The sequence below is a fragment of the Pteropus medius genome, unplaced genomic scaffold (genome assembly GCF_902729225.1).
Source record: "Pteropus medius unplaced genomic scaffold, Ma_sr-lr_union100, whole genome shotgun sequence".
Classification (NCBI taxonomy): Eukaryota; Metazoa; Chordata; class Mammalia; order Chiroptera; family Pteropodidae; genus Pteropus; species Pteropus medius.
The window spans coordinates 4,986,322-5,058,410 of NW_024350921.1; positions in this window are offsets into that span (position 1 = coordinate 4,986,322).

The window sequence follows — 72,089 nt, forward strand, 5'->3', positions numbered from 1 at the left end:
GGAGCCCACAGGAAATTAGGAAACAGTCCCCCTCTCTGTTTTCTTCAAAACTGAAGCCATGCCTTATTCATAAGTTAAATATTTATACCAAGTATTTAATGCAAGGAAGAGATGTTTAAGGCACCACACTGACAACCCATCTTGAAGAACTACTTAGGTATCCAGGAGTCTCTAAGTGACAACTGGTTTGATATTCACACTTTACCAATTAGGAAACTAAAATTCAGAGATTTTAAGTGATATTGTAAAAACAGTACTGGACTAGATCTCTAAACCATAGGTAAGTATTCGAATAGTTATTAATTATCATGCTGAGGGGTAGCTTGAACCTTAAATGTGTCTTAAAGAGTTTTTAACATTTATTTGCATCCTGACCCTTTAAAGGATCATCTCCTCAAACTTATGTTTGTTCTGATTCACAGACATTTGCTAGTGATCTTGGGAATCACCCCCAGATTCTACGGCTGGAGACGCCCAGAACAAGCAAGAGCCCAGGAACCTCACTCACCACGTTTGTGTTGTCCATTGCTGTAATTTTGAAATCTTAGTCAAGGCCTGGTGCTTGGTAGGCACTAAAAAAATACGGTTGAATAAAGGAATCTTTGATATTTCCTAAAAGGAGCACCCCTAAACTGCTCCAATTATCTACTTCACTGTTTCAAATTATAAAAAGAAATGCTTTCTATCATAAAAATTTATAAATGATGCTGCCTTTTTCATAGTCATAATTAGGCAAGACTTTACGGACAGTGGTTATGACAAATGTTAAAAAACAAAACAATATAAACAAACAAACAAACAAACATTTCCCTCTATTATTCTCTGTCAGCAAGTAGATTTTTTGTTTATTTGTTTGGTTGTTTTTGCTTCAGAGCAATTGTCATAATTTGAAAATAATCTCATATATTTTGTTTGTTTTTACTTATCTCTATTAGACTAATGACATTATTCATTTACCTCATTCACTCACCCAATAGATATTTATTGAGCAATAGTTTATTGAGCCATCCAGCATTCTAGGTACTAGGAGCAGCAATGAACAAAATAAAAAAGACTCTAATCTCATAAAGATCAAAGTTTAGTAGGAGAGACAATAAATAACATGTATCTTGTTTTCCATAGTATCTCTAGAACCTATCATAGTTCCTGATGTGTTCAATAAATATTTACTGAATGAAATAGTAAATAAATAGTACCGCTAGACACTATATGCACACTGAGGCTACAGCCATTACCCTTTTATAATATACTATCTATTCATAATTATATTTTTAAGTAGCTAGAATGGCTTTTGGCTTAATGATAGAAGAATAACAATCTACCATAATCACTCTTGTGATTGTAATTATAATTGAAAAACAGTCTCTGCAGAAATTGCTCATTAAAGCAAAGTTGAATAATTCGATTAAGAACAATTTCTAAATAATTGGAGTAACTTATAAATTATTTCTTTAAAGTTATTAGACAGGAGGTTTAATGTAGAGGTTGAAATTAATGGCCTCTAAGTTCCTGTGATATTTTTTATTTGAGTCAAATAGACAATGAAACATGAAGACACTAAGATAAACCAAACAATAACTTCAATGCTATCAAGAAAATCGTGAGATAATATCAAAGCAGATTTTATAGTCTAACTGATGTAGCGAAGAGGCAAGAGAACTAAAATGTTAATCAAACTACATTCAGAGACTGCAGTATGCTGATCAGCCCTGCAGCCAGGCCACAGGACACCTGTAGAACAAAGGAAGATTTCTGCTATGGGATTACTAACAATCCATTTCCCACACCTGTGGAAGGAGAAGTAGGAACAACAGAGTCTTTAAGTGGAGCCTTACACAAAATAAAATCATTCATTCCCTATGGCTAAAGCCAGGGGGAACCTATGGATTAAAGGCTGGGAACTGCCAGCAGGCCTTTCATGCTACATATTCTTACTTTTTCTTCCTACATACTCTTCCTCACTGTATGTCCATATCAAAGGAAATGGGTTAACAAAGTCTTTAAACTGTAACTCACAGGAACTAAAAAAATGATATGTAAACTGAATTCCCTGAACACTGGGGTTCCTCCCATTGTATTTACTTGGCCCTCTTAGTGTCTTTCTCTCTGTCCATGGTCTCTCTTGATGCAGGAAAGGGGAAATTCTCCCGACTAGGGGATGACCAAGCCCTGCACGGAGAGAAGAGAGTCCTTGAGTGGAGAGTGTAGAAATAATTCAACACATACGATAAAGCTAGAGTCAACAGGAAAGTTTATTAAAGAAGGGATAACACTCCACAGACAAGGTGTGGTCTCCTCTCAGAGACTGAGTGAGAGAGACAATGAGAGAAACAGTAAAGGCACTGAGAGTAAAGGCAGTGAATGAGACAGAGAGAAATACTGAGAGAGACCCTACGTTCAGAGAATTCAGTTTAAATATTATTCTTTAGTTTCTGTGAGTTACATTTTAAAGACTTAGTTTACCCATTTCCTTTGATATAGACATGCAATGAGGAAGGGGAAAAGTATGTAGAATGAAAAGGTAAGAATGTGTAGTGTGAAAGGCCTGCTGGCAGTTCCCAGCTTCTATCTAGTGGTCCCCAACATTTTTGGCACCAGGGACCAGTGTCCTATGAGAATCTAATGCCTGATGATCTCAGGTGGAGCTGAGGCGGTGATGCTAATGCTGGGGAGCGGCTGCAAATACAGATGAAGCTTTGCTAGCTTGCCTGCCTCTTACCTCCTGCTGTGCAGCCCAGTTCCTAACAGAACACAAACTGGTACTGGTCCACGGCCTGGGGGTTGGGAACCCCTGCTTAAATCTATAAGTTCCCTATGGTTTTAGCCATAGGGAATGAATGATTTTATTTTGTGTAGGGTAGCCACTTAAAGACTCTTGTTTTTTTCCTGTTTTCCCTATATAGGTATAGGAAATGGGTTGTTAACAATCCCAGCAGAAATCTTCCTTTGTTCTGCAGGTGTCCTCCTGGCCTGGCTGCAGAGCTGCTCAGCATATTGCAGGCTCTGAATGTAGCTTGATTTAACATTTTAGTTCTCTTGTGTCATACCTAATTATTCTCAGTGTCTTTTTCTTGGTCCCTCTCAGTACCTTTACTCTGTCTCTCTCGCTGCCCCTGTCTCTCTATTGTCTCTGTCCCTCTGAGTCTCTCTTAGGTTCTCGGACTCTTCCTTTGAGAGGAGATCACACTCTGTCTGTGGAGTGTTACCTCTTCTCCAGTAAACTTTCCTTTTGAGTCTAACTCTGGCAAGTGTGTTGAATTCTTTCCACACTCTCCACCAAAGGACCCTTTTCTTCTCCTGGTGCAGGGCTTGGTCACCCCATCACTTGGGGAAATTTGCCCTGTCCTGCCTCATAATCACTATTATTTTAACCAATCCAGGGAAGAAACTGTCATTCAAATATATTTTCAACCACTTCTGTCCACTAAGAAAAATTTTTTTACCATTAGATGATTTAAGAAAACCAAAAATAAAATTATGCTTATTAGTGACATTCGCTGCCCCTAGAATAATGAATATATAAACATATATATTTATATCCATATACATACATATATTTTATATAAATATACATATATATTATGCTTTATTTAATAAATCATTACCTGAATAAATGGGGATGGTCCGAAAGGAAAACTCACTGGTTCTAAATAACCAATCATAATGTGAGTTCTAACATAAATTTTCTCAACACTTCTGAATACTCTGTAAGAAAGGAACCTCAGACTGGGCTTCAGACTCAATTCAAGGCCAAGCCTCATTTTCTTCATCTGTAATTTAAGGTAACAATACTTAGATCCCAGGTTGTTGTAACTGACAATGAGAAAGTGCTTTGCACAGTACAAACTGCTAAACAAGACTTTGCTGGTTTATATAAAAATAATTCTTCCAAGTCATAAAGTGTTATACCCTGTTCTACACTATGTAGAAGGCTCACCTTTCAAGGCTCCTTCTTGTTGCCTTGAAGATGCCCTTTCAGCTTTCCATCACATAGAACATGTATTTCCCGATAGTTTTGATCTGACACTGGGGGACATGCCCAATCTTATTTATGCATTATATTGTATACATTACAGAAAATGACAGGAAAGAGAGCGGATGCAGAATTTGGCCTTGCAATCAGGTTTTATCCAGATGATAACAAGCACACTTAGAGATAATGAGATTGAAATAATGAAGTCTTCCAGTAACCACTCCATTCAGCAAAACCCCAGGTGTGCAGCACAAAGGACCCGGAAATGCATGAACTCATTCCTCCCCATCTGTGAGGTGACAGAGAAGCATGGGACTAAAGAGCTCTTTGGGAGGTACTCTGGAAAAGAAATAATCAGCCTCCTCACAACTGAACCAGCAATAGATTTTAAGGGTTAGCACTGTTTCACATGGTCGAGTTAAACTGAGAAGAGAATTTAGCCATTCATCTCTGCCTGAAATTAAACATTCTAAATATGGGATGGAGAGCAATGTCTGGGTGGAGAAGGGAGGGCTGGGGGTAAGATTAAGCAGGATTGTGGCCAAGAGGCCAGTAAAGAGGTGCATATCCATCTCAGGTGGCTTCTGGAAGTTGTAGATGGCTCCTGCTGCCAACAGTCATTAGCTGCTTCAGAAACACTGAAATATTCAATGTGTTGTCAAGCTGGAGAAAAGTAATGGATGTAGTACTTCTCAAGCATTGATGTGCACAGGAATTTCTTGGTGAGGAGGAGGCTGTTAAAATGCAGATCCCGACACAGCTGTCCTGGGCAAGGCCTGAGACTGCATTTCTAACGAGTTCCTAGGTGATGCCCATGCTGCCTATCTTGACCACCCTTTTGGGAGCAAAATATCAGAGAGCGCCTCTTACAGCCGCAAATGCAGATGTGCACTAATTGGCTCACTCTGCCACTTGCTTGAAATGTGACCATGGACAAACCACTTGAATACCCCAATGTGATTCCTCAGCTCTGAGAGAAAACAGGAATAATTATAGTGAACTATTTTCATTAGAATTTAAATAACTAAATAAAATAAGATAATGCTTCTTAGCTAAGTGTCCTTGAAAATGTTGAGTAACCTCTCTATTCTTCCTTTTCTTCATCTGCAGAATGGCCACCTCCCCCACGATGAAGATCCCATGAGATGATGTGTAAGCAGCTAGAAACTTTCCTGGATTATAGTAGTTGTGAAGAAGACATGGAGCTCTCTCCTTATTATTTCTGAGCTGTAATTTTATGTTGATCCTGTGACTCAGAATATGAAAATACATGTTGTAGTGATGACTTACTGAGTCATTCCTCTCAGGGTGATCCTAGACAGGGCAAATTTTCCTGAGTTGGGGGAGGAAGGACCAAGCCCTGCACCGAGAAAAGAAGAGGGTCTTTTGCCAGAGAGTGTAGAAAGAATTTAACAAGCATGCCAAAGTTAGAGTCAAATGAAAGTTTATTAGTAAAGGTGCAACACTCCACAGATAGAATGTGATCTCCTCTCAGAGGCAGAGTGAGAGGGACCAAGGGAGATACGAAAAAATAGTGAGAGGGATCCTGAGTGTTGGGAGATTTCAATTTATATATCATTTTTTAGTTCCCATTTCCTTTGATATAAACATATAGTGAGGAAGGAGAAGGGAAATCAGTTGTTAGTAATCCCAGCAGAAATCTTCCTTTGTTCTGCAGATGTCCTCCTGGCCTGGCTGCAGTGCTGATCAGCAGATTGCAGTCTCTGAATGTAGCTTGATTTAACATTTTTAATTCTCTTGCCTCCTCCCTATATTATTTACAGTGCCTTGGGACAATGCCCTTCATTTTACTTGGAGGAAAGTACTGTTCTTAAAATCGGCAGTGAAAAATATTCCTGTGTTTTACAAAAATTGCTCAGTGTCTGTCACTCATGCTGCTCCATTCCAGGGTTCCCTATTTTGTGCTTATTTTCACAAGTGATAATGGGCACTGGCTAAAAAAAAATAAATAAAAAAATACTAGCAAAGTGTCCACGTTCAGTTGCCCTAAATACTCTGAAATAAAAGTGAAATTTCTTTAAAAGCTGAGACTTGGAAATACACATATAGTCCCCATTTAAAAACTACTGAGCAATTATTTTTATCTCAAAAGTGCATTAATGATACATAGTACGAATATTTGCTATCTTCCTACCACTTACTGTCAGAACAGAGTGATATAAAGAAACCACTTCAGATCTCAGGTCTCATTTTCACTAGAGTATAAAAAGGACTCATAATAACACCCTTGCTCCATTGAAGAGCCTCCTAGTAGATCATACAAAACAATGCAAAAGAGCCTAAGGCAGTATTATCACAATATCAGTGCTTCTTTGCTTAGTCACTGCATCTCAAGAGAAAAGTTTCTTGGACTGCTCACAAATTTTTTTTTTTTAATTTATCATATAATCTTTTTGATTAGAAAATCAAAAACAAGAACAACAAACAATGTTAAGGGTAGAAAATTTTCAAGTGAGCCAACTAGCTAAGTCAGCTACAGAGAAGAAATATCTTTAGGTACCAGAAGTTGTCCTACTTGCTTGTGTGTGGTTTAGGAAGTGTATTGTATAAGATATGAAGATGGCCAATGTCTACTTCTGTAATCCATTTACTTGTTAATTAAGGGTGTTGTTCTGAGCAAAGATATGCTAACAGCCAACTTCCACTTCTGTAATCTGCTTGCTTGTTCAGGAGACCACCAGGATGTGGTTTTAAGCTTTATCAGCTGCCTCCTCTGAAAGCTCGGGGCTGATCTCCTCTAACCCTGCGTGGTAGAGAGTCAGTCGCCGCCGGCTAATAAAGGCTCACAATTAATCTCAATTGGCTCCGTGGGTCTCAGAATCGTTCGTGCCATAACAACTGTAGGACAAGTTCCCCTAGAAGGGCATCCAAATACTTACTTGCCTTTGAAAATTGCCGCGAGGATTGTGTGGGGGCTTAAAAAAATTACAACTTTTCCTCCCACCTTCTAAATTCTTTAGCTGTGCTAATAATCAAATTAACAGAGACAGATTACCAGGAAAATATCAATTTTTTAACACATATGTGTGGAGAATTCACATAAGCTTGAAAATTCCAAAGACAGTGAGGCAACATTTAGGTATATAAGACATTTTGGGCAAAGGAGAAAAGGCGGTGTGGAGGGAATGGGGTCTGAGATTTCAGAAGTGAGAATGAGTGATTTACAGGTAGTTGAAGAAGGACAGAACATATATGGCAGGAAAATACTTGCTTGGGGACTCAGAACCAATGGGACACAGCAGGTGTCTGGCTAACAAACTCGAGGGCTCCCTGACTAATGTAGAATGAAGACTCTTAAGCTGAGTAAGCCCAGGCTCCCTTCCTAAAGCAGGTTTTTCTGTCTGGATCTTTTGGGCCAGAAAGGGGAGGGGGGTAGGTCAAGCGTTCTTTCTGAGTCTTTTATTTCTTAATAAACAGCTTAAAAATCAATATCCCAAAAAGCAGCTTCAGAGTGGCAAAAGTTCATTTTCCGGCAATGGCATCGATGCGGGACAGGGCAAATTTCCCCAAGGAGGAGAAGACCAGGCCCTGCATCAAGAGATGAAGAGGGTCCTTTGGTGGAGAGTGTAGAAAGGATTCAACACACACGCCAACGTTATAGTCAACAGGAAAGTTTATTAGAAATGGGGTAACACTCCACAGAGTGTGGTCTGCTCTCAGAGACAGAGAGTGAGAGGGACAGTGAGAGGGACAGTGATAATAAAAGCAGTAAGCGGAATGGATACAAAGAGACTGAGAAGGACTCTGAGTGTTCAGGGAATTCAGTTTATATATCATTCTTTAGTTCCTGTAAGTTACAGCTTAAAGATTTTGTTTACCCATTTCCTTTGATGTGGACATACAGTAAGGAAAGGGAAGAGGAAGAGTATACAGCCTGAAAAGGTAAGAATATGTAATGTGAAAAGCCTGCTGGCAGTTCTCAGCCTTTAATCCCAAGGTTTTCCCTGGTTTTAGCCATAGGAAATGAATGATTTTACTTGTGTAGGGTGCCACTTAAAGACTCTGTTGTTCTTGCTTCCCCTTCCACAGGTGTAGGAAATGGATCGTTAGCAATCCCAGCAGGAATCTTCCTTTGTTCTGCAGGTGTCCTCCTGGTCTGGCTGCTGGACTGATCAGCAGATTGCAGTCTCTGAATGTAGCTTGATTTAACATTTCAGTTCTCTTGCCTCCTCCCTCCATTAGCAAGAATTAATATTTGTCAGACCACCGTCCTTTTCCCCCAGAGGTTCTCTGACAGAAGATGTTAAAGAAGGCAAGTAAACAAAGCCTGCTTTCTAAAAGGAATCTCACTAGACGCTCTTTAGGGATGGGAAATTCTGAGACTTAGAGTGTTATATGCTAGCCCTTGTATGTGTTAGTCATGTTTTTAAATGTTCCTTTTCCATCCTCCGTGGTCATTTTAGTGTGGGTCCTAGATGCCATGGGTGTGTGATCACCAGTTGGAATCTAATGGTATAAATTCCTGAAGGCTTCTGGAAAGGGTCATGTTATAGGGAGAGAAAGCTGGTTAAGACCAGCCTATTTGACACTAGTGGTCATCTAACAGAAAAGGAAGGAGGAATTCTAAGTATAGCCTGGGGTCTTTTTTACACATTTCTCCTGATCTAGCACCCACTGGCATTAATATGAAGTGGGGATTTGAATGGATATTGCCAGTAATTTTTTAAAAACTTTTGCATTACTCCTCAGGACTTATAATTTATCATTAGTACATTAGTTTACTTTCTCAAAATATAAAATACGTGATACATTGGGCAACATAGTCACATATACGTTTCTTTAAGGCAGAATATGAAAAATATAAATAAATCTGAAAAGTGTGTGAACACATCAATTAACAGAGCATCTCTAATGAGAAATTGCCATTTGCCCACTACTGGCAAAAGCAATAATCCCAATTTTGAAATCAGGAATTTAAAATTTATTTGCAGAGCCATCTGTTTCTTTATAAACAGCCTAGTCTTCAAAATACTGCCATTTTATTATTGAGGAAAACATTTGGTGGTATCATTCCCATTAGTCAGTCTGTAAGAGTTGTCACAGGGAATCATAAAGAAATATTTGCTACAAAGAACGGGGAGCATAAGACTGGTCAATGTCGATGTAAAAATATGTCCAAACCTGTAGAGAATTTTAATGAGTTCATCTGAGAAAAAATGATGACAATTGCCAGGAAGCAAAATCTCAACAGATTAAGAAAATGCTCTAGAGAATGGCAGTTTTTGGAGCTTATTTAATACATTAGAATCAAAGGAACATAACGAGAGTTACGTGAAATCATTGGTGGTAGATTAAGGGGGTAGGAGAAAGCAAAGTGGAGAAATCTCTGGTACTGGATAAAAAATAAAACAGAGACACATACTTCTTATACATTGGTGAGTGCTGGATAGTTTATAGTTAACATTTATGATACGCAGAAATAGTATGCAGAGAACAAGATAACAATGATGGGTTCTGTGGTCTTGGGGCTCTGGTGCAGTTGGCGTGCCTTGAGGGATTTGGAAAAGGGGCTTACTCTGACTTTCCAAGAGTATGTTAGATGTAGAAAGAGAGTAGACAGGTTCACTTAAGGTAAAGATTGACCTTTGTCAAGAAAGCTAAAAGTCCCAGAATGTGACTACCTGCCATAACCTGCTTTTAGTTAGAAAATTTTATGTTCCAATTATTCTCTGTAGTTAATTTTGATATCTGAGTTTATAAGGCCTATCAGGCAGGTCTCCCCTGAGCTTGTTAGGTTTAGTATGTGGCCCCCTTTTGGTTCATATTAAAAAAAAAAAGTCATGCTCTAAATGGAGCCAGGGACTATAAACTTGATATTTAGATTTGTCTGACACATGCTTTCTCTGTGACTGTTAACGGCTAGAGTGAAAACACTCAGATTATACCTAGAAAGTGTATTTATTAAGAAGTCAACTCTTTCTTAGCACTATTACTATTCATTGGATTTTAATGTCTGTAAAGAATAATAATCTGCTAACTGGTATATGCCTTATATCCAAAAAGATACTTTTCTATAAAGAAAAATTTAACTGAAATTTACTTTTTATTATAGATGAGGTCCTGAAAATTTACTGCATAAAGTAGTTTTTATCCTCATGGAAACATATTTTTTAAAAAATATCAGTGAAGATTCTTTTCAAGGAATATGACAATAGATTATTTGTGATGAGGATACATTTATCTTGTTTTTTAGAGGATTATACAATTTTTATGTCAGATACTTTTAGAGTGAAATACACACAAATATTATTAATCTAAATTACTCCATTGCTTTATATACTCTTAAAACTTTTATTATTAAAAAGATAGTTAAAAGTGAAAATATGTACAGTATAAGCAATTTTTCATTCCTAAATACTGCAGGATCCCACCTGGATTTTGCCAACCTCTCTACAAAGCCATTCAAATTTTAAAGAGGTGACATTCTCAGACAGGAGATGAAAATAGCAATAAATGAGAGGCAGTTCAATCATATTACAGAGTACCTTTTACTTTAGCTATGTGCATTAAATGAAAAATGAAACAGAAAAACTGGATTCATTTTTACTATCTTTTCATCTAGATTGATATTTCTAAAGAACAGATATAAATAGAGTTACTTTTTGACCAAAACATCTTCATGAACTTTATTGGCTCAAAAACTATAAACTTTACATTTATGCCCTTGTTTATCCCTTGACCCCTCCTCATGTCCACATGTCACAGTTCTATCCATCTCTCAAGTGCCATCTCCTCCAGAATCCTTTTTTGATTTTTCCAGTTTTCCCTCTTCTAAATAATCTTAATCTTACATGTAGAGTACTGATCTGACTCTACTTTGCAATAGAGTTATTAGTTTATTTTTCCACTCTCTAAAAACTAGAAGCTTCTGTAGGATAGAAATAATGGTTATCCTTATATTTTCAGCAGCATTGAACATACACCTGTATGTAGAGGAACTCTATAATAAATTAGCATTGATTCTGAAGGTAGCCCAAAGGACTGATTAAGCCATGTCTTATCAATTTTACCTTCAATCTAAAGTGTGTGTCTTACAGACAACATATAGTTAATGTTTTTTTTTTTAATCCAATCTGAGCATCTATGTTTTGATTGGATTATTTGTCTTCTTTACACTTTAATATTATTTTGATATCATAGGAAGTACATCACTTATTAAAAAAATTTTTTTTTGCTATCGCATATTTTTTGTTCACTATTCCTCTTTTAACTGTTTTATTTTGAATTGGATGAATATTTTTTAAAGTAGATTTTAATTTCATTATTTTTGACTATATTTTTAATTTTTTAATGTAGTTATTCTAGAGTTTGCCAAATATATCATTACTTATCAGAATCATCTTCGAATTTATGCTACTTTAAGTCCATTGAAATATACAAATGTTACTTCTATACAAGTCTATTTATATTTTTCCTTTTTTGTATTATCATTGTTATACATATTATAACTGTTAGTGTTACAAACCCAGCAATATATAGTTATAATTATTATCTTAGTTATTTTCTTAGGCCAATGCAGCTTTGCTATCATCTATCTTTTTTGTGTGTTTTTTTTGGCAAATATAGTATACATATATGTTCTATACCCAACATTACATCATACACATATTATTTTATGCATTTTTTTCATCAGTTATGAGAAAAAAAGGAGAATATACATATTTCTACTGCTTTTTTTAATTATGTAATTATCTGTACTGGTGCTCTGTTTGTTCATATGGCTTCAAATTACTATCTAGGACTACTTGTTTTCAGCCTTAAGAATTTCCTTTAGTATTTTTAGTAAGACGGGTCAAGTAGCAACAAATTCAGTGTTTGCTTATTTGGGAAAGTAATTATTTCACCTTCATTTTTAAAAGATAGCTTTGCTGGATACAGGATTCTTGGTTAACAGTAGTGTTTTGTTTTGAATACATTGAATGAATGTGTCATCCACTGCCTCTGGCATACATTGTTCTTCTGAGAAATCAGTAGAAATCTTATTGGAATTATTTTGTAAGTTTTTCTTTTGCTACTTTTAAAATGTTCTCCTTGTCTTTGACTGTCAACGTTTTTATCATGATATCCATTTGTGGATCTAAAGAGACATAAACACGATAAACACAAGATAGGCACAAAAAAGGTGAACACTTTAGATATTTATCCTATGTAGAACTCATTGAGCTTCCTGGATATGAAAGCTATTATTTTAAAATAACTTTGAGGAGTTTACTGCTATTATTTCTTCAAATAATTTTTCGGCTCCTCTTTGTCTCTTCCTCTTCTAGCATACTTTTTATGTGTGTGACAGTGCACTTGATGGTGTCTTACATTTCTTGGAGGCTTTGTTCATTTTTTTTATTTTTTTTTCTCTTGGTTTTTTTAGATTGCTTAATTTCTATCAATCCATCCTGAAGTCTGCAAATTCTTTCATCTCCCAGTTCAAATCTACTGTTGAGTCTTCGTGAACTTTTCTTATTGTATTTTTTGATTCAAGAATTTCCATTTGGTTCTTTTTTATACATGCTATTTATTGATATTTTTCTATTTGATAAAACATTGCCATCATATATTCCTTTACTTTTTTTTAAACACGCTTTTCTTTAGTTGTGACCATATTTATAAATGGCTATTTTGAAGACTTCTTTTTTTTTTCTTTCAAATCTGACATCTAGTTGAGCTTATAAACATTTTGTGTCACTTGCTTGTTTGTTACCTATTGTCTAGATCATATTCTGATTTCTTTGTATTCCTTATAATCAATTATTCAATATAGGACACTTTAGATAATATGTTGTAGTAACCCTTGGTAACTATACCCTACCTTTCTGAGCTTGTTATTGTTTCATTCATTTATTTTTTAGTGAATGGATGGATTACTCCAGTAAAAACCACTCTCCCCTTAATCCTTAAGCCTCTGATGCTGTTCCTCAGTAAGTCCAGAGTAACCTTGCCATAATAGCGATGCTGGTAGGACTGACTCTCTCTGACCAAATCCAGCTGTTGATCTCCACTGATGTCTGGCTAATTGCGTTAATGTTTTCAGAAATACTCTGGGGCATAACTGTTCTATAAACTAATCCAATCAAATTGTGGCACTTTAAAGGTATGGCTTTTAAAGTCTATATTTGATATTTGTTCTGACACTAAGAGGGCTTTTTCTAGCTATCTTATTCTGTGGTTTAATCCTCCAAAGTTGCAGTGTAGGTTGTATTATTATGAGGACTATAAATGCTGTCCTAATTGTCATTCACCAAAAGTTCCACTGTTCCTGAGAGTGTCCGTAAAATTTAACTTTTCCACAATCTGTTGCAAATGAGGTCAAATTGTTGGAAAAGATTAGGAGCTATCTGCTTCATGGCTGATTCTTCCAGCTCCCTACTCCCACTCCCAGCAAAAAGATCTGAGCCAAGACTCTTGAACAAAGGTGGGCACAATGGCAAAATTCTCTCTGAGAGACATATCTGTTCTGGAGGCTGCATGCTCAGTGAAGGAGGAAAGCAGCTCACCTCTCATGGTATAAAAATATTACTTCACAAACCAAAGCAAGTGTAATTGGGCCCCACTATCTATCTCAGTGTTTTGTACCCAAGATAGAACCTCTGTTCAGTGAATGAGAAGGGGACCCGCACTTGCACATTATACTTGCCCTAGGCTAAAACTCAGCAACAGGTAGCTGGGGGCAGGATTAGAAAAGCTGAAGTCCTTCTGAGTAGAAAGCCCTCTGACTTGGATGTAGGAGAGTGAAACCTGTGCTCTCGGCTGTAGCAGTCTAGAATGGAATCTCTATCTCACTGAGGTGAGAGGAGAGAGGGAGGGAGCAATCCTGGTTCAAAGACCTCAGACTCTTGTCTTTGTTAACACATTTTTATAGATATTTTGGAATAAATATGTCTACATTTTTTGTTTGCCTTTAGAAGAATTTTCAGAAGCTTTAAATCATTTTTTAATAAATAATTTTCTCCAATTTCACTGGGGAGTGAGTCAGCAGAGCATCCCACACTGTCATACCAGAATTTGATCCCTGGTCTGATATATTTTAAAGATATTTATTTGATCACAATATCTAAATTTCTATATTAAATATCTCATATCTCTAACACTTTCCCCCAAACACCCTCTAACATTTTCCCTCAAATACTTATTTTCAAATTTAAGAGCAGAGAGTTGAACATAAATTCTAATATGATAAGCCATTATTGATTAGTAACTGATAAATAGTTATCTACTTATATTCCTGGTTGGATAGTAAAAAAAGACTGGAACATGACCAAAGAATTAGAATATTAACTAAGTATGTGTCCTTGGGGAAAACTTCAATAAACTTTCTTGGCCACAGTTTCTTTAATGTTAAGATAATGACGTTAAAAATCTGTAACATTCTTTTCATAGCTTCAATTTCCATTTCTAAGTGAATTTTGTGGTAATGTCCATTTTCAGTAAAAATTAGTTCTAAATCCTAAAATAAATACTTAAAAGTCATAGGTCAGCCCTTGCAATAATCTGTAGAGTGGAATAATGTAGGATGTTAGCATGAGAAGTTAGAAAATAGTGAGGATAAGTATAAGAGGATAAGTTATTAAAAGCCCACAGAATAAGATGTATTGGTCTTAGAGTCTGGAATATATTTCATGGTCTGAACTGAGAATTATTTTTCCAAGACTGAAAATAATTATTTTGTCATCAGTTATGTGAGCCTGGGTTAAACAAAATCATCAAAGGTACTTAGCATTTCATCAGCAAGGAGATTTTACACATTTCTTTGTGTTTGTAAGAACAAAGAAATGTTTTTTCTAACTCTCACAGACACATCAAATATAAAAAGTCTCATTTTATAAACCGATCATCAAATCTATTAAGGTCCATACAAAATTAAATACCATTAAGAATCAAATTAATGTTGGTAGTTAATGACAATTGTCAGTGCCGAGTTGATCAAGAAAGGAAGGCTTCATTGGTAAGAAGCCCAGATGAAAAAATGTAGGAGGAGCCGACATGAGAATGAAATGGCAGGCACCAACTTTATTGCAGGGAGCACACACTTCTGGACTCATGGGCTTTATATACATCGGAGAACAATAGTGGCATTCTACCACACATGCATAATAAACAATAAGCTGAGTCATACTTGCAAAAGTTAGGCACAGGCACCTTACTACATTAATGTAACATTTTAAATCTGGAGTTCTACCCCTAGTCTTGAGCCTGGATCACAGCCAGACCTGAGACCCACAACAGAAAAAAAATTAATTTTATACAATCTCATCCATAGATCAAATTAAAGGTGACTTTCAGGTAAGTATAAGCTCCTTATGAGAGCTTGTTTAAGAATGTGTTTTAAAAATCTCTCACCACAGGGAAATAAAAGTCTATATCTATATTTGTTAGCCATGAAAAGAAATTAAGTTGTGTCTACACAAAAAATGAAAGTAAATGAATTGAAAATGTGAGTTCTAAACCAATGCCCCCCCCACTTTCCTAATTATTAGGAAAATTTTGAAAAAGTAAATAGGAATTTGTTTATTATAGAATTATTCAGATTATTTGTAGCCATTTTTTTGTATAAAGCATTACAGGATTTTGTATATTATAAAATAAATAATGCCAATGGAGAGACTAACCATGGTAATATGCTTTAAATACTATATTTTTTTCAGTCAATAACACAAACATATGCCATTTTAAATAACAATATTTTCCCCTTATCATTTTTCCGTGTCTGAAACTAAAGAGCACATTTACTTTTATGTTTTGAACCAGAAACAAGAGAAGATATTTAGTTGTAATATTTGTCAAACTCGTTATTGCTTAATCAAAAATCTTGTCCTGAATATTTTTTTCAATATCAAGGTGAGCATTTGCCAGAAAATGATAGTAACTATGAAAGTGTATAAGTGTCTGGCTGAAGAAAAACTTTAATAATTATTCACAATACAGTACTTCAAGTACTTAAGAAATGCTTTTAATTTGGAAATCCAGAAAACAAATTCAGAAATATCTTTTCTATCCTAATAAAAGTGTCAAATCACTTTTTAAAAAATCACATTTGTATTTTCATAGCCCATTTCTTCAAAGAGTATAAAAAGGCATAAATGAACTCTGTTAACCTTGAGTAACAACTTTTGCCCTGACCATTGCTAGAAAGTTTCTTATCTTATTCCATAAGAAAGAAGTCAAGAGTCAGATGAAGAGCTGGAGGATCCAGTGACCAGATTCCTGTCCTGTTCTGCAAGAAAGTATTTAAGGGCAAGGCAAACAGCAAGTAGGAAAATGCAAAATTTATTACAGAAAAGTACACACTCAAGGGGAAGAAGGGTGCAGGCTTGAGAGAAAGAGAGTGAAAGAGTGTTTTTGAGAGTTTTCCTCAAGATGGCTGGTTATAAACTTTTGTATTTCCTGAAGGCAGAGCCCAAGAAAACATGGTGCTGACGTAGCCTTGTTGTCTACTCTCAGTATGCAGGGGGCTCGGTTTCTCAGTTTTTCTTCTTCATATGGTGTTTCTGGAACTGTCCTGGCAACAGGTGTACAATGAGAGCTGAAATATTTGCAATGTGGATGAGTTTATAATGATACTATAATTAGCCAAGGGTCATGCCTTAGCCAAAGATGGCGTCTAGGCTGGAAAAGACTGGTTCTGGCTTATTCCCCTCTGGTAGGGCTAAAATAGGAGGAGGTTTGAAAAAGGAAAAATTTCCAAAGCCATTTCCTGGAGGGGAAGGGATGTCCCTGCACTGCCTGTCCTGTCTCAAGACCACATTTACTAAGGTCTGTTTTGGTGATCATCAAACTCAGGCATAGAAGAGTTAAGTTATCCATGTAAAGTCTATAATAAGTCCGAGGGAAGACCAGAACCAGAAGACATTGGGATCTCAGGATCCCAAAGCATCTTATCTTAAAGATAAATATCTATTATTCTTTTTTATATAAGTAATTAAAATAAGATGATTTATGCATGTTTTTAACAAAAGAATCAGCTAATTTTAAAATACAAAATAAATGTTTATTTAAAATCTAAGAGAAGCCACTGTGATGGTTAATTGTAATGATACACAACAGGGCAAATTTGCCTAAATGGGAGGAACTCAAGCCTTGCACTGAGAGAAAAGAGGATTCTAGGCAGAGGATAACAAACAAATCAAACACATACCAAAGTTAGAGTCAAAAGGAAAGTTTATTAGAGAAGGGAAAAGCAAAGACAAGAGAAAGCAAAGACAAGGAAAAAAAAGCCCCTGAGTGTTCGAGGAATTCAGGATTTTATTAAGAACTTGACTTAAAGACTCTGTTTTCCCTTCATGGTGTGGGGAAATAGTTTGTTAGCAATCCCAGCAGAAATCTTTCTTTGTTCTGCAGGTGTCCTCCTGGCCTGGCTGCGGGGCTGTTCAACCTATTGCAGTTTCTGAATTCAGCTTGATTTAACATTTTAGTTCTCTTGTCTCCTCCCTACATTAGTAAGTGTCAACTTGTCCATAGTCCCCAGATATTTGGTAAAACACCAGTCTAGATGTTGCTGTGAAGATATTTTTTAGATTTTAGACTTGTCAGCCCCCACAATTGCATCACTCAGTTCTTAAACCTCTTTCTCTCCAAAACTGAGATATATATATATATCAGATCTGAAACACTCTCTCATCATTCTTAGCTATATATAGGGTTTCAAATCTGTTAAGAAACTGCTGCTCTGGCTTCTGAGAATGACATTTGATTTCTCATTTGTGTGCAACCTTGTTTTTAACTTTTTTAAAAAAATAGAAATAAATGGCTCAAGTCTGAAAAGGCAAGATTATTAGAGATTAAAGAAAACCAAAAAGAGAAAAAAGAAAAAACACATCTAACTGGTTAAAATTGGGAAGGACAAAAAAGAAATCAAGAGGTAATTAGTCTGGGAAAGGAAATGAAAGAATTTTACAAAAGAACTATTGTGATTTATAGAAACTTATGTGCATAAAATCAACTAATTTCATCTAAGATAGTTCTTGAGTTAAAAGAGAAAGCTGGTTGTATTTTGTTGTGTGCTGGTAAACCACAGGGAGGAAGGTAATCTCTGATTTATAGCATTTGCTGATTTCTATAGTATAACTGCTTCCACCATGGCCAATTCCAAGCTACTAATCTGAAGTCATTGAACACAGAGTTGGGAAGAGATGCACACAATCAAGTTTCACAAGAAATTGCAATTAGGAACCAGTTTCAGAACCCCAAGAGGTACAGCCTTATTTTTGAGCTAAAACTATCAGCTTAAGTAGAGAATAGGAGAAATCACTCACATTTTAAACATTGTCTTACTTCCCATTCTCTAAAGCAGATGTCTGACTCAGCTTTTTGAGCCCCAGTGATAACAGAAAATATATTTCTTTTCTCAAAGATAAGAATTGGGAGGAAATAGAGGAAAAGGTCTTAGTTTCACTGTGTTGTATACAGAGGAGAGCAAGTGAAATGCATGAAATAGTATTTGCTTTTATACAACTAGAATTGTAAGTATAGATAATTTCAGGAACTTCCCTTGAGGTCATTGGTAAACTATGACTAATGCCAAATATTGAGGCGGTTATTAACATTTCCAGCAGGGTGTTATGGGGGATTAGAGTGTTAAAAGCATCGTTTCCTAATTTGTTATCATTTTTTCCTCTAGAATTTCATCTATGTCTATTTAAATTGTGACTATTCCAATGGAGAATTTCATATTGGCATGACTTAAAGAACTCGGACAAAAAGGAATACATGTTATATGATTCTATTTATATAAAACTGTACAATATACAAACTACAATCACAGAAAGCAGATAGTGGTTAGTAAGAAGCTGGGAAATATGTGAGAGTGGAATTATAATCAAGAAAGAAGAAATCTTTGAGTATGACAGATATGTTCATTATCTTGACTGTGGTGATCATTTCCAATGTTCATACATACAGTTATGTGCTGCTTAATGATAGGGATACATTCTGAGAAATGCATCTTTAGGTGATTTCATCACTGTAAGAATATTATAAATTGCATTTATACAAACCTAGATGGTAAGATTCATTATACACTAGGCTATATGGTATACTTATTGCTCTTAGGCTATAAGCCTGTACAACATGTTATTGTATAAAATAACATGAGATTAAATCAAGCACAAGAAAAAATAATTCAAGCAAGAAACATAGTAAACACAAGATTTATAAGGCTGTTGCCAGTGTAACACAGCATACTATTACATATCATTAATAGAAAGTATATTCTAAGATAACAATAAAATGTATAACATAGTAAATACATTAACCAATAACATAGTCATTTATTATCATTATCAAGTATTATAAACTTTGCATAATTGTGTGTGCTATACTTTTATATGACTACCAGTATATGAAGTTTATTCATACCAGCATCACAACAAATACATGAGTAATGTGTTTCACTATGATGTTATGATAGCTATGACATCATTAGGTGATAGGAATTTTTCAGCTCCATTATAATCCTGTTAGACCACTGTCATATGCATGGTCCATCATTGACCAAAACGTTTTTATATGATTCATAGCTGTACGTCAACGCTTATTAAATTGTTCACTTTAAAAACATGCAGTTTTCTATGTCAATTATACCCCATTAAAGCTATTTAAAAAATGTTTGGCCTGATTGCTAAAGGAGGAGAGAAATTTACACCAAAGACATCGTAATGCCTGGGTAACATGCTCCAAAAGGAATCAAGAAAGACATCCTGAGGTGCTGTTTCAGGAGAAGCTGAATATAAATCTAGGTAAATACATATGTGTTAATATGGAGACACTCTACTGTGACATAGGTCTTAATACCCTGACAATGTCTTAGGTAAAGGATCTAATACACTATTAGAATGGCTTTTAGAAGCTTGGAAGAAGCAATATCTCACATTAAATAGAGACTGGGTCATACTGTGAAGAAAGAAACCAAAATACTCCAAGAAGTTAGCACGTTATAATGGAGCTACCAAATGAGTTCAGAAAACTCACCAGGTGACTTTCTTCCTAAGTAGTTCCCAGAGACACCCTGTGTACCAAGGGAATAAAAAAATGTACAGGTGAATAGGTCACCAATATTATTCACTGGTAGTTCAATGGTAGCACTCAGGATTCTGACACCACAGCAGTGGTAGCCACACCTGCAATCTAAAGCTCCAAAAACTACAGTGGCACTTGTGACCTAGCAACACTGACAACTGCAAGACACTATTAAACTTGGAGGCACCAGCAGCAAAAACAAGATCATGAACAATTGGCAAAGGTGGGGGTGGGGCAGAAGGTGTTAGCTCTCAAATATAACTAGAGGCAAATCAAAAAGGAATTCCCTACTTCAAATGCACTGACTGAAAAACAATTCATCAAATATCCCCTCCAAAACTGATAGTAACATTGTACCATACAAAGTAAATAATGATTCTTTAGAAACTAAACTTACAGTCATAGAATAATGTGATCTAACTGAAGAGAATTCAAAATAGCTGTCACAAAAAAACTCAATGAGCTACAAGAAAATTCAGAAAGACAGTTCAATGAGCTCAGGAATAAAATTAATGAACAGAAAGAATACTTCAGCAAACAGATTGAAACTCTAAAAAAGAGCCAAAGATATTCTGGCAAAGAACTCAATAAATCAAAGAATGAATAGAAAGCATTGGAAGAAGAGCAAACTATATGGGAGACAGAATTAGTGAGCTCAAAGATAGAAATCTAGAAATGGTTCAGGTGGAAGAGAAGAGAGAAATAAGAACAAAAAATAAAAACACAAGGAGGAGGAGGAAGAAAAAGAAAAAAGAAGAGGAAAAGGAAGTGAGGAGGAGGAGGAGGAGAAGAAACTCTATGAAAACTACTCAACTTCATTAGGAAGAGCAACATATGAATAACGAGTATCCCAGAAAGAGAAGAGTGAGAGGTAACAGAGAACTTACTTAAAGAAATAATAGCTGAGATCTTCTCAAACCTAGATATACAAATCCACATAGCTAATAGAACACCTAATTATTTCAATGCAAAAAGACCTTCTCCAAGACATATTTCATTAAAATTGTCCAAAGTCAATGCTAAAAAAAAAATTTAAAGGCAGTCAGATAACCTACAAAGGTATCCCCATTAGGCTATCAGCAGATTTCTCAGCAGAAATTCTACAGGTCAGGAGAGAGTGTAATGACATACTCAAAATATTGAAAGATAAAGAACAATCAGCCAAGAATATTCTACCCAGCAGAGTTATCTTTTAGCTACAAAAGAGAAATAAATTCTTTCTCTGGCAAAAGCTGAGGGAGTTTGCCAAAACTAAACTTACTTTGTAAGAAATATTAAAGGAAGCTCTTCTACCAAAAACAAACAAACAAAAGTCCAAAAAGTATACAAATTTTGAGTAATGTCATAGACAGAATCAGAAAATTGTAAGACTACTTTAGAATAAGATGTTTAACACTAAAGTTTATATAAAGTTTATATAAAGCTACCTCAATTTGGAAACAAACTCACAACATAAAACAGGACAAATTTTAAAAACAAACAAGAACAAATAAATAAAAGGAGAGGAAGAAAAGGATGAAAACTATAGAAAAATGAACAGAAGTCACTATCAATGGAAAAAAAAATACTATAAGATATTTTATACCAACCACGTGGTAACCACAAAACATAAAAAAAAAAAAGAGAAAATTGAGAAAACCACCAAAATAAAATAAAATGGAGGACACAAGGGGAAAAAATGGAGATATAGAACAAACAAAAAAGAGAAAACGTTCAGGAGTAAAGTCTCCTATATCAATAATTACCCTAAATGTAAATGAAACCAATTCACCAGTCAAAAGATACAGAGTGGCTGGATGGATTAAAAAAGCAAGACTCAACTATGTACTGCCTAAAGTAGATTCATCTTAGCTCTAAAGACAAACATAGATCTTTGGAAACATGATGGAGTGAGAGATATCTCCAGATCTATCCCCTTGAAACCACAATAAATTGAACATCTAAAACTTAACAAAAAATACCCAAACTGCACACCAGCAAGTCTGAACGTGGGATCTACTTATAACAGCTGCCACAGGTCAGAACCCCCGGATGTCGGAGTGGACCAAGAGCACCAGAGCTCCCTGCAGGAGGAGCGGGGAGGGAGAAAAAGCAGCGAGTACCCTAAACATTCCTGCCTGGGATAGTTGTGAGCTCCTTGTGGCCAGCTGGCAGCAGGGCCCAGTCAACAGTGCGGAAAGCAGAGAAGCGGCCGGCAGAGAAACAGCTGTTGATTTTTACCAACCACAGTTGCAAAACTGAGGCTGAGCCACAGCACCCAACCCCCAACACAGAGGGCCCCTCGCCTTATACCCTTTGAGACCAATCGTCCTGGAGCCTCTGAGGAATCTGAGCAAACACTGCCGATACTGTCACTAACACTGACAAGGACTGAAACTGAAGGTAAGCGTGATTAAATATCTATCAGAAAATAAAAAGGCGTTTTTAAAGCTTTATGTGAAGCAGGGATCCAAGAGGCTTAGATGCCACCTACTGGAAACCAAAAGAAAAACATCTTCTTTGCAACAGGCTAAAGAGAGACCTTTATATAATAAATCTTCTTTATGGGAAAAAAAAGCAGACTACATTTCCATTAATGCCTAGGCAGAGAAATAGTTCATTAAACACCATGAGCAACTGAGGTGTCAAGCCATCTCAGAAAGAAAGATAAAAATCTCCATAAAATAAGCTTACGGACATAGAAATATGCGACTTAAATGACAGAGCTTTTTCAGAATGGTACTTCTGAAAAAACTCAGTGAGTTCCGAAACAAGTCATATCAACAATTTCAGGAACTGAAAAAACAACTAGATGAGCAGAACAAGGAGATTGATCCCTCGAAAAGAACAGAATAGATTTTCTGGAGATTAAAAACATACTGCAAGAGTTGAAAAATAAAATAGCAAGCTTGGGAAATAGAGTTGACCAAATGGGGGAAAGCATCATATCGAAGACAGAAATCTAGAAATAAATCAGAAGGAAGAAGAGAGAAACCGAAGAATGAAAAATAATGAAAGAGACATACAAGAATTAGTTGATACCATCAGGAGAGGAAACATAAGAATAATGGGTATTATCGAAGGTGAAGAAAAGGAACAGAGGTTAGAAAACATTTTCAGACAAATAGTGGACAAGAATTTCCCAATTCTAAGGAATGAGCTGGAGCTTGGAATTCCAGAAGTCAACAGAATACCCAATTATCTCAATCCAAAAAGGCCTTCACCAAGACACATTGTATTAAAGTTATCAAAAATCAACGATAAAGATAGAATTCTCAGGGCAGCCAAGGAAAAGAAAATGGTAACTTATAAAAGGGAAACCCATTAGATTATTGTCGGACTTCTCTGCAAACCTTACAAGTCAGAAAGGAATGGAATCAAACATTTAAACTATTTCAAGCAAATGGTATTCTGAGAAATGCAGGAATAGCAGTACTAATATTGGTACTGCTATTCAAAATAAAAAAGGTAAACAAAAATACGAGTGACACTTCATAATGATAAAGGGAATCATGCACCAAGAAGACATAACACTTATTAATATCTATGCTCCCAATCAGGGAGCCCTGAAATATGTAAAGCAATTACTAACAGAACTAAAGGAAGAAACAGACCAAAACACTATCATAGTAGGCTACCTAAATACCCCACTGTCAGATATGGACAGAACATCCAAACAGAAAATGAGTAAGGAAATAACATCTTTAAATGACACATTAGACCAACTGGACATAATTGACATTTACAGAGCCTTCTATCCTAAAACAGCTGCTTATACATTCTTCTCCAGTGCACATAGAACTTTCTCAAGAATCAGCCACATACTGGAACACAGAGATAGCCTCAACAAATATAAGAGAGTTGATATCATACCAACCATATTCTCTGATCATAATGCTTTGAAACTAGAGATCAACTGCAAAAAGAAATCAGGAAGAACCACAAATACGTGGATATTAAACAACATACTATAGAAGAATAACTGGATCAGGGAAGAAATAAAAAGAGAGCTACAGAGATACATAGAAATGAATGATAATGATAGTATATAATATCAAAACTTTTGGGACATGGCAAAAGCAATCATAAGAGGATATTTATATCATTACAGGCCTATCTTCAAAAAGAAGAATGAGCCCAAAATAAACAACTTAATGTTTCATCTTAAAAAACTAGAAAAAGGAAGTACAAATGAAGCCTAAATCAGCAGAAGGAAAGAAATAATCAAAATTAAAGCAGAAATAAATGGAATTGAAAACAAACAAACAAAAAATAGAAAAAAATAAATGCAACAAAGAGCTGGTTCTTTGAGAAACTTAATAAAATTGAGAAACCCCTAACTAGACTCACTAAAGAAAAAAGAGAAAAGACACGAATAAACAAAATCAGGGATGAAAGAGGGGAAATTACGACTGATATCACAGAAATACAAAGGAACATGTAAGAATATATGAAAAAATATATAGCACCAAATTTCATAACCTAGAAGAAATAGACTAGTACTTAGAAAAATATAATCTTCCTAGACTGAATCAAGAAGAACTGGAAAATATAAAAAGACCAATTAGCCGTGTGGAAATTGAAACAAATAGGACCAGATGGCTTTACCAGTGAATTCTACCAAAAATTTCAAGATTTAATACCTATTCTCCTCAAACTCTTCCAAAAAATCGAAGAGGAGGCAAGACTTCCCAACTCATTTTATGAGGCCACTATTACTCTGATACCAAAACTTGGTAAAGATAACACAAAAAAAGAACTATAGACCAATATCTCTCATGAATACAGGTGCAAAAATATTAAATAAGATACTAACAAATTGAATACAGCAACATATTAAAAAGATTATACACCATGATTAAGTGGGCTTCATCTCAGAGGCATAAAGATGGTTCAACATATGCAAATCGATTAATGTTATGATACACCACATAAACAAATTAAAAAATAAGAATCATACGATCATATCAATGGATGCAGATAAAGCCTTCGACAAGATACAGCATCTATGTATGAGCAAAACACTTACACTTCTATATTGGTGTAGAAGGAAAGTACCTTAATATAATAAAGGCTATATATGACAAACCTTCAGCTAACATTTTACTTAATGGTGAAAAACTAAAAACCTTCCTTCTAAGATCAGGAACAAGGCAAAGCTGTCCACTATAGCCCCTGTTATTCAATATAACATTGGAGTTCCTAGCAAGTGCAATCAGGCAAGAGAAAGATATAAAAGATAACCAAATAGGAAACGAAGAAGTCAAACCATCTCTATTTGTGGATGACATGATTCTCTATATAGAAAACCCTACAGTCTCCACAAGAACACTACTAGAAACAATAAGCAAATACAGTAAAGTTACTGGATACAAAATCAATGTTCAAAAATCCATAGTGTTCCTATACCCAAATAATGAAGTGTCAGAAAAAGAAGTGGAAAAAAATAGTTCCTTTTGCAATTGCAACAAAAAGAATAAAATACCTAGGAATAAATTTAATAAAACATCTGAAGGACCTATATAATGAAAACTACAAGACCTTGTTAAAAGAAATCGAAGAAGAAACAAAAAAATGGAAAAATATTTTGTGTTCTTGGATTGTAAGAATCAACACAGTTAAAATGACCATATTACCTAAAGCATTATATAGATTTAATGCAATCCCCATCAAAATCTCATTGGCATTTTTTAAAGAAATAGAACAAAAAATCATCAGATTTGTGTGGAAGCATAAAGGACCTAAATTGCCAAAGCTATTCTGAAGAAAAAGAACGAGGCTGGAGGCATCACTCTGCCTGACTACAAATTATACTACAAAGCGACAGCAATCAAAACAGTATGGTATTGGCAGAAAAACAGACACACGGACCAATGGAACAAAATCAAGACTCCAGAAGTAAACCCATATTTATATGGGAAAATAATTTTTGAAAAAAAAGTCAAAAACATACAGTGGAGAAAGGAAAGCCTCTTCAATAAATGGTGCTGGGAAACTTGAAAGCCACCTGCAAAAGAATGAAACTAGACTGTTGTCTATTATCACACACCAAAATTAACTCAAAATGGACTCAGGATCTGAATATAAGACATGAAACAATAAAGTGCATAAAACAAAATATAGAAAACAAGTTCAAGAACCTTGGACTTAAAGAGGATTTTATGAATTTAACCTTAAAGGCGAAGGAAATAAAAGCTAAAATAAATGAATGGGACTATATCAAACTAAAAAGATTCTGCTCAGCAAAAGAAATCGTCAACATAGTAAAGGGACAGCCATCCAAATGAGAAAATATATTTACAAGCAACATCTCCGATAAGGGCCTAATATCCAAAATATACAAAGAACTCATATGACTCAATAACAACAACAAAAAATGATCTAATTAAAAAATGGGCAGAGGATCTGAACAGACATTTCTCCCCAGAGGACATACAAATGGCCAACAAATATTTGAAAAGATGCTCAACATCACTAGCTATTAGGGAAATGCAAATCAAAACCACAATTAGATACCATCTCACACCTGTTAGAATAGCTATAATCAACAGGACAATAATAACAAATGTTGGAGAGGATGCAGAGAAAAAAGACCCCTCATACACTGCTGGTGGGGCTGCAAATTGGTACAGTCACTATGGAAAACAGTATGGAAGTTCCTCAAAAAAGTAAGAATGGATCTACGTGGATGGACCTCAAGATAATCATGCTAAGTGAAATAAGCCAGACTGAAAATGTGGGAAATCACATGATATCACTTAAATGTGGGATATAAACTTAAAAGCAACAAATGAGCAAGACAAACAGAGACTCATGGACATTGACAATAGACTAGTGGTTATCAGAAGGTAAGCAGTGAGGGTGAAGTGAGGAGGTACATGGGGTAAAGAGGTCAAATATACGGGGTAGGGGGAGGGTGAAGTGGGTAAAGGGGATTGAATATATGGTAGCTGAAGGAAACTGGACTTTGGGTGGTAAACAGAATAGAATATACAGAAGTCAAATTATAATGTACACCTGAAAATTATATAATTATATTAACCAATGTTATCCTGATAAAATAAAATAAAATAAAATAAAGACAAACATAGACTCAAAGTAAAGAGATGGAAGATGATACTTTCAGCAAATGATAGCCAAAAGAGAGTGTAGCCATACTTATATGAGACAAAACAGATTTCAAGATAAAAAAGAAAAAAAGCGATAAAAATGGACATTATATAATGATAAAGGGGGCATCCATAAAGAGCATAACATTTATCAATATGTATGTACCCAACACAGTAGCACCAGAATATATAACAATTATTAACAAACCTAAGGGTGAAATTGAAGATAATACAATAATAGTAGGAGACTTTAACACATCACTTCCATCATTTGATAAATCATCCAGAGAAAAAGCCAACAGGAAACCATATCCTTAAAGGACATATGCCATGAACTTAATAGATATATACAGAACATTTCATTCAAAAACAACAGAATACACATACTTCTCAAATGCTCATGAAACATTATTAAGGATAGGCCAGATGTTAGTATACAAAACAAGTCTCAATAAATTTAAGAAGATTGATATCATATTAAGCATCTTTTCCAACCACAGCAGTGTAAAACTAAAATTCATCTGCAAGAAGAAAACTGAAAAGATCACAAATACGTGGAGATTAAATGACATGCCACTAAAAAACTATTGAATCAATGAGAAAATCAAAGAAAAAATTTAAAAATACATGGAGACAAATGCACATAAAAATGACACACCAAAATCTATGGGATGCAGCAAAAAGCAGTACTAAGGGGAACATTTGTAGAAATACTGGCCTACACCAAAAAACAACAAAAAATCTCAAATAAGCAATCTAACCTTGTACCTAAAGTAACTTGAAAAAAAGAACAAAGCCCAAAGACACATAGAAAGGAAGAAATAATAAAAATAAGAGCAGAAATAAATGAAATAGAGACTTAAAAGACAATTAAAAAGATCAATAAAATTAAGAGCTGGTGTTCTGAAAATATAAACAAAATTGACAAACTTTAAACTAGACTCGCTAAGAAAAATTAAGAGAAAGCTCAAATAACTAAAATTAGAAATAAAAAAGGAGATATTACAACAGATACTACAGAAATACAGAGGATCATAAGAGCCTAGTATTAACATCTATGTGCCAAAATTTAGAAAATCTAGAGAAAATGAATAAATTCTTAAAATCATACAACCTTCCAAGTCTGAATTATACATAGAAAATGTGAATAACAGATCACTAGTAAAAAGATTGAAAAGTAATTAAAAACTTCCTAAAAGACAAAATTTCAGAATGAAATGGCTTCACGGTGAATTCTACAAAATATTTTAAAAATATTTAATTACCTATTCTTCTCAAACTCTTCTAAATATCTGAAGAGGAGAGAATATTTTCTAATTTACATTTTGAGACCAACGACACTGTGATACTGAAACCAGACAAGGACACCAAAAGAAAGAATATTATAAGCCAATTCCTGATAAACATATAGGAAAAATTTTGAAGAGAATATCAGCAAACTGAAAACAACGATATGTTAAAAAGATCATGTGTCGTGATCTACTGAGATTTATTCCAGGAATGCAAGGATTGTTCAACTTCTGCAAATCAATCAGTGTGATATACCACATTAACAAAATGACGATGAAACTTTTTATGATTATCTCAGAAGCTGCAGAAAAAGCATTTGACAAGATTTAAAATCCATTTATGATAAAAACTCTCAATAAAATGTGTATAGGAAGAAAGTATCTCAACATAACAAAGGTCATATATGGCAAGCCCACAGCTAGTACCATATTCCACCATAAAGACAAAAGTTTTCCTCTAAGGTCAGGAACATGAAAAAGATGCTCATTTTCATAACTATTATTCAATATAGTATTGGAAGTCCTAGCTTGAGTAATCAAGCAGGAAAAAAAATACCACTCAAATGGGAGAGGAAAAAGTAAAGCTGCTACATTTGTGGATGAAATGATTTTATATACAGAAAACTCTAAAAACTCTAGCAAAAAAAAAAAACGGTTAGAAATTGTAAACATATACAGTAAGGTTGCAGGATACAAATCAATATACAAATATCTGTTGTGTTTCTATACAATAAAAATTTTAAAAAATCAGAAAAAAATTAAGACAACAATGCCATTTACAATTGATACAAAAGAACAAAATATCTAGGAATAAATGTCACAAAAGAAGAGAAAGACGTGTACACTAAAAACTATAAGACAATGTTGAAGGAAATTGAAGACCAAAGAGAGAGAGAGATTCTGTGTTCATAGCTTAGAAGAATTACCATTGTTAAATGTCTATATTACTTAAAGCAATCTATAGACTCAATGAAATTCCTATCAAAATTCAAATAGCATTTTTCACTACAAAGACCACAAATAACTAAAGCAATCCTGAGAAAGAAGACAAAGTTGGAAATATCACACTCCCTGATTTCAAACTACACTACACAGCTATAGCAACTACTGTTTTGGTTGCTATAGAACAATGTGGTATTGGCAGAAAAACAGAAACATGGATTAATAGAACAGAATCAAGAGCCCAGAAATAAACCTACATATATATGGACAACTAATTTAAGACAAAAGAGCCAAGAACATACAATGGGGAAACAAAAATCTTTCCAATAAATACTTTTGGGAAACTGCAGAACCATATACAAAAGAATGTAACTAGACCACTGTTCTACAACCATGAACAACAATTAATTCAGAAGGATGAAAGACTTGAATATAAGACCCCAAATCATGAGACACACAGAAGAAAACATAGGTGTTAAGCTCTTGGCATCAGTCTTAGTGATGTTTCTGTTCATTCGACTCCAATGGCAAGGGAAACAAAAGTGGAAATAAACAAATGGGAGCACATCAAACTAGAAATATTCGGCACAGAAAAGAAAACCATCATCCAAACAGAAGGGCAAGCTACTGAATGGAAAAAGTTATTTGCAAATCATACATTTGATATGGGGTTAATTTCCAAAATATGTAAAGAACTCATACATCTCGACAACACAAAACAAACAACTCAAAAAATGGGCAGAGACTCGGAATAGATGTTTTTTCCAAAGACACACAGATGGTCAACAGGCACGAGAAAATATGTTCAGCAACACTAATTATTAGGAAAATAGCAAAACAAAATCACACTAACACCTCAGACCTGTTAGAATAGCTATTATTAAACAAACAAACAAACAAACAAGCAAAAAACAAGAAACAAGTTTTGGAAAGGATATGGAGAAAAGGGAACACTCATATACCGGTAGTAGAAATGTAAATTAGTACAGCCACTATAGAAAATAGTATGGAGAGTCCTCAAAAAATTAAAAATAGAACTACCATATGATATAGCTATTCCATCTCTGGGTACTAATTTAAAAAGATATATGCACATCTATGTTGATAGCAGCATTATTTACAATAGCCAAGATATGAAAACAACCAAAGGGTTCACTGATGCATAAATGGATGCAGAAAATTACTATATATATGAATACTACTTATTCATAAAAAAAAAAGGTGAAATTCTGCCATTAGTGACAACACTGATGAATCTTAAAGGTATTATGGTAAGTGAAATGACTCAGACAGATAAAGAAAAGTACCATATGATTTCACTCATCTGTTGAATATAAAACAAACAAATGAAAACAAAAACACATTCATAGAGGCAGACAGACGATCAATGGTCACTAGAGAGGAAGTTGGGGGTAGAGAGAGGGTAAAGTGGATAAAGGGTCAATTGTACAATGACAGATGGAAACTAGACTTTTGTTGATAAGCATTATGTAGTATACATATGTGTTAAATTATAACGTTGCACAACTGAAACTTATAATGTTATAAACCAGTATTACCTCAATAAAATACTGAGGTTGAAATTCTTGTTATAATCATTTGGGCAATGCAGCTTGAAAATGATACTATATACTATAATAACAAATTTACTAGATGGATAAAAATCTCAATAAAGTTGATCAATAAAGTTTACCTTTTTGTAAAAAGTAAAACCTAGACATAGACCAAATACTCAATTAAGTTAGGTTTGTTTAAAAAATTATGGCAAATTTAATATAATAAATTATTCATGGCTATCAAAATTGGGTTATAAAAATATATAATGATATGAAAACATGGTGCATTGAGTGGGAAAAGCAGGTTACATGATAATATATAAAACTTGATCATTTTTCCACAAAGGTAAACTATAAGGTATGTATATATGTGTATGTGTATATGTGTGTATATTTATGCATACATATCTATATACATTCACACGTATATGTATATATTTAGTACATAATTATAAACAAAAATTATATATTCAACAAATCTCTGCATTTTCTTTTTTTTGCTGTTGATTTTTTTAACTTTTAAAATTAAATTTATTGTAGTGACATTGGTTAATAAAATTATGTACATTTTAAGTATACAATTTAATAATACAGCATATGTATATCGCATTGTGTTTATCACCCAAAGTTAAATTTCCTTTTGTCACCATCTATTTCACTGCCTTTACCTTTATCTACTACCTCCCCCCTCCCCTTTCCCTCTGATAACTGCTAAACTGTCGTCGATGTCTATGAGTTTTTGTTTGTCTTGTTGGTTGCTTTCAGTTTTATATCCCACTTATGAGTGAAATCCTATGGTTCTCAACTTTTTCTGACTTATTTTGCTTAGCATGATAATCTTAAGATCATTCCATTTTGTCACAAATGGTAGTATTTCATTTATTCTTATGGCTGAGAAATATTCCATTGCATATATGTACCATGTCTTCTTTATCCAATCAACTATTGTAGGACACTTCTTTTGCTTGCTAGTCCTGGCCACCGTGAATAATGATGCTATGAACATTGGAGTGCATATATCTGTGAACATAAATGTTTTCAGTTTGGGGGAGTAAATACTCAGAAGAAGGATTGCTGTGTCATATTGTAAGTCAATTCTTAGTTTTGTGAGGAATCTCTACTGTTTTCCATGGTGGCTATACCAATTTACATCCTCATCAATAGTGTACGAGGGTTTCTTTCCCTCACAATCTCTCCAACACTTTTTATTACTTGTCCTATTAATGCTAGGCATTCTAATATGTGTGTGATGGTATTACATTGTGATTTTGATATGCATTTCCTTTATAACTAGTGAAGCTGAGAATCGTTTTATAGTCTGTTGACCATTTATATGTCTTCTTGGGAGAAAGTTCCTCTGCTCAGTTCCTTTGCTCATTTTTTTTTAAATGGATTGTTTGATTTTTTTGTTGTCGAGTTATATGAGTTCTTTATATATTTTGGATGTTAGCCTCCTATTAAAGGCTTCGTTTGGAAATATTTTCTCCAATTCAGTTGGTTGCCTCTTTGTTTTGTTGATTTTTTTTTTTTTCTGTGCAGTTTTTAGTTAGATATAGTCCCATTCATTTATTTTTGCTTTTACTTCCCTTGTATTTGAGGTCAAATTCATAATCCTCTCTAAATCTAAGGTCTATGAGTTTAGTACCTATGTTTTCTTCTATGCAATTTATTGTTTCAGGTCTTATATTCAGGTCTTTGATTTATTTTGAGTTAATTTTAATGTATGGTGACAGTAGTCTAGTTTTATTCTTCTGTATGTGACTTTCCAATTTTCCCAGTACCAGTTGTTGAAGCTTTTTTTTCTCCATTGTATATTTTTGGCTCCTTTGTCAAAAATTATTTCTCCTTATATATGTGGGTTTATTTCCGGGCTCTCAATTCTGTTCCATTGATCTTTGTGTCTGTTTTTCTGCCAATACCATGCTGTTGTGATTATTGTTGCTTAGTAGTATAATTTGAAGTGAGGCAGTATCATATCTCCAGCCTTGTTCTTGCTCTCAGGATTGCTCTGGCTATTGATGTCTTTTGTAATTCCATACATATGTGATGACTTTTTGTTCTATTTCTTTAAAAAATGCCATTGGTATTTTGATAAAAAATGCATTAATCTGTAGATTGCTTTGGATAATATGACCATTTTAACTATGTCGATTCTTCCAATCCATGAACACCAACTATCTTTGCATTTCCTTGTGTCTTTTTCAATTTCTTTTAATAATTCTTGTAGTTTTCAGTGTACAGGTCCTTTACATACTATGTTAAGTTTATTCCTAGGTATTTTATTCTTTTTGCTGCACTTGCAAAAGGAATTTATTTTTTTCATTTTTATTTCTGAAATTTCATTAATAGTATATAGGAACACTATGTATTTCTGTACATTGATTTTATATCCTGCAACTTTACTGTATTTGTTTATTATTTCTAATAATTTTTTGATGGAATCTTAAGGATTTTCTACATAGAGAATCATGTCATCTGTAAAAAGTGACAATTTGACTTCTTCATTCCCTGTTTGGATACCTTTTATTTCTTTCTGTTGCCTGATTGCTCTAGCTAGGACTTCCAACACTATATTGAATAAAAGAGGTGAGAGTGGGGGCCTTGTATTGTTCCTATTCTTAAAGGGAAAGCTTTTAGTTTTTCACCATTAAGTATAATATTAGCTGAGTGTTTGACATATATTGCTTTTATTATGTTGAAGTACTTTCCTTCTATACCCATTTTATTAAGTGTTTTAATCATAAATGTATGCTGTATCTCGTTAAAACTTTTTTCTGCATCTATTGTATGATCATATATTTATCCTTTATGTGTTGTATCACACTGATCAATTTTCATATGTTTTACTGACCTTGTGCCCCGTGAAGGAATCTCACTTGATCATGATGTATAATCTTTTAAATGTATTGTTATATTTGATTTGCCAGTATTTTGTTTAGGATTTTTACATCTGTATTCATCAGACATTTTGGTCTATAGTTGTGTGTGTGCGTGTGTGTGTGTGTCTGTGTGTGTGTGTGTATCTTTATCAGGTTTTGGTAACAGAGTAATATTGGCCTCATAAAATAAGTTAAAAAGTGTTGATTCGTCTTCAATTGGAAGAGTTTGAGAAAACAGGTATTAAATCATCTTTGAATGTTTTGTAGACTTCACTACTGAAGTTATCTGTTTCTGGACTTTTACTTTTTGGGAGGTTCATGATGATTGTTTCAATTTTCTTACTGTTGTTCTATCTATTTAGATTTTCCAATTCTTCATGATTTAGTCTAGGAAGTTTGTATATATCTAAGAACTTGTTCATATCTTCTAGTTTTTTGAATTTGGTGACATGTCCTCTATCATAGTATTCTTATATGATACTTTGTATTTCTGTGGTATCTGTCAAACTTTTTTTTCATTTCTGATTTTGTTTGTTTGAGTCTTTTCTCTTTTTTCCTTAGTGAATCTAGAATCACTAAAACTAGTGAATCTAGTTTTGTCAGTTTTATTGATTTCTTTAAAGCATCAGCTCTCTATGGCATTAATTTTTTTCTATTGTCTTTTTGTTCTCAATTTTATTTAAGTCCGCTCTAATTTTTATTATTTCCTTTCCTCTGCTGATTTTGGGCTTCATTTGTTCTTTTTCTAGTTCTCTAAGATGTAATGTTAGGTTGTTTATTTGGGATTTTTCTTGTTTCTTGAGATAAGCCTGTATTGATATGAACTTTTCTCTTTATACTGCTTTTATTTATCCCAAAGGTTTTGATACATTGTTTTTTCATTCTCATTTGTTTCTATGGAGGTTGTAATCTCACCTTTTGTATTGTCTTTGACCCAATTGCCACATATTTGTGGGTTTTCCCACTTTTTTTTTTTTTTTGCAGTTGATATCTAATCTCAAAACATTGCGATCGAAGCGTATGCTTGGTATGACTTCAATCTTCCTAATAATATATAAACCTTGACCACTTTTACATATAAAAGTAAATTATAAGGTAAGTATACATGTCTATGTGTATGTGTGCGTATATATATATATACACATACACGTATACATTCACACATTTATGTATGTTAAGTATATAATGATAAACAAAAAATTATATATTCAACACATCCCTGTATTTCCAAAGATCCTTTCAGTTCTCCCTCTTCTTTTTTCCCATGCAGACTGGCCCAAACCTCTATCTACCTTTAGCATTAACTTGTGCCTAATTAAGTCATAAAATATAGATTGGAAAGATTCTTAAAGATGAACTGGTATAACTCTAGTCAAAGCCACATGTGTGATATGGGCAATATGACCTTCAGTGAACAATTGCAGTCCTAGGGAGTGAAGAGCTTCTTTTAGTGGCAGAATTCAGCTCCACAAGAATTCTTCTTTGATAAATTTCCTTTTTCTTAACAGCTCTTATTTTATTATTATTATTATTATTATTATTATTATTATTATTAAACACTGCTATTATTAAAATACTAGTAGGAGTACTAGAAATTTTATTTCTCACGATTACCTTTAACTGGTCCCCAAATTTGCACTCAGAAATACGACAGCTTCCAAAAACATTTCTTGAAATGTTGGAAGATACCTTTCACCTAAAAATTCTTTTCTTCAATCTGTCATAATAAATCTTTGTTTCTTTAGTTGAACTAAAAAGTAAAACTGCATTTGAAAAGTTTTTGAGATAAAGGACATAGGTTAACTTCGAAGAGGATTGCTAGGAAGTTATTTTGTATAAGTTTTTTACGATAAGAAAACCTGAACTGGCATGACAGCAGTAGAAAGCAGGAGAAAGAGAAAAAAGAAGGATTTATGAGCCTAAACCTAATTAGCAATTATAGTAATAAAGAAAAAGATTATTAATTGGTGTCCTACTTAAAAGAAAGTTATATTTAGAGGAAAATTTTCAGAACTCGGCCAATAGCACACCAAAAGTATTCTACTATTAAGCATCCAGAGACCTGTTCTAGTTAGCTTTAAAAAAAGTAAATGTTTGTGGAGGATGTAACCACTTCTGGGTAGGATAGAGTTGATTGAACAAGACAAGGTTCCTTTTGCAACCTTTAGGAAAAATCCAGATAATTTACAGAAAACATTTAACTCTAAAGGCTTTAGATAATTATGGAATCCATGAGAACTAGATGAAATACAATTTCTGAAAGGAGAGTCCTTCCCAGGAGAGCTGTAAACTGTTGCTAGTTCTCTTTCCACCTAGGGCCATAAGCCAACTATGGCCATAAACTGTGAATTGAGCTTCACACTGAAAAGTCCCAGGTGAGGGAAAGGGGAATAAACAAAGCCTATAGGAGTCAAATGTGACTGGAGAAAAAAAGAGGAAACAGTAGCCTCAAATACAGAGTCTCATTCATAACATATTTGCTGAATTTCACTGGAGGCTAGAGAGGAAGAGTAAAGGTTTCCTGCAGTAGTAGATCCCCTTGGGCCAAAATTCTCATGCCCTTGTTATTCAAACACTAATCTAGGGGCTATTGTGAAGGCACTTTACATATGTCATTAAAGTTACACATAAACTGAATTTAAAGAAGGGAGATTATCCTGGATTATTCAGGTGAGCTGAGTGTAATCATCTAAACTCCAAAAAATTATAAAAAGGAAGGCAGAAGAGAGGCTATCAGAGAAATGTGGCAAAAGAGAAATTCAGAAAGTAGATGAGGCAGAAGGTGGGGGAGGTGGGAGAGTTTTTAACATAAAAGTAACTTGATCCATCATTGCTGGCTTTAAAGGTGGAGGAAGAGAGCCACAAGCTGAGGAATAAAGCTCGCTCTGTAAACTGAAAACAGCTTCTATCAAACAGCCAGCAAGGAAACAAGAGACCTCAGACATACAACTGCAAGGAGCTAAATTCTGCCACCAACTTGAATGAGTTTGGAAGTGAATTCTTTCCCGGAGCCTCCAAAGGGGTTTCTTTCAGGAAGACTTGAATTTTCTGATTATGCAGGCCTTCAATAGAGTGGATGAGGTTCACCCACACTGGGGAGGGAAATCCGCTTTAGGCAGTCTACCAATTCAAATGTTAATCTCATCCAAACACCCTCACAGATACTTTTAGAATAACTATTGACCAAATATCTGAACATCCTGTGTCCCACCCAGTCAAGTTGACACATAATATTCAGCATCACACAATCCAACCTCAAAATTATATTTGGAGGCTCTGCTTTCTAGGACCAATCCTGGTACCAACTCTTAGCTTGTTATTTTGTTTGTTTGTTTTTGTTGTTGTTTTGTTGTTGTTTTTGAAAGCACAAATGTTTATACATTAATATATAGTGAAATAAAATTATAGGGAAGCAAAAATGACAAAAAATTTCAGTGAGGAAGAGAAGCAGGAGGAGCAAATATAAGGTATACTGCTGAGCTGAACGCTACTTGACGTCAAGACTAACTGAATTTTGTGGGACGGTGTTACAAGACACCTTCTGAACTCCTGCATCACAGGACAATCTGATGGGAGGATAAAAGAAGTTTCATCTCCTGGCCCAGGTTCCCCTGGGTCAAAGGTGTGCTCTGATTTTTAGCAGTAACTCATAGGATAAAGACATTATTAGATTATTATTTTTCCTAATGTATATGATATAATATCTTCCCAGATAACACAAAATTTGTAGCACATGTAGAGTTGCTGACATGTTCTTGTTACTCTGAAGAGGAATTTTCCACTCAAATGGCTAACCTTGTAATCAGCTCTTTGTTCTGCTTCTGTAGACATGCTTGCTGCATAAGCCAAAGGGCTGGGTGACCTCAAGATCAACTGAAGACTTACCCTCCCCTTTGTTTGTTCTGTCTAGATAATAGATGTATTGCCTAAATTCCTGTCTGAAAATCTCATGCTCTGTAACTGCCTGTAGCCCACAGCAACTCCTGTGCTCTGTAACCACCTGAGGACAAACTAACCAATTGGCCTATGCCAACTGTAACTGCGTGGATAAGCTCTATAAAAGTAAGGTTACCCCTAAGCTCGGGGTCCAGATCTTCAAAGCACTAGCTCTTCTGGGACTGCCAGCGTAAAAAATCTGAGTTCTCCAACTCTCTGAGTGGTGCTTGGTTTCTCACTGGTCTGATTTTTCTGTAACAACTCCAAATAAATGAATGTAATTAAAAGAAAAGTCCATTGCAAAAAAAAATGCAGCAAAGGTGCAAAATAAGTTTACAAGTGACCTGTCATAATCATTATCAATATGAGCAAAATAGTGCAAAATAATTAAAAAGTGAAGCAAGAAAAAATATTATTTATAAATTAGATGAGAGTAACCATAAAATTCCATGTGAGTAAAAATTAAGTATATTCTTTTATTAACATTATTTTTATGGTTTCCATCACAGAACACCAAGAAGTGTTTTTTTCTAAATTAAAACTAATTAAAAACTATTTTAAAAACTATATGCAACAACAAAACTTAAGAGTATTAGAACTACTCAGCAGAGAAGCTTAAGCAGCTGAAAAAAGGTTTTAGAATGCATTCTAATTATAATAGTATAAATCACCACAAAACATAATTCTAAGCTTATTTTTAATTTAATAATATGTTTGTATTGGCAGAATAGTGTCTTTATTAACTAGCTATGTTTGCCTGTAGGCTAAGCTTCAGATTTCTTTATAGATGAAATATTTCTTATTAAAAATAATTATACCTTCTTATTAATAAAGGCATGTTGTGTACTTATGTATGAGAAAATAAAAACTTTATTTTGTCTTAGGTTTCAACATTAGACATTAAGCAGGACTTATTTTGCTAATTAAATGATTGGTCCACAATTTCCCAGGGTCGTTGAGACTGAGTTGATGTGAAACTCACCATAGTAAGACCAACCCAGACATCAACACTTGGTTGTATTAAGACTATCAAGGGACTTACTTCTTTGCTCAAGGACTGATGGAACTTAGACATGAAAGACACCAAAGGGTTCAGCCAGGAGGAGCTATATGAATATAGTTAAGTTACACAAATAAAATAATCCTATATTAGATAGAACTAGGAAGTCTAGTCTTCTAAAAACTGATCAAGAAGAAAGTTTTCCAAGGACACGGTCTATATTCTAAAATGGTGACCACATTCATTTGTCAAATGCTTAGGTCCAAGTTCAAGTACTCAATTTGAGATGGGACATCACTTGTAAAATTCTTAATCTTTTAGCAGGAAATGAAATGGGACATCTCTTGCAGAGTTAATCTTTTTAGTAAACCTAGTTAAGTTTTCTTCCCTCCTTTCTTTGGAAAAAGGCTCCTTCCCTCAAATAGTGATAATTGCCCTGGAGACTCAGATCCTCTGGCTATTGATAAGAGTCATCAGCTCATTGTTAAGCAGAAATGGTGTTAAGCCAGGCAAGGCCCTTAGAGTCTGAGCGGGGAGAGGGGACCTTTAGCCAAAGGTCTTTCTTTTTACTCTTTAAGAAATATATTAACCAAGCTTGTTTCCCTTTACTCATTTAATAGGCAAATCAATAATAGAAATTAATAGATGCATGATTTAAATAATGAATTTGTATCTTCTTTTCCTTGTCTAGGAACAGAGGTGGCACTTCAGCAGGAAAGCCAAGACCCCACCTTGACTGAGGCAGGAAGGGAAAGAGCTCCATGAAACCCCTGTAGGCAGGGACTCCAGCCATTCTCTGCAGGAAGCAGATACAGAAGAGACCTCCCATCTCTCAATATCCATACTAATAATAAGGGGTTCACGGCTCTTAGAAAAGACGTAGGCAGGAAAGTTAGGGGGTTTTGGGTCTGCCTGCAAAGACACTGTGGTCATTCAATCCTAGAAGGGATCTGCCCTAATCAGCCCACAATCAAGCAAGCCAGAAGGCATTTTTTAACTCACACAAAGAAACCATTAGGCAAAGATTTAGTTGCCAGTTTAAGTCAGTCACTGGCACCTGCACAATGAAGACCCCAAGACCTTCAACTCACCTGAGTCTCATTATACCATCATTATAATATGATGCATATGCCTGGAAGTTCATTAATATCATTATAACAGTCTGAATTCTGGGAACAAATATGCACAGAAAGTAAAATGATGAATCACTGAGTCCTGTCAATCTTAGTTGTCAATCAAGGAAGCCTACTCTAAGTAACCACCCACAGCAAAAAAGGGATAAAAACCCTGAAGTCTTTGTTACCAGGCCTTTTGAGCCACAATTCTCTTGCTCAGGCCTGCTTCCACGTCTGGAAGTGTACTTTCTTTTCTAATAAAACTTCTTTTCCACTGTATTTCGATGTCTTGCTCAATTCTTTGTTCGAGACATCAAGAACCTGGACAATGTGCACGGAAGAGGACCCCACTCTCCGGTAATGTGTTTATTAACCTGATGATAATAAACACTCTTTCTCTCAGCTAGTATTTCATATTAGATTTCTAAAATTTCAAATGATTTATTCTAATTGTATTATGTAGAGTTTTAATCATACTAGGAAAAAGTTACAGATGCATTTTTACTTTGAAAGTTAGTGACTTTTATCTAAATCATTCTTTGTGTAGAAAGAATGTTTTGCTTTTTTTTAAATAAATTTAGCTATATCTACACTGATATCTTTCTAATTCAATAATATCAAATACTAGAAACTTCACTTTAATATTACCTTATATCTTTGAAAACACCCACTTAATGTCTTTTATGTGTTGAGTATTAAAGGTGTGGTTCTGGGCAAAGATATGCTAATGGCCAACATCTGCTTCTGTAATCTGCTTGCTTGTTTGATGATTAAGTAGGGTGTGGTTAATCTGCTTGCTTGATGTTAACTAGAGTGTGGCTAGGGTTTGTAAACTGCCTCTTTTGGGAGCTTGAGGCTGATCTCCTCGAACCCTGTGTGGTAGAGAGTCAGTAGCCAGCTGGCTAATAAAAGTTCATAATTCATCTCGATTGGCTCTGTGGGTCTTAGTATTGATCGCGCCACAACCGTGGGTCTTCGAATTGATTTCGCCACAACAGCAGTATCTTTGTTTCCTATTACTGACGTACCAAATTATCACAAACTTAATGGCTTAAAAAACCCACAAATTTATTACCTTATAGCTCTAGAGTTCACAAGCCCATGCATCTCACTGGGCTAAAGTCAACGCGTTGGCAGGGCTACTTCTTTTTGGAGACTCTAAGGGAGAATCCATTTCCTTGCCGTTTCCAACTTGCAGAGGCTCCTGGTCGGCATCACTCTGACCTCTGCGTCTGTCATCACGTACTTCTCTCCTCTCTTTTTAAATTCGACCCTGCCTTTCTCTTACAGAGGACTCTTGTGATCATATTGGGCCTACCTGAATAATTCAGAATAATCTCACCATCTCAAAATCCCTAACTTAAAAATGTTAACATCTGTTTTGCCACCTGCTGTCACATATTCACAGATTCTGGGGATTAGTACATAGACATATTTGGGAGAATATTGTTCTGCCTCAGGCAGTTTCTTATGTGCTTCAAAAATTAGACACCCAGGTATGTACCAAAGCAAACTAAAACACATGTCCACAAAAAACTTTTGCATGATGTTTATAATTGCTTTATTCATAATAGCCAACACTGGAAACAAGCAACACTGGATTCATCAAAGATGAATAAATAAGCAAATGGTACATTCGTATAGTACAATATACGTTGAACTATGATATGCATAATGTGGATAAGATTTAAAACTATTACATTGAGTGAAAGAAGGCAAACAAAAAACAGATTTCTGTATGATTCTAAAAGAATTTCTAGAGAATGCAAACTAATCTTTAGTGCCCCCCCCCCTCCCCAAAGCAGTAGTTACCTGGGGCCAGGGGCAGAACGGTGACTGACTGCCAGGGGCAAGAAGGAACTCCAAGGGATGATGATAATATTATGTATTTTGACTGTTGTTATGGTATTCAGGTGTATGTGTTGGTCAAAATTCATCAAATTATATACTTAAAATAGGTGTATTCATTGCATATAAATTTTTCTCTCAATAAAATTTATTTTTAGAAAAAGCCCTCGCTGGCTGTGAATATATATATATATATATATTATTTTTTTCTCTTGGAATGAAATGAGAACCATAGAGCAACTGTTCTTTGGGGGAGATTCTCAGAAAAGGTCCTCTCACTTGACACTCTCCATACTAAGTCCTGGAGTATCTGGAGTCACCTAGCACCAAGGTAACCTGTGGCTGAATCCCACACCTTCCGCACACTTTCCAGCTATAGATTAGGGAAATGGCAAGTCTTTCTGAGTAACACTATCCAGTCTGGGCTGAAGCAATGGAGTAGCAAGGCATGAGAGAAATGACTGTGTGTGGGGGCCAATAAGCACTCAGAGTCGCTGTACCCCAACACTGTGTGAAGTTACAAATCCATTGCAGGAACCCAGGAAGGCTCAGAGAGTTAGAGGACATGAAAGGTGCTAGCAACTGAGGCTGCACTGGAGCTGTGGACATTAACAGTGCATAAGAGTGAGAATAGATGCCAATTGCTGCAAAGAAGCAGCAGGAGGAAGATGTTTTGGTTGGTGCTGGAGAGGGCTAGTGTGACCAGGCTCTTGAAATAGCCCATCCAATGTTGTGATGTGGTAGCAGAGGTGGAGCTAACCATTTCCTATAATGATTGAAAGTTGAAGGTTGTTCATCTCCCTTCCCAAAATAGGTAAGAGACTTGTCAGTGTCACAGCTGATACGGCACAGACCATTGGCCCTAGTCGGTCACTCCCCTTATGGCCCACCAACCAATCAAAATACACTTTCCTTATATAGAAAGAACTTGAGGAAGTATAAGATATGTATAAAAGGGAAAACCCCTCTGCGATTGGGGCTCGGCCTTTGGATGTGAATCTGCTGAGCTGGTACCAGCACCAACAAACACTGCTTTCTGCTTATTTCCTCAGTGTCCCATCTCTCTGTCCCAGTATCCTGTAACAATGATAGCAGACTTTGAACTTCTTAAGTTTAAATTCTAAAGTGATTGGATTGCCTAGAAGAAGCTAGATTAAGTACCCATAATCCTGTAGTGTAGGGCCTTATGACAGCATTTAATTTTTAGAATAAAAAAGTAAAGTTATATTTTTAGATACACAAGTCTTAAGACTTCAAATTGCTATTGTTTGCACCCCACATTTATAGAGAGTTACCCAGTCAAGAAATTCAGGGGCCATTAAAAGATACTAACAAACACAATGACGAGGTCTCAGCAGAATATGAATAAATTATATGACGTCAAGTTAATATGTATAAACCATGTCAGGTTAGTTTGTGTAATTAAACGGTTTAACTGAACGACAGTGCAACCTACGTGTGATCAGAATAAAGATGAGTGATTAGTGCCATCCCGATTTTCTAAATTAAGGTACCGCAGCAGCAAAAGTAGTTAGAAAGCAGCTATGAAAAGCATAAGTGTTAAGTATTTTATTATATATAAAATACTAAAAGGTTTTGCCATCAAGGATGGGTAGATTTATTATTTACCCATACAACATATATGTATGTACCTACTACGTACCCAGGACTGGGAGATTTAAGTAAATGAATAAAAGTATATTCTCAATAAAGCAAAAGCTGCAAAAATGAGCAGAAGAAAGGGAACAAGGAGAGTAGTTATCCGTCCAAAATTAGAGAATTAATAAGAGAGTCGAGTTTCCTGAAATAAGGGGATTTTTACCTGTTAAGCGAGATAATATTACTGAGGCCTAACCCATTCTTCCTCTTATCTGTCTTCTAATAGTTTTGAAGGCTAATTCTGATTTGGTCTGCAGGCACTTCAAAACAATACTTTCAAATTCTCACTCAGGTTGTGCTTTTATGTAGCCATTATTTATCACACAGTGGACTGATTTAGAAAGTGGCTGCATAAACACAGAAGAGAAGAAATCAATACAGTTAAATGAAGACTTTCAAGAAAAGTTTAAGAACTTTGAAATTCTAAAACACTTTCCCAAGAAAGACATACCTTTTAAAGAAAAGGAAAGCAAGATGTTTGCTGTATCCTGTAGCTATTTTCTTAAAGCATCCTGACACAAGCACAATAGTCTTCTCACTGCTTTTCAGTACTGTGGTAAGCCAGCAGGCAAACAATAAAAGAAAGGCACTTGATATTTCTTTGTAATTCCTGAGAATGACATTTACCTATTTATACATAAAAGAAAGTCTTTCACAGCTCATGTTTATATTATGGCTAGTGTATTTAATTAAGTGTATTTAATTAGTGTATTTAATATTTAATTAAGTCATCAGCTTTCATTTCACTATGCAATGAGTTACAAACATACATTGGACACATTTGAAGTATAGAATCAAGTGGTATGGTATGCAGCTTCTAAGACTGTACCAGTGGATCCTCCTGATACACACTGCATTGTAGGTAATAACTTCTCCTTGAATACCTTGCTTCTAACTCATATGTTATCTCAGTGCTGAGGGAACATTTCTAACATGATTAGATTACAAGAATTAGACTTATATCTTGCTAGTGGACTCACTCCTTTGTTTTGATGAAGCAAGTTGCCATGTGTGGGAGGCCAAAGTGGCCAGTAAGAGAGGGTGCTTCTGGCTTATAGCCAGCTAGGAATTGAGACCCTCAGATCAACAGTATAAAATGCTGTTAGCAATCACGTAAGTGAACTTGGAAGTGAATCCTTTTCTAGTTGTCACAGGACACCCCAGACGTGGATTTTCCTTGGTTGCAGCTTGCTGTCTCATGGGAGATGCTGAAACAGAGAACTCAGCTAAATTATCCCCAGATTCCTGACCTACAGAAATGCTAAAATAGTAGGGGTACACTGTTTTCAAATTATCAAGTTTGTAGTGATCTGTTATAGCAATAGATAACTAATACAAATGGCAACTATAGCAACTAAAAATGTTATTTACTTTTATTTTTACTATGCTTCGTATTAGGGATATCAGTATGTTTATGTAAAAATACAGAGATAACATTATTATTCCTTGGTAAGTAATCCTACATTTCATCTAATTACATTTACCTTTCATCTAATTATCTTCTGGGACCTCAAGTAGCTTATAGGTTTATTTTTCAAATTAGAATTGCTCAATGTGAAACAATCTAGAAAGAAACAATAAAAGCAAGAAGAATACATTTTCAGCCAAAAATGATAGATTGACAAATAAAAATGTAGGTAATGTACTCATGGCATTGTGGGGTCTTTAGAGGTGGTAAGGACATTAAAGATGATTAGATACCATCCTAAGTAAGAAACCAAGCTCCACAGAAACTAATTTGTGTTGTCCACAAGCTAAGAAAGGGTTTAATTTTTTTTTAAGTTTGTAAACAAACAAATGAAAAAGAATATGTGACAGAATCTATATGTGGCCTATGAAACTTAAAATATATACTATCTGGACTTTTACAGAAAAAGGATGCCAACTCCTGTTCGATCATCATAGGAGTTTGAGTTACTGAGGTGTATGCATTATGAAAACTCAGAAAATGTACACTTAATAGCTTGGCATTTCATTTCATGCGTATTTTCCATCAAAAAAAAAAAATCCAAACAAATTTTGAGCTCTAGTTAATAATATAGATGTTGGAAAAAATATTTTGGGGAAATTATATTAATGCCTGAAATTTACTTGGAAGTGCTTCAAACGTTAAGACACATTTATAGATGAATATAATTGATAAATGTACAGATATATGATAAAATCATTACATTAAAATGTTAAAATCTAGGTAGTCAGCATATGCATCTTCACTGCAAAATTCTTTTAACATTATTATAGATGTCTAAATTTTTTTTATAATAAAATCTTAGGAAGAACTAAAATTCTACATGGTGCTTATTTTCAACAAGTCTATTTAGTGAATGTGAATTATACGGCTCCCAAAACATAGGTATGCAAGGTTATAATTTTATGTCTTTGATTCAATTTAGGGTTTGACTTTAAATCCCAGCCTAGGTAGACAACTTCATCAATGTTACATTTGTTCTCAGTCCCACCTAGTGATTCTTCCATCAATTCAAACCTATAATTTAGACACTTGCTTGTTAAAAAGAAAATCAGAGAGTGTAAGTGGGGTAAAGCAGTGAGAGAGAGAGAGAGAGAGAGAGAGAGGAGAGGAGAGAGAGAGAGAGAGACCAGAATTCCTCTTTACCCCTTTCTTCTTGGATAGTTTCTAAACTCCCAGTTATTGACATGACATTCTTCTCAAGACTGTGGAGAGATAAAGTCTGCTTTTTCATGTGGGTACCCTGCAAGGCTCTTTGCTTCATCACCCCTCCAGTTTGGACTCTAAGCTCAGGAAACAAGCTGGCTCCTTCCCGCAGAGCTTGGCAGGCTGTCCAACCCTGTCCCCACCCGCACCCCCACTTCCACTCCTTCCCCTTGACATTTTTCCCCTGGCATTGGCTTATATAGACGGTCCCTGACTTACAATGGTTTGATTTATAATTTTTCAGCTTTACAGTGGTGCAAAAGCAATACACATTCAGTAGATACCATACTCCAAATTTTGAATTTTGACCTTTTCCCAGGTTATTGATATGTGGTACGATATTCTCTCATGATGCTGTACAGTGGCAGTGATCTACTGCTTTCATTCAGCCATGTGACCATGAGGATAAATGACTGATACTCTACAGTGTACTATGTTGCCAGAATTTTTTGGATGCTGCATTTTGTGATTTCATATCCCATTATGTCTACAAAATTCCCATTTATGTTTTCTGCTTCTGGCAAGAAAAAGAGGAAGGCCACATTAGTCTTGAGATTGTAAATAATAACATAAATGGAGACACTTTAAAACAGAGCTGGTGCTGTCATCCCAGAGGATCTGCCTCTCTTTGGAATGTTATGCCTCAAATCTTTGGAATGTTAAACCAGGAAAAATAACCCTTTAAACTGGGCCTAATGCAACATTGTGCCCCAAATAACTGTTTTCAAAGATAACAAGAAAGCAGTTATCATGACTACAAGACTGATGAATAACTAAAAATATATTTTTTTAATTATTTAGTATTAGTGTCACTACATATGTCATATACATCAATAGGTATGTCTTCCTTCTATTGACGTACTTGTCCCCCTTCTCTTTCTCATAAATACCCATTGACTTTGTCTCCTAACTGGAACATTATCTGGGCTTCTGCCTGAATCAATATTTCCAAAATCACTATTCCTTATCCTAATCTCAAATAAATGCTTGTTATCTCTCATTTTGTCTGTTCTCTCTCAAAAGTCTTTATTTTTAGGTTAACAAGATGAAACACAAAATTATTGCCCATCTGTAAGCTAATGTGTGTTCTGAGAATGATGAAGGTAGGCTGGGCTAGGCTATGGTGTTCAGTAGATGTATTAAATACATTACCATCATATGATATTTTCAGTTTCAATTTATCATGGACTTATTGAGATGTAAATTGAGGAGCATTTGTATTTCAAGTTGCAATGGGTTTTTCTCCTCTATCACTAACAGGTGATTCACACCACATCTTTTTAATGCATTTTCTCATGTTTCTACTTGGTGACTTCCTGGTAAGACATTTCTCTCTCTTAGCTGACTTCAGGTCCCTGTTAAGGCCCTATGGTAATTTATAGATCTCCCATTCCAACAAGGAGCCAGGGCATGCTCAGGGATTTTGGTGCTCTATACCCTGGTGGTATGGGGTATTGCATTTGTGAGGCTGCTATATTCAATTTAGATTGCAAGTCCCCCGAGATCCTAGGTTCTCCAGATCAGCAAGGAGCACTCCATTTTGCTGCTCACCTTCATCTCATTTCAAGATATGGGTTTAGAGGAGAATACCTGCCCCCTACTTCTTCCAACTTTATTGTTCTCCCCTAAATGCTCTATTTTCCTTCCCAGTATGACTTATTCAGTGGTGAATCTGTTTTAATTTTTGTATATATGTCTGTGGGGGCATCTATCCTACCTGTTTGCATTGTGTTTCAAATCTTAACCAACACTATGTCCTATTTTGAACTTAGACACTAAGCATAAAGGCAGTCTTTTTTTCTCTGATCTTCACTGCATTGGTTCTTTCAATCTGGCTACCAAATGTTAGAGGATTGCTCACACAATGAGAGAGCAGGCAACAGCACATGAAATAATATTTCCACATCCCTCCACAGATCACACATAATCACAACACAATATGAAAGGAGAGATAAATAAGGCATATAACTCATGTAATTATTATTGTAAATTATGCATATGATTTATACATTTGCTTACTTTTACACCACCAAAAAGACTTAAGTAAGTTGATCCTGTAAAATGTGTTGTATGACAAGAATAAATAAATACTATGAGGGGATTTCTCCACATGTTAAGGTAAAGGAAAGCAAAGCTGGGATCAGGGCAGGTGGAGGTGGCAGATGAGGAGGGAGTTTCATGTTGAGTTTCTTCCATTACATGGGCTGTTCGACTGCCCAAGACTCTTTTGATGAATCCTGAAGTCCAGTGTCTTCATGTCAACTGCAGACAGACCCCTGAGCACCAGCAAAGGCATTCACAGCTTTCTCCTTCAAATGGAGCCTCAATACTCAACAAATCTTCACCATAATTCTTGAATTTGTAACATCCCTCTCTCTCATAAACTTGATCACACAGTCAGAAATTATTTCTATATTACCAAAGAAGAAGAAAGAGGAGGAGGAAGAGCAGAAAGAGGTAAAAAGAGTAGGAGGAGACCTCAGACTGATATTACCTGGACTTTTTAAACACTGAGCATAGCTTCTGGTTCCATATCATTCCTTTCCTGCAACATTAAAAAAAGTGAGAACTGACCCTATGCTCACATCTAGGACTTCCCTCACAATTGACTACCATATCCAGAAACCTCATTCTATATACTCCCCAACCTTTCTTTTTGGTGTTTATTTTGCTTGACATTATCTGTGATTCTTCAATCTCTGGTTTTGAGGCTGTCATTGTTTTTGAAAAATTCTTGGCCATTATTATTTCAAATATTTATTTTCTTCCATACTTTCATTCATCTCCTTCTGGTATTATGGTTATGTATGAGTTATATTTTTTGAAAGTGTTCCACAGTTTTTGAAGTTCTTAGATGCTTTGTTCTCTTTTTAGTTATTCTTTTTTTTTTCTTTTTGCATCTCATTTGGGATGTTCCTATTGACCTATCTTCAAGATTTTTTCATTAATTTCTAGAATTTCTATCTGTCTCCTTATGTTGTCCATCTGTTCTTGTATGTTGTCTATTTTTTTCCATTGAAGTTCTTAATATATTAATCATAGTTATTTTAAACTCCATGTGATAATTTCAAAATATGTTTCATATCTGAGTCTGGTTCTGAGGCTTGCTTTTTTCTTTAAGACTACTTTTTTCTTGTTTATTAGCATGACTTTCAATTTTTTGTTAAACGCCAGATAATAGGAACGGAGATAAACAGGTCTTTATTACGAGGTTTTATGCTAATAAGGCTAGTAGTTGGGCTGTGTTTAATGTTTCTTGTAGGTGTAGATGCCATAGTTTTCAGATTACATTGTTATCTTTGTTTTCATCTCCACTGTTATTTTTCGGGCTTCCCTAAAAACTCCTAGCTTGATTTTGTATCTTGCAGCTCTTTAAGCTATAATCCACTCTTATACCGGAGACTTGTTGATGTGGTGAAAATGAGTGGGGAAGTATAGTGTGATTAAGTCTCAGCTTTTAGTTGGTCTGTGACTTTCACAAGTGTCAATCTTAGCTTTCCCCCTAAGGTGAGACAGGAAGGAAAGAGAGGTCTGTAGTCTGAAAAATCACCACCCCACTCAGCCCCAGACAGAAGCTCTACTGAGATCTTTTTGCCTTGAGTGGGTATTTGTTATGGAGATCACTCTGGAAGCATTTCATGGTTATTCTCACCACTATTCAGATTTAGCTCTTCACCATGAAAATCTGTGGGGGTTTCTGGTGATAAAACCCACATAAGTGTGGGAGCTATCTAAGATTGAGACCACATGAATTTATTACTTTTCTAGTCCACCCTCAGTCTCCACAATTTATCAAAACTACCATTTAAGTGTTCTTGCCAGTTGATGGCTCAAGTAGTTTTTGTTCCAAGTAAGTAGATCTTGGCTGTGATTCTGAATTTATCCGTGTCTCCAGATTTGGGGGTGGCAGTTTGCCCTGCAATCTCAACACAACGTTAGGTCCAAGAAAAGCTATTACTTTCCAGTTTGTTCAGCTCTTTTTTTTATTGTAAGGATAAGAGCAACACCTCATAAGCTCTTTATATGTGAGAAATGACACAGAGAATAGATCTTCCTCTTTAATTTCAATCTATCACTCTCTATTGGCTAATTTGCAATAAACTTAAATGCTCGACTCTCTTTAAAATTAACATAATATGACACATACGCACCCTTTCTCTCCTAACCTCTGTAATTCTTTTCTCATATGTCTTTAAAAATTTGTTTAAAATTCCTATGTTCTCTTCTCATTCATGTCTCAACTCTCTGCACTCCTATTTCTGTTTCATTAACTCACCAAAGTTGCCAATAGCCCCCTTTTTGATAACTCATAAAATAATATACTTTTTTAAATCTCTCAGATTATTTCTTCCCTTCTTAAAATGTTTTCTTCCAATAATATCCATTACCATAATTCCAACTTTTACTCTTATTTATTTTGTTATCTGCATCTCATTTATTAAAGGAATTTCTACCTTTGCCAATTCTTTTTAATGTTTTTATTTATTTATTTTTTCTGGGTTCTATCCTAGGCTCTCTCCTTATTCTGCACTATCTCTTGCACAATTTCAATTTCATGCATTCCTATTGCTGCAGCTGCCATCTATATGACAATAATTCCTGAATCTCTATGTTCATTCCAAAGGGTTCTTTTGATTTTCTATTCTACTTATCCTGGAACATCTACTTGATGTCTTATGAATGTTATAAACTCATTATGACAAATAAACACCTTGTCTGTACTCCCTATTTCAGCTAATGGCACTACCATGTACTATCTTGCTAAAGTATACATATATATATATATTATATATACACACATGCACACACACACAGTCAGTATACTATAGCATAGCATAATATAATATAAATATTTACTATAGATTATGGTATAATTATAAAACAATATATAATAGTTTTATTAAAGTATATGTTATAATTTTATAGTTATAGCATAATATTATATATAATATTATATTATATGTTTTATATATATTCTCTCTTACTCTCTTTCTCTCAGGTAAGGTGGCATAATTCTGGAGGCACCAGCTGCTACAGCAGCTCATAATCCCCAGTACCCTGCTTGTGGCAGAAGTGGAGGCTCAATTAGCGAAGTGGTCTGGGGATACTTTTCTAGTATTAAATTCTGGAGGCTCAGTCTGGAGCCCTGAACTTTAGCCATTTCAACAATGTTACAAGCAACTAGTTTACATATTAAATCTAGTTCTGCCTAAATAGCTAAGTAGACTATATTCATCTTGGAGGTCATCAAACATTCCCATCCTGTTCATGTCATAATAGATTCTCAATAAATATTTTTTAACTAATGAGTAGATATGTATTAAAGATGTTATTACTCTTCTCTGAACCATTTCTTGAGAAATGTTTTGATACTCTAATAAAGTAACAAAACTACTAGAATAAATAGGATAATCGCGTATAATGATAGCCAGAGTAACTACTCTCATCACCTAAATAAAACTCATAGCAGTTAAAAATAATAGACTTATTTTACAGGAGATAGATAGAAGCCGTGCATTCATGAAGTCACTGAAGAAAATTGGTTATTTTAGAAACAAATCTTAATAGTTCCGTATGAATTCATTTCTATCAAAAGTTTAAATGCCATATTTTCTGCTGCATATGCATTGAAACATTTAAACTGTTCAAATGAAAATGTTATTTAATTTATTAGATTTTGAAAAAATTTAGTGAGCTATTTTATGTTTACTTATGTTTATTTATTTTCAGTTACTCTAAATATCTAAACCCATGAGAGATAACTAATAAACTTCCATCATGACAAGCATTAAATTCTCTTAGTGTTGAACAAAAGAAAGAATGTAAGACTATCTCAGACAATGTACTTATGGAAGAAAAATGTTTACAGAAACCACAGAGACAGGTGGTCTTTCATCTAAGTTCCATTTCAATATAATCTTGTATTAGTTTCTCAGGCCAGGCAACAGCTGCTCAATAAAACGGCTGTGTGACCACAGGCATTGGCCTATAATCTCCTTAGGTTAACTGTATATCAGTAAAAAGCATATTTGAGCCATAGACTAAGCTGCCCAAAGAAATTCTGAGATAACATTAATTATAAGTACTGAACTAAAGCAAGTGTTATTTGATGGGAAGTTTGGGCAGGAGAGAAGGTAAGATGAGAAAATTGAAGAAGACTGAACCAATATTTGGAAATAATTAGGTCTCAGAACAGCATGCGTTTCAGTGTACTGGCTCGTAACTATTTTTCATTTTAAACTCTGAACACAAACTTTTGCTGGATAGAAACTTTTCAAATGTGACAGGATCAGAAGTCCTGGAAAAATATCCGCTGTTTAATTCAACAGTTATAAAATGTTCCTAATTCAACAGTTATAAAATGTCACAATCTCCCTTCAACAGTCTCCACTGCTTTATCTTTTGAATACTGGAATCTTGATCACCCCATGCCACTTTTATCAGTTAACATAGGCTAGCTGGTTCTAATGAACAGACTCAAAATACTAATGGCTCAAATGCAATAGAATTTTATTTCTGACCGCCAAAGGCTAGTGATCTTAGTATCAGCTGGTTCTCTTCTAAGCATTCAGGTTACCCACCATATCATGGCTACACATTTGGTCTTCTGCATCCAGTTAGCAGGAAGGAAAAGAGAACATGGGGGAGGGTCTCCCAATCTCTTCTAAGTCTCATACCAGAGTGAATATTCTTTGATATTCTAAGGAGAAAGAGTTGTCCTAGTTTGAGTTCTCACAGAGTATATATTTTTAAATAAAATCCTCTTTTAAATTGAAAATGTCATTAATGTTAAAAATTTTTAGAAAACAAAAGCTAATAATAACAATTTAAAATTTTCACATGGACACACTCTAAATTGTCTTAATCAGTGAGCAAAGTCCTGTAGTTATGTGATGCTTTCACAATCATTTAAGCTAAGACGAGCCTACTGTAGCATTTCTTTTATTTAAAAAAATCAAAAAATTATTTTCAGTTAAACTCATGTACCTGAACAAAATCCCCCATTTTCAATATGTTCCATTAATTGGGCACATTTATTATAACTGATGAATAAGTAGTGATACATTATTATTAACTAAAATACATAGTTCACATTAGGGTTTACTGTGTTGTATGTTCTATGGGTTTTGGCAGATGCGTAATGTCATATATCTGCCTTACAGCATGACATAGAATAGTTTCACTGCCCTAAAAATACTCTGTACTCTATCTATTCATGCCTCCTCTCTTCCTTCCAAAAACCTCAGCAATCACTAAACATTTTACTGTCTACATAGTTTTACCTTTTCCAGAATGTCATATAGTTGGAATCAAATATATGTAGCTGTTTCAGACTGGCTTCTTTCCTGAAGAAATATGCATTTCTGGTTCCTTTATGTCTTTTCATGTCTTGATAGTTTATTTTTTTTTGTTATTGAATTATATTTTGTTTTATGTATATGTCACAGTATGTTTATCCATTTACCTATTGAGAGACATCTTGGTTATTCCAGTGTTGAGAAATTATGAATAAACCTGCAATAAACATTTATGTGCAAGTTTTGTGTGGACGCAAGTTTTCAACTCATTTGAGTAAATACCAAGGAGAGTGATATATTAGAAATTTGTTTTACAAATATATTCACTTTATCTATGGCTTGTCTTTTCATCCTCTTACAATGTCCTTCTCTGAGCATTTTTTTATTTCAATAAAATCCAAATGATCAACTTTTTCTTTCATGGATTGTGTGTTTGATGTCATAAAAAGTTATCACCTGGCCAATAGGTACATGAAAAGATGTTCGACATCACTAATCATCATGGAATTGCAAATCAAAACCACAACGAAATATTACCTCACACATTAGAATGGATATTCTCAGAAAGACAAGAAATAAAAAATATTGATGAGAACGTGGAGAAAAATACCCTTGTGCACTGTTGGTGGAAATGTAGAATGGTGCAGCTACTATGGAAAACAATTTCTCAAAAAACTAAAAATAGAACTACCATAATTCAGCTATTTCATTTTTGGATATTTATGTGAAGAAAATAAAAGCACTAACTCAAAAAAGACATATGCACCTCATATTTATTGCACCATCATTTACAAGAGCCAAGTTATGGAAACTATCTAAGTGTCCATTGATGCATAAATGAATAAAGATAAAGATAAATGGTATATGTATACAATAGAATATTATTCAACCATAAAAAAATAACATTTTTCCATTTGCAACAATATAGATGGACCTCAAAGGTTTTATGGTAAGTGAAATAAGTCAGACAGAGAAAAAGAAGCACCTATCATCTCAGCTATATGTGGACATTAAAAAAACAAATAAAAAATTGCAAAAATGAATTCATATGTATAGAGAAAAGACAGATGGTTGTCAAATGCTAGGGGGAGGGCAAAGTGGATGAAAGTAGTCAAAAGGTACACACTTCCAGTTATAAATATCATGAGGATGTAACATACAGCATATTATAACTAATAATACTGTATTGCATATTTGAAAGTTGCTGAGAGTAGATCTTAACAGTTCTCATAAGAATATTTTATTAACTACGTTAATAGATGTTAACTAGACTTGTTGTGATCGTATTACTATGATTGCAAATATCAAATTATTATGTTATACACCTAAAACTAATATAATGTTATGTCAATTATATCTAAATTTAAAAAAAATTAACAAGAAAAATTAAAAAGTAAAAAGTCATAACAAACCAAAGATCACCTAGATTTTTTTTCCTACATTATTGTCTAGAAATTTTAAAGTTTTAGATTTGACATTTAGGTCTGTCTGTTTTCAACTTCTGGAGTATTTTGATCTTGGTGTTTGTTTAGTATGATGATTGTCAACTGGACAATCCCTCTCAGGTAATATTTTATGACATTTTGGTTACCACAGCTGGGGATAGGGTGTTACATCTGGTAAGTAGAGGCTAGGAATTCTGCTAAATATCATACAATGCACAGAACAACTCCTTATAAAATGAATTGTCTGGCCCAAATGTAAATAGTGCTCAAGAGGAAAACCCTAGTCTAGTATACATTACATAAATTTGTTGTGAGATCTGTCTTATGTGTAATTCTTGTTGAGTTCCATTGTACCATTGGTAGGCTTGGAACAATTAGACCACCATAATAGATGGTATGAATTAAATAAACTCATGAAACAATAAAAATAGTGTCAAATCCAAGTAATACATTTTGTTGAGTCTTTAATCATTACTAAATATCGGGAACTAGTTTGAAAACAAATTAAGCTATGCTGATGGCAACTCCTAAAGTCTTAAAATTTATAAGATACAAATATACATTTAGGACTTCTGGCTGAAGACTCAATATGTAAAGACTTTGTAAGATATCAATTTTGTCCTTAAAACAGAAAAATTCTGAACAAAATAAATAACTAATAATATTTCGGGGTCCTACTAGAGAACTGAGCTTTCAAACTACTACCCCCAAATCCATAGAAATAAATTTACTGAGATCTGAAATCTATCTACATAAAGCAGAAGCAACGAGAGTTATAACCTTCTAAGAATACAAAGATGGTAATTTTGTTGAACTATAAAAGGTGTGGGCTAGCATGAGAATGAGAAACTCAGGCAGCCCACAGTCTAAGAGAGGCTCCTCACATTTCTTTGGTTTAATATTCAGCAAGTCAACCAGATTCTCACAATGAAAAGTTAAGAAATATCTCTTCCGATCAATCTCAGGACAGGGGAAGAGTAACACTGTGAAATAAAACTAGAGAATTCTCCATAAGAAAGCCTACTTTCTAAGAGAAAATACTTTACCAGTGTTTATTCCACCTGGGGTAGTGCTATTCCCCCGATTCCAGCTCACTCTAGACTTTCCGTCTTATCTAGCGGGTGAAGTCTAAGAAACACTTGTGAAGATCACAAGCCCACTAAGAACTGAGATTAAATTATAATATTATAAAATTATTCTCTTTTCCCACTTGTTATCACCTACACCAGTAAAGTAACAGTGGATGGCAGCTAGAAGAGCTGGAAGATGCGAACTCTATATAGAGGGGATTTCCTAGGAAAGACCTAGGATGACATGGAAGACAAAACAAGGACATTAGAATAGTTTGAAGATTGTGGCACCTACAGCTACTGAAATCATTAGACACAGTCCAACTCCTAGCGATATTTACATAAAACATTATAATAAAAGCCTATTTACAAAAGACTCTATTTCCTGATATATCATGTTCAGATTCCAATAATAACAAAATTACAGGTCTTGCTAAAACCCCCAGAAAAGCTCAGTCTGAAGAGACAAAGAAGCATTATAATCAGACTCAGATATAAAAAAAAAATTAAAATTATTATATAGGAAATTTAAAATAACTGTGATTAATATATTAAGTAATGTTAATATATTAATATATTAAGTAATCTTAATATATTAAAGTCACTTGGTATCTTAATAAATGGTAAAAGTAGGCAACATGTAAGACCACATAGGTGATATAAGCAGAAAGTAGAAAAACATTAAAAAATCAAAAGGAAATACTAGAGTAAAAGATGCTGCAACAAAAATTAATATTTCCTTTAATAGTCACAGAGTTAGACTAAACATAGCCAAGAAAATAATAAGTTAGCTTGAAGATAGGTAATAGAAAATCCCAAATTGAGATGCAGATAGAAAGAAAAAGAACAAAGCAGCCAAGAACTGTGAAAGTAGAACATATACTTAATTGAACTACCAGGGGGAAAAAAGAGAAAATGGAGGACAAGAATTATCAAAGGTAATTATGGATAAGAATTTTTCTAACTTAATGATAGACACCAAACCACAGATCTGGGAAGCTCGGATAAAAAGAAGCAGAATAAATTCCAAAAGGCTACACCTAAGCGTATCCTATTCGAATTACAGAAAACCAAAGACAGAAAAATTCTTGAACAGATAAGTAAAAGCATATCATATTTCTAGTGGACAAAGATAAGAATTACAGCAGACCTTCCATCAGAAACTATGCAAGCAGAAAAAACATGAAGTTAAACATTGAATTTAAATATTTTAATGTTACAAATCCCTCTAAGCTAGAATTCTATAAATAGAATTATATAGAGAATAATTCTTAATTGAAGGAGGATAATTCTTCAAAACTGAAGAAGAAATAAAGACTTTTTCAGACAAATAAAAACCAAGAGAATTTATCAATAGCAGGACTGCCTTGTAAGAAATGTTAAAAGAAGGTTTTTAGGTGAAGGAAAATGATGTAGGTCAGAAACTCAGATCTATATAAAGAAACAAACAATATCAGAGAAGGAATAGAGTAAAAATAAAATGTTTTATTTTTTTATTCTTAATTAATCTTAAATATAACTATTAAAAGTAATAATAGTAACAATAGTAAGTAATAATAATAACAATAGTAAATACAGAATAAGGGTAAGTAAAATAAATGACAGCAATGTCATAAAGAATGGAAGGAAAAATTGAGAATACTCTGTGATAACATGTAAGCATTATAAGTAAAATGATATGGTGTTAGTTAAAGGTGGACATAGATTAGTTAAAAATGAATATTTGAAACTCTAAAGAATCACTAAAATTTATTTTAAAAAAGTGTAATAGATATGTTAGAAGAATACATAAAATGGGTGAAAACCAGAGAAGGAAGTAAAGGAAGAGGAAAAAACAAAACAAAGAATAATGAAACAAATATAAATGTTTAAAAATGTAGTAGATTCTAATTCAATTATATCAATAATCACATTAAACATCAGTGTTCTAAATATACCAGTTAAAATCTCTAAATTGTCAGACTAGATAAAAATAAGATCCAACTAAATGTGTTTCCAAAAAACTAACTTTATAAAGACTCAGATGAGATAAAGAGAAGAAGAAGAAGAAGAAGAAAAATGATAATAATAATTAAAGAATATATCATGCTAACGCTAATCAAAAGAACACTACATTGTTATTTCAATATTAATTTCAAACTAAGGAGAATTCAAAACAAACAAAAAAACTATCAGAGCAAAAGGCCAGCAATACATAATGAAAAAGAATCCATCCAGCAAGATAACATATCAATTTTTACAGTGTATAAGCCTAACCATAGAGTTCATAACATGAGACAAAACACTTAGCACTACAGAAAGAAATAAACAAAACTATAGTTTGAGATGTCAATACCTGTCTTTCAATAATTAAAAGGTCAAGCAGGAAATCAGTCAAGACACAGTTAACATGCCCAGTTAGAATCCTATTTATCTATTTGACATTTACATAACATTCTAACAACAGCCAAATATACATTTTTCTCAAACTGTATGAAATGTTAATCACGATAGACCACATTTTGGGCTATAAAGCATACCTAAAAATATTTGAAACATAGAAATCTTTTAAAGTATGTTTCTCAGGCCACAATTAATTAAGGTATAATTAAAAACATAACAATAACTACAAAACCTCCCAATTTTGGAAATGAATCAATATACATCCAAATAATACATGAGTCAAAGAAGTCAAGTTAATTTAAAAATATGTATTTTTAAATGTCTTATTGAGATAAAATATATATAACAAAATATGCTATTTTAAGTACTTTAAGGTATAATTTAATGGCATTAATTGCATTCAGGCTCTTCTGGGATCATTATCACTGCCTGTCTTCAAATCTTTCCCATCACTCCAAATAGAAACTCTGTAGGCATTCCTCTTCCAAGCCCCTTGAAATCTCTAATGTATTTTCTGCCTCTGCATTTGCCTGTTCTAGATATTTTATTTAAGTAGAATTGTACAATTTTTGCCATTTGTGACTGGCTTATTTCACTTAGCGTAATGTTTTCAAGGTTTAACTATGTTGTAGAATGTATTATATAGATAAAAAGAATTTTATTCCTGTTAATGGGTAAATCATATTCCATTGTATGTATATACCACATTTTGTTTACCCTTTTATCTGTTGATGGACACAGGTTGTTTTCACTTTTGTGGCTACTCTGAATAAAGCTATAATGAATGTGGTATCTAGAAGTATGTATTTGAGTCCATTTTTAATTATTTGCATATATATGTATGAACGAGATTGCCAGGTCATATGGCATTTTTTTGTTTACATTTTTGAAGAACTGCTGAATAGTTTTTCACAGTGGTTGCATCATTTTACACTTCCACCAGTGATATATAAAGGTTCCAATTTTTTTCACATACTCATCAACACGCCTTTTCATTTTTGTTTTAATTATAGCTATCATACTAGGTGTAAAGTGACATCTTATCAAGGTCTTAATTTGTATTTATTTAATGACTCAGGACATTAATCATCTTTTTATTTGCATATTGGCCATTTGTATATCTTCTTTGAATGAATATTTATTCAATGTCAAGTCCTTTGCCCATTTTAAAATTAAGATGTTAGTCTTTCTATTCGAATTTTAGAAAATTTTTGGTATATGCTAGAATATATATGATTTGCACTTATTTTCTCCCATTCTATAGACTGTATTTTCACTTTCTGGATAATGTCTTTTGATGTATAGAAGTTTTTAATTTTAATGAAGTCTAATTTATTTATTGTTTCTTTTTCTGTTTGTACTTTTGGTGTCAGATCTAAGAAAGCAATATCAAATCCAAAGTCATAAAGATTTACCTCTATTTTCTTTTTTGAGCTTTGATTTTAGTATTTATATCAACTTATAAATTATATCAACTTATAAACTTGATCCATTTTGAAGTAAGTTTGTATGTGATACGAAGTAGAGGTCCAATTTCATTGTTTTATATGAGGAAATTCAGTTGTTCTAACAATATTTTTTGAAGAGTCTGTTCTTTCCTGCATTGAACATATTTTACACCCTTGTCAAAAATCAGTTCGCCATAGGTACATTGATTTATTTCTGGATTTTCAATTCTATGCCATTGGTCCATATGTCTATTCTTAGCTCATTACCACAGTCTTTTTATTATTGTAATTTTGTAGTAAGATTGCAATTGCAAAATGTTAGTCCTAAGACTTAGCTCTTCTTTTTCAAGATTTTTTGGCTATTTGTTCAGTGATTTTTTTTCAAACTATCATTGCAGGGAATGTATTTAGTAATGATAATTTCAGTGAAATCTTACTTTGTATTCACCTGGTGTTTGGACAAATCTTTCCCTGAATGCCAGGAGCTATGGCAGTTTTTGCAGGTTGTCTGTGTCTCTGGTCTCTCCTTTGACATTAACGATGCTTTCACTGGGCCTAGAAATCAAACCAAGGTAAAAGCTTAGGGTCCTCTCAGGTCTTAGTTTACATCTTGTCTGGGGGTACCCTAATTTCTCAGAGACACACTACCCAGTTTTCTTCCAGAGACAGTTTATTATATGTTCAGGCTCTAATCCTTTGCTCTATGTACCTAGTTGTACATAACTGAGATTACAATGTTTTCCAACTTTATTCACCTGAGTTCCAAGTTAGGCAAAATAGAAAGAAGCACCTTGTATCATCTTTCATGTAGCCCCCAGAATGTTTAGAATAGACATACACATACACAGTAATTTACAATTAAGTTCTGCCCTGCTTACTCCAGAACCAGGGAAATGCTTCCACACTAGAAACAAACTCTTGCCTCTGTAAGGTCTTGGTTGCTTTAAGACCTTTGCTTCTTTACAACCTCTGCCACTTTATGACCATAGTTTTTTTAAGACAGTTGTCACTTTAAGACCACTGTCAAGATTGAGATGATGGGGGCATACAGGGAAGAAGTTACAAAATTGCTACTAAAATTTTCTATAGTTTTGAAGTAACTCCTCTCAATTCAGTGCTTGCTACAAGGTTTTGATTGCCTTCCAGAGTTTTCACAAATTTGATTCTGATAGTTTCTGCTTGTTTTTTGAAGTTTCTACATAGGAATTAAGTCTTGGAGCTTCCTCTTTTGCCATTTTCCTAATGTGACTCTCTTAAAAATATTTTAAACTCAACGAAAACAAAAACGATTAGCAAAATTTTGGAGATGCAGTAAATGCAGTACTTAGTGGAAAATTTATAGCATAAAATGCATGTATTTAAAAAGAGAAAGGTCTAAAATTATAATCGAAGTTTTCACTTTAGGAGATTATAGATAAAAGTAAAAATTAAGCCTAAAACACACAGAAAAAAAATATTAAAATAGAAATAAATGACATTAAAAAAGAAAAAAAAAACAGTAGAGGTAATAAATGAAACCAAAGATGGCTCTTTGAAAAGATTAATAAAATTGATAAGCCTACAACAAGGCTATTTGCCCATCAAAAGAGGGAACTTTTATAAATGTAATTTAATCATTATTAACCCAAATAATGTTAAAAGATAATAATGAAGCACTATGAAGAACTCTATACCCAGAAATGTGATAACTTTTCTTGAAAAATACAAACTAAAAAAGAGTGGATTTAACTATTTTTTCTTGAAGTTCTATAGGTTTTTGCTTTATATATTTTGATTCTTTGTTGTTAGTGTGGTATATCTTTCTCCACTCTTTAACTTGTAACTTATCTGAGTTTTTATATTTAAAGTGGGTTTCTGGTAGACAACATATAGTTGGGTCTTTTGTTTTTGCCATTCTCCCAAACTGTCTTAATTGGCTTATTTGGACATTAACATTTAAAGTGATTATTGATAGTGTTGGATTAAAATACCATATTTGCTCACTGCCTTTTAAACATGTTGCCTTTATTCTTTGTTTATTTTTTGTTGACTTTTACTCTTTTTCTACCTTCTCTGGTTTTAATTGAGAATTTTCTATGATTCATTTTTCTCTCTTCTCTTAGTATTTCGTTTACATTTTACAGTCATGTGGTACATCAATAATGAACCACATATACAACGGTGGTCCCATAAGATTACAATAGATCTGAAAAATTCTTATTGCCTAAAATGTTGTAGCCATCATCATATTACAGCACAATGCATTCTTCATGTGTTCATGATAATGCTAGTATAAATAACCCTGCTGTATTGCCGCCATTAAAAGTATTGCACATACAATTATGTACAGTACATAATACTAAATGATAGTAATAAATGACTATGTTACTAGTTTATGCATTTGCTATACTATACTTTTTATTGTTGTTTTAAAATGTACTCTTTCTACTTAAAAAAAAAAGTTTATTGTACAACAGTATGCCATGTTATGTGGCAGCAGCTTTTATATCTTGTGTTTACCACATCTCTTGATTAAATCACTTTCTCTTGTGCTTGATTTAATTTTATATTGTTTTGTTTATCATGACCTCTAAGTATAAAAATTCCACTGCTAGTGTTTCCAGTAAGAGGCCACACTGAGTGATTGACCTGAAAACAAAATTAAAATTGGTTAAGTATTACGAAGGAGGAAAATTAGTGATAGGTATTGCTCACCAGTCAAGCATGTTACATTCCACCACAGCTATGATTTTGAAGAACAAGAATAAGTTAACAGAAGCTGTTAAAGAATCTGCTTTATTGAAGGCAACAAGACTAAAAAAAAAAATATTTGAGAAGTGTCTATATCAGACATGGGGAAACTTCTAATGACCTGGATTAAAGACCAGATACAGAAGAGCATTTCTCCATGGTATTTCTCCATGACAATCATGGTCAAAGCCAAATGTCTGTTTGAGATGTTGAAAAAAAATGCTGAGCCCAACTATGATGGTTTACTGCTAGCTCGGTTTAAATGATTCAATAATTGTTATTTATCATATAATATGAACGTGAGTGGTGAGTTTGGAGTTCTCATGTGAAGGCAGGCAATTTTTGTAAACTCTAACAAAGTTAATTGTGGAGAAAATGATCTACCAGAGCAAATATTCAATATGGATGAAACTTCCCTATTCTGGAAATAGATGCCTGAAAAGACTTTTATCCATAAGGAAGCCAAGTCAGTGCCAGGTTTTGAGACTTTTAAAAACAGGATAGAAGAGCCTTGCTTGGGGGCAATGTTGCAGGCTACAAGTTGAAACTCTTTGTAATATAGCATGGTGAAAATCGAAGAGTCTTCAAGCATATTAATAAACACGCACTACCAGTGTACTACAGGAGAAATAAGAAGTCATAGATGACCCAACTCTTCTCCCAAGATGCACTCATGAATTGCTATGCCAGCAAAATGGAAAGCACTGCTTGGAGAATAACATACCTTTCAAGATTTTGCTCATTATTCATAATGTTCCTGGGCATAATTCTTTTATTGGTGATCTTTATCCCAATCTCAAATTAGTGTTCCTCCTTCAAAACACTACATCTTTGATTCAATCAATGGATCATGGAGAGATAGCAGATTTTAAGGCCTGCTACCTGAAGAGGACCTTTGCCCAAGCTACTTCTGTAACCGAGGAAAACACTGAAAAGACACTGATGCCATTTTGGAAGAATTACAACATTTATGACTGCAAGAAAAACCTTGCTTGGGCTTGGGATGATGTCACCAAGGAGTGTACAAATGACATCTGGAAGAATACACCTGAAAGGTTTGTCCATGACTTCAAAAAATTTTCCATGCATGCAAGGTCGCAAAAATCTACAAGGCTGTGATTGAGAAGAAAAACAATTTTAACTTTGGTGTGGGTGAAGATGACACTGAGGAGCTCCTAAAGGTGGTTCCTTAGGAGCTGACTAATGAGTTATTGGAACTGGAGCAGAGATAAATAGTTGAAGAAGAGAAAAGGAAACTGTAGGAGAAGAAAATGAAAAACCCCCAAATAAATTCACAGTAAAAGGTTTAGCAAAAGATTTGCAGATCTCGACAAGCACCTTAAAAATTTGAAAACCTCAACACTGGGAGGTTTTTATTAATAGAGAGGAATGTTCATAATCTATTATCTGCTGACAAGCAAATCTATGATGAAAAGAAAAAAAACAAACAAACAAGTGAACAACCATGACATATTTCTGAAAAGAATGACATCCTCAAGAAGAGCCTCAGACAGGTCCTTCAGGATGTATTTCAGAAGAAGTCACCATTATCATGAGATGACAGCTCCACTCATGTTATTGCCCCTGAAGAATTTCTAGTGGGACAAGAAGATGTGGAGGTGGAAGACAGTGATATTGATGATCCTGACCCTGTATAGGCCTAGGTTAGGTGTGTTTGTGTCTTAGATTTTCAAAAAAAAAGTTTAAAAAGTGAAAAAATTTTAAATAGAAAAAAGCTTACAGAATAAGGACATAAATAAATTATTTTAGTATATCTGTACAATATGCTTGTGTTTTAAGCTAAGTAGTGTTATTACAAACAAAATGAAAAGTTTAAAAAATTAAAAAGTTTATCAAGATATTACAGTAAACTAAGGTTAAATTATTATTAAAGACAAAAATATTTTAAATAAATTTAGTGTAACTTAAGTGTGCTGTGTTTATAAAGTCTACAGTCATGGATAGGCATGTCCTAGGTTTTCACACTTACTCTCTACTCACTCACTGACTCACCCAGAGCAACTTTCAGTCCTGCCAGATCCATTCATAGTAAGTACACCTATACAGGTGTGTACCATTTTTTATTCTTTTATACTGCATTTTTACTGTACCTTTTCTATACATATGTTTAGATATACAAACATCATTATGTTACAACCACCTACAGTATTCAGTACAATAATGTGCTGTACAGCTTTATAGTCTAGGAACAATGCTCTAAGTATGTGGTAGACTATACCATCTAGGTTTGTATGATTTTACTGTATAATGTTTACACAACAATAAACTTGCCTAATGATGCATTTCTCAGAAGATATCCACTTCATTAAGCAACACATGACTGTATATAATTTTTAAAGATTGCCCTAGAGTTTGCAATATAGATTTACAACTATTCCATGTTCACTTTCAAAGAACACACTACTGCTTCATGGGTACTACAAATACCTTAAAATAGAGTATTGCCAATTTCTCCCTCCTGTATTTTAGCACATTGCTTCATCTATTTTATGTATCCATAAGCTATGATTATAGAATATATTGTTACTATTTATTTTGAAGAAACAATTAGTTGATAGATTAAGAATAAGAAAAATAAAATATTTTACTTTGCCTCCATTTATTTCTTCTCTAACAGCCTTCCTTCTACTAAGTAGATCTGAGTTTCCAACCTATGTAATTTTCTTTCTCTCAGAAAAACTTGTAACGTTTTTTGAAAGGCAGTTCTATCAGTCTCAAATTTCCTCAATTTTTATTTGTCTGAGAAAATCTTTATTTCTCCTTCACTTTGAGAATAACCTCACTAGATACAGCATTCTACATTGTTGCAATTTTTTTTTTTCTCAACACTTTATTTCATTCCATTCTCTTCATGTTTATGTGATTCCTGAAAGGAAGTCTGGTATATTTCTTAACCTTGTTCTTCTGTGGGCAAGGTATCCTCCACTCACCCCTCCAGGTTCTTTCAAGATTTTCTCATTGTCTGTGATATTCTGCAGCATGAATATGCTTCACCTAAGTGTAAGATTTTTAGTGTTTATCTTGCTTAGTGTTCTTTTAGCTTCCTAGATCTGTAGTTTTGTATGTGTCATTAATTTTGGAAAAGTCTCAGTTAATACTTCCAATATATCTTCAGTTCTTTTCTCTTTCTTCTCCTCTTGGTATTCTCATTATGAATATATTATATCTTTTATAATTGGCCTACAGTTCTCTTAGATGTTCTGTGTTTCCTCCTTCTCCTTCTCTTCCCTTTCCTTCTTCTTCGTTCTTTTTTTCTCTGCATTTTATTTCGGAAATTTCTATTGATCTATCTTCAAGCTCATTGATTCTTTTGTTGTCCATGTCCACTTTATTTATCAGCCCACCAGATATTTTTTATTTATGTTACAGTGTTTTTTCTATTATTAACATTTTCTTTTATTCTTTCTTAGAATTTGCATCTATCCATTCACATTAACAATCTATTTTTTTATGTTGTCTACTTGTTTATATTATAGACTTTGTCATAATAATCATAGTTATTTTAAATTCTTGGTTTGATAATTTCAATATCTCTGTTGTATCTGAATCTGATTCCAATACTTGCTCTGTATACTTGGCCTTTTGTATGTGTCTTAGTTCATTTGGGCTGCTGTAACAAAATACTATTCACCAGGTAGAAACTTTATTTCTCCACAGTTCTGTAGGCTGGGAGTTCAAAATAGGATGCCAGCATGGTTGGATTTGGTGAAAGTCTTTTTCTGGGTTGCAGACTATACTTCTCACTGTTCTCACATGATGGAAGGGCTTAAGGAGCTCTGTGGGGTCTCTTTTATAAAAAACAAACAGACAAACAAAACACTAATCTCATTCATAAGGGCTCCGCCTTCATAACCTAAGCACTTCCCCAAAGCCCCATTTCCTAATTCCATCATATTAGACATTAGGATTTTAATGCAAACACTCAGACCATAGCAGTATGCCTTTTAAGTTTTGTTGAAAATAAAACATGATATACTGGGTAAAAGAAACCGATGTCAAAGGGCATTTGAAATGAGATTATGTTTATCTGGCTAGAAGTTAGGCTGTATTAACTGTTTGCTGTATCTGTAGATATCAGAGGCTAAAATTTATTCTGACATTTTTGTTTTCTTTTTGTGCTTTCCTAGACATCTTATCTTAGATAATATTCAACATGCCATTTTTTTTGTATTGCAATCACCTGTTATTATATATGAGTCTTGTTGAGGTGGTGGTACTTTTTGAGGGGAAAGGCTAAGCCTTCTATACTTCTATGATTTGGTTTCAGTCCTTTAATGAGCTTGTGCTCCAGGGTGGCAACTTCCACCAGTGCTTCTCAGTATAGCCTCCCCCACCTTTGGTAAGACAGAAGGGCTCGAGGAGACTGATTTTGGGTACTTCCCTTTCTCCCAGGTCAGGTAGGCTCTGATAAAATAGAGTTAGTTTCTGGAAAAAATAGTTTCCCTTGAAGACAGACTTGTGTTAAGAAGAATAGAATATATAGGGTTTATTTTTAAGTGATTATTTTTCCCCTTCCCTTGCTAGAAGCACGAAGCGATTTTTCTCTTGTTTTAATCTTGAAACTATTGTAAGTAATTCTCTTTTCAATATCAAAGTCTAGAGCGAACTGGAGTTGAGTATTGCCTTTTCCCCTGTTTGGTTAAGCTCTGGTAAAACCCTTGATGATTAGTTTGTTTGGAGGGCAAGCCTTGTTAAGAACAGAATATTCTTTGTGTATTTCAAAATAACTACTCCTCAATCCCGCACTGGAAGCACAAGTGTGTTTTTCTTTAATCCTCACTGGGAACCTAATAAGACTCCTGAGGATAAAACTCACAAAAGTGTGAGGGTTTCCCGTGAGACCTGCCTCCCCTTATTCACACTGAGCTTCCCCAAAGTCATCAATTACAGTTTAAGTTTTCACATTCTAATATTGGCTCTAGTGTGGTCTTTTGCTCCAGTAAGCTATGATTCTATGTAATCATTTATCTCTCATGTTCGGGGGCAGTGGTTTGCCTTGTGTCCTCAATTCTGTGATAGATCTAAAGAGAGCTGTTGATTTTCAGTTTGTTCAGCTTTTTTTCTTGTGAGAATGGGAGCAATGACTTCCAAGTTCTTTACATGTCAAGACCAAAGTGAATGATTTATTTTTCACCTTTTTTATTTGTATGTTGTTGATATAATAACAAGAAATTAAATATTAGAAAATGACAATTGAAAATATTTCGCTGCTTACTTTGATAACTAATTCTATAATATTAAGAAAACAAGAGAGGCTTACTTCAAGTACAAATATGTATTATTAATTTTTAATGGTTAAAATCCTCTGTTGACATATGTGAAGTTTTTTTTTTCCCTGGCATTAAATACTAAAAAAAAATTCCATATGTTTTGGATATATACTTAACTGGTCAATGCACAATTATTTTATTTTTTAAAAAATATTCATATGAATAATTATCTCTCCCTTTTTTATGGATCTCTGACTTCTAGTGTTCTCTTATGCAGAATTTTTACTATGGTTTTACCGATGCTTTGTGGAAAGGTGCTATCAACTCACTGATCTATGAAACAAAGCTTGGGCATGTACAAACTGAAACTACATTGGATTTTTATTACCTAAAATTTATATGCTTTCTTTCAAATTTATTGTATATGATTTCTCAGGGTTTTTTTTCTTTTCTTTTTTCTTTTCTTTTTTAAAACAACATAACTGCTTCTCAAGATTCTCTCTTCTAGTGACTCTATTAGGTACCTTCATTCTTAAGATGTTCTAAGATTCATTTTTTCAGGTTAAATATTATTTTACTTTTCCTAAAGACATGTATTATCTCACCAAACTCCAGTTTGCTATTAAAATCTCAAATAAGAAAGTGAATACCTCTCAGCTTTGAAACTATCTGAAAAATAATTATTAAGGGTTTTTGTTTCTTTCCAAATGTAATTACAGGTAGAACTAAAACTACCTCGCTGCACAGTTACCACAGACTTTGTGCCACTCAAACATATAAAATATATTTTGTTATTATTAAAAATACAGATTAGTTAGTAAAAACAAAATCTTTCCTTAAATCACTAAAACATCCTGATAGCTTTTTTCCCCCCATTTGGCAGCTCTGTTTTTGTTTTTGTTTTTCAAACAAACTGTAGTTAATATGTAAAGGACCAGGGATGAGAATAAGACATCTGCGAGACAACCAAATCAGCCAAAATGATATGGTCTTTGTTGGAGAAATATTTGCTTCAAAGCCTTTGCCAAAGGACTGCTCCATTTGGTACTACCATCTGTGGCTTTTCAACAGAGAACATAGATCTTTAGATTGAGAGAAAGGGTACATTTAATCAGCTCTTTTTCATTAACTTATGCAATCACTCCTTTACTTTGCTGGGGACACAATGATTGATGGCAACCACTGTCTTTTGCTAAAGAGCAGCTCAAAGGCTGTGGAGAATATACATAAATATATACTTAGAAAAATATAAGTGCTGTGATGAAAGTAATCCCAAGGGGATAGGAGAATGCAATGGAAGAATCTGACTTTTTAACATTAGTGAGGGCAAAAATAGTCTCCACATGGAAGATAGAATCCCAAAGTTGCATATTCAAGATTGATGATATAATATCCAGATGAGGAAAAGGACTGTATTCTAGCATGAAAGATCTCAACAAAGGCTGAGATGTACAGAAATGTTTGGGAATAAAATGGAATTTGGACAGGTGTTACTCTGTTGCCATAATAAGATGGAATTGAGGAGGGTGAAGAGTTTTAGGTAAAAGAAACAAAAGATAAAAAGTCAGAGAATGAATTGTAGACATTCAATAATTTGAAATGGAGCAGTTTCAAAGATTCAAAAGGTGATAAGATGTTTTCTAAATGAGTTTCTTAGCTTGTGCTTATTTGACTAAAAGCTATTGTTTTTATTTCTAGCTAGTATTCAGCAAAAATGTTTCCATAGTAAAACTGACAAAATAATTGACCACATCTGTTTATTCTTTTAATTCAGAGAATGACTCAATGCCAGGAAAAAAACAGTGATAATTTTAAAAATACCAAATGCGAAAAAAAAAAAAAAGAAAAGAAAGAAAAAAAGAACAAAACCTTCACACTTTGTTCTTGAAATTGAGATTTCCTTTTCTTCAGTTCAAAGTTTCATTCATATAATCTCTCCTCCTCTCTCTCTCTCTTTTTTTACAAAATACTGGTACTGAATCTTTAAAAAAACATATCAAAACAAGACAAAATGCACAATATTAGACTATACATCCTTGTCTGCCTCTTGTTAATGTATTCATACTCTCTCCCTGTTACTACTCACTTTCTAACCTGCCTATAACACCAAATGTAGACATTATATCCACATCAAATCTTTCCTAGACCCACATTCCTACCCCAATTGAACTATCTGTCTCTTTTCTTTGTGACTATAACACCCTATACATAGGTCCAGCTACCCATATATCATATAACACTGAATTATTACCATCTTTCCATGCAAGGTTCTCCCTCATGGACTGTAAGAAACTTGAGTAATATCTTATTGACTATATATCCATCAGGACATGACAGGTAAATATTTGTTGAGCTGAATTACATGATATATCCTAATGCTCTGTTTATATTTGTGGGTTTCTATTTTTTTTACATAAATTTTAATAATAATAATTAAATATATTGATCTTTTACATTCAAGACACTCCATATTCAGTGTATGACTGAACACAGTATCATATAAGTTACACATTATAATTCCCTTTTACTGATAAAAAAACAAGTGGTTTTATACATTTATGGTATTAAACTTCTTGCATATGATCACAGGGATTCTTACTCTACAGCCACTTGTTTGTATTTCCTGTCCATGGGTACATCGTATGAGGGATACTATGCACCACCAGTAACCATGGCTAACAAAAAGGCAGTGATTATTTTCTAAGGTAAGAAGGTTGAGATGTACCATCAAGGAAATATGTAAACATTTTAGTAAAAGGAATGTTTAATTTAGTAAATGACACTCAGAAGATTTTGAAACCTCTTGAACTTGAGGGTGAAGAATTGTCCCATCTTTTTATTGAGAATTACTGGTTATGCTTAAATTCATCTCAACAATGTTCTAAAAATGAAGGGTAGAAAAATACCTATATCATTATGTGGGTTTTAAAAGTAACTTTCTGATTGGTGCTAAACTAAAGCCTTAGCTATCTTATAGGGGAAAAAAAAAATGGGTTAACCTCTTTTTCTTGTCCCTGAGTTGGGAAAAATTAGAAAATGGCATTGATATGTTTGGTGGATTTATAACCTAAGGAAGGAGGGGGTGAACTTAATTAAGGGGCTGGGCCCTGGATTACAGGATAGACAAGTCAGGTATTTTATAGAATGCTCCTCAACAGAGATTTGTCAGATGTTATTCTTTTGATTAGACTGGGGCTGTGTAGTTTTTGAAGAATGACTACAGAAACAAAGTCCATTATCATCACGTCTTATTAAGTATATGAGCTATCGACATGATTTACAATTGGTGATGTTAACCTTGATCATCTGTTTGAGGTAACACCACTCAGATTGCATGAATATAATGTTACTCTTTTTCCCTCTTTCTATACTGTCCTCTTTGGAAAAAGTCATTGTGCACAGCCCACACTCCAATTCCTTGGGAATAGAGTATATACATAGATTATTTTAAATTCTTTTACGTGGGAGATTTGTCTCTTCTCCTACTTATTTATTAATTCAATCATTTATTGTATATAGTATAGACTCATGAGTGTTTACTTTATACTTTATGTTATAATCCAATACTGAGTTATTTATTTCACTGTTCAAAATATTCCACCCCTGGCCATTGGGAGCTCTTTCAGTTGACTCCTATATCCCGTTGACATATATTCATTGTTGTGATTGTTTTTTTGAGAACTTTCTTACTCTCTGGCACTATAGGATGTTTATCTTGTACATTCACTTTCCCAGCCATGGATATGACATTTTCCCAAGAAAGACTTGGTTCTTTTTATTAGAGATAATATTAGAAATTAAGATCTTGTACTGGGATGCTATTACATCATTTAACATATGAATAAAAACTGAGGTTCATCAATCATTTAAATAAATCTTAAAATGTGATAGAGAAAAATCAAGATAAATATCCACAAAAATGATCTCCAAGAAAATAGTGGTAACCCAAAGAATAGGCAAATAAGCAAAGACAAAAAAATACAACATCCTGAATGATAAAACATTGTATCTAAAATACAAGAACAGCATGCTATATGAAAAAAACAATTTGCTTAACAAAGAGATCATGGAAACAAAAACTGATGACCTCAATTGAAAAGTAATTTAAAAATTATTAGAGATGTTGAAAAATAAAGTCAAATCTCAGAGAAAATAATTCCAAAAGCCATAAGAATGTAGACTTTATGAGACAAGGTAAGATGTTGTCAATCTATCAAGGGAATTCAACTGAGTTTTAAAATGAGAGAATAGTCAAAATGGTAAGGAAGAAAGTGTTTTAAAAATGCAAAAGAACTTCTGAGAGCTAAGGTTATGAATTTCTGGATGAAAAATTTCTAATGATTAAAAAGACTCACATCTGGATATATCATTGTGAAATGTCAGGACTTCAGGAAGAAAGAGACTATATTAAAAGCTTTCAGAGTAAGAAATAACTGGCCTTTAACAATGGCAAATAATATTAGAGTGACATTACATGTTTCAATCCTAATATTGGATATT